Consider the following 72,089-nt stretch of genomic DNA (forward strand, 5'->3'; position numbering starts at 1 on the left):
TGCTGACAAAACAGTAGTTCCTCTGCTGACAAAGTTATTTAAAATACAAAATAGCAAGTTTATATTACATATCATTTGATCTTATAAAAAGATGCATGAGATTTAATTTCTTCGGTGTACCTCAGTGACCTTATTATTTCCTAACACCAACATGATTATGGCTCAGCTGTCTCCATCTGCCTGCAGTTGAAATTATCTGTAGCATTATCCTGATTATGGGCCAGCCTTAGGAGCAGAAGATAGAAGATATATGACCCAGTGCTAATTTCTGTTCATCTGGTTAAACCTATAGTGGAGGTTGGAGGAAAAATAGTCCAAAGAAGGATGAAGAGTTCAATGAAAGCAGTGAGTAGAAATTTATTGTACTATGTTTAGTTTCTATAATATCTTTGATCAATATTTGGCCACCCATATAATGCTTTCAAAAAGAGCTATAGAACTATATAACCTGAATGTTCTTGGTCAAAAATTTGGCATTAAAAGCTTAGACATTCAGAGCTTCTTACATTAAGTATCAAAAAGACCACTTTTTTTTTTTCTTCAGGAAACAAATTCAACATTTAACCTTAATCTTATTTGTTCTTATCCTGAACAGTATCTTTTCTCTTCATCGGGCTGTCATCTTTCTACTGTGAAGGTATTTATGGAAGAAAACTCATTGATTTTTATCTTCAGTGCTATCTAAAACAGATATGCATGGGTTTGCTCRTATCTGATGTTAAACCAAAATGATAATTTGGAAGCCATATATTCAGAAAGCAAATGACTCATCTTTAGGTGAAACTGACCCTAATTAGATCTAGATCAGCCATCATTTGACAGAAGGAAGAAAATTCATTTTCTCTGAAATGTGGTAATGGCTAGGAAACTAGCCCCAGAACCAACCTTAAATTAAAAGCAGGTTTTAACWTGCTGGCTCCTTGCCTGCCTTCAATATCAGCCTCTGCCTGTTTTAGTTAAATAACTGGTAACAAAAGAAGACAGACTGGATGACGTTAAATAAAGTGAAACCTAAGAGAGTAATTACGGCATTAAACAGGGCCAGAGGTGAGGGACTGTAAACTTTGTGGAACGAAATGTGGCACCACAATTTCTCCAAGACTTTGTTCAGTAACATTTTACTCCTGGCTACCTTGAGCTACCTGTTGGCTGAGGAGCCTTTCCCCAACACCAGACACAGATGCTTCTAGGACACAGATGCTTCTAGGACACAGCTCAGCTGCAAGCCAGAGTTGAAGCCTGCCAGCTGGGCAACTAGCCTGAGAGGCTGCAGTGGCCCATGGCCATGGCCAGAGCGAAGGAGTGCATCCAGGGAGGAGTCCCCAGCATCATGCCATCCCAGCACCAAGGGACATCTCTTTCTGCTTCTCCATCTCTTACATCTTCTTGGCACAAGCGACAACCAGCTTGGTGCTCTTCCCCAAAGTGCTACACAGCTTTGGAGCAGGGAATGAGCTGGAGGAAAAACTATGTCTCCTACCTACAGGTCTTGGTAGGCTCACATTAAGGAATTACAGGATGGAACAACAACTTGGAGGCCAGAAAAAGTCTTGAAAGAAATGTTCTGACCTCTAGTTTTTTTAATGGAATCAAAGATATCCCTGCAAAGCCAAGCACTCTAATAGCATAGGGTGGACAAAGCYCCAAAGATTAGGAGCTTAGTTCACATAAATACCTGAGAGAGGTGCACAGAGGGGAACTGAATAAGAAAATCATTTAGGCCTCTCTCGTCTTTGAAATGTGATGCCCTTGCKATGAATGAGGCTATTTAGGCATTTGTACTTCATGTGCCTGTGTATGTACCAACACATTAGGAACAGGCTCTCAACTAGAATAATATAATAATCTGATGTTTGGGGGTAATTTAGAGGACACCATGTCAGTTTATTGCCTCCTAAATGTCAGGTCACACGAGGGATGATGCTCAGAGGCSCCTGCAGCAGGGACTGTGGGCCCAGCAGTGTGAGCTGCCAACGGGCCAGCGTTCGGCCCACAAGCAGCCCCATCATGATGTGCTCTAGCACAAAACTGCACTTCTCCAAGGTGGGCAGAGAGCAATTGCTTCCACAGATGAAACTAAGAACATCTTCAGAAGCAGCTGAGCAGGGATTTGGTCCTGCTCAGGTTCTGCCAGGGAAGGTAGAGAGCATTTCCAGCCTGGCATCCAGAAATCAGGAGCTGCATCTAGCTTGCACTTTTAATGTTAGTGTTTTCRGAATTCTTTGCCATTGTATTTCATGGTCAAGGTTTCCAGCTTTTCTTACATCCTGAGTGCCTGAGAAAATTAAGATTTTTGTTTAGTTCGGAATCTGGAGGTCTAGCAAAAGCATTAAATGCAATGAGCTGGCAGTGCTAGCTGAAAGYTAACAAGATCGTCAAGAGTCTAATGCCTACCTCAGGAATGTCCTATGTAAGCTTAAGTTAACTTGTTGCTGGGTACTCMAGGGAAGGAAAATATTTATTTCTGTCCTTTTTTGAAAGAAAAAAAAATCTTTTTCCTTTTTCATGAAATGGGAAGTCAAAATTTCACCYACAATTTTTGCTAATGCTTCTCAGGTAGGGCTGAAGGCATATTTTCCATGGCTATTTGTGAAGTAAACACTTCAATCTCTACTTCAGTGGAAGATACTCACTTCAGTTTAAAAATGAAATGTGAATGAAAAAAAAAGCTAACGGTAGTGTTGATCAATAGTAAGATGCAATCAGTTTACCTTGGGTTTCCTGTATAAGGAATATCTTACCAGGGTCTCTGATGGGTTTAGATTCTCTGGTATTCTTACAAGTAACATTTACAAATGCAGAATATGTGGAATTTTTACAGAACTCCTGCTGGTTTGAGTCCTGACACCTTTGGTTATCTGGAGTATTTGCATCTTAAAATATTCATAGAAGGTGGTTGGGCAAATTTTATGGCCGTAGTTACTTGCTCATGAATTTCAAAGTATTTTTATCAGGATTGATGTGTAGGTCTGGGGAAATGTCCCTTTTCCATCACTCAGGATGAAAGAAAGAGGAATAGTATTTTTAGGCAAAAGAAAAGGAGAAAAGGAAAAATAAAAAGGAAAATAAAAATGCTTGTGTTGATCTGATAAAGTCTGTTTGGAAGAAGGAAGAATTCCATCCTATTAACATTGCTGTGATGAGAGAACTTCCCCTATGGCTGTTAGGTTTCTCTCAGAGAATGTTCCTTTTCTCCAATCCATGCTGTCGCCTCTGAGAGCATCCTTGATTGCAGGCAAAGGGACGTGCATTAAGGTCACTTTGTATAAGGTCAGGGGGTCTTCCCWCAGTTTAGGAGGATATTCTCAGATTGGCTCCTTTGCTCATTCCCATATGTGTGTCACYCACCTAATCTTTGCATTGCTGCTTTAAGTCTGCTCTCTTGAACTCCTGAACCAGCCTGTCACTGCGTAACTTGTGGAGGCAGCAGCTCCGACCCTGGTACCCCGAGGCAGCAGCCATCAGCACAGAGACCAGCTTTATCTTGTGGATGAGGACTCAGATGCTGTGCGCTTACCTACGGAGCCGGGATGCCCGGATGATCTCTGATGCAAAGGTGCCCATGCCAGGCTGGTCAGGTGTAACCTGCACTGTCCATCTGCAGGTCTCAGTGCTACCATCACTTCCTATTCATTATTATGTTCATTATTGTAATGGCAAACAGAGATAAAGAAGCCCTGATTTCTAGAAATACAGGCTGTGTTTGATTTCTGAGGTGCATGGAAGGGACTGATACTTTGAAGCCAATATATCCGCAGAGATGTAATGAGAAGCAGATGTGCTGTCAGAACAGTGTTACCTGAACTGTCAGCAGCAATTTCGTCACRTTCTGGAGACTCCTTCAGCTTTCCAAAAGAAACGTGGTTTTCAAAAATAAAGCATGCAGAGTAGCGTACTGTGAACTGAAGTGCAAGATGTACAGGAAGACATAAAAATACTCGGTAATGTTTCACGCATACTGCTGGATCTCCAAGCTTGACGGTTTGAATTTAACCTCTGACAGCTCTGCAATGTAGGAAATGTCATTGCTTGCATTACATGTCCACAGAGTAACTTGGCAGAGAGAAGGGTGGACTCGGAGGGTCAGGCAGATGGTTAATGTTTCCCAGTGCTCCCAGTGCATGATGGAGTGGAGCCCCGTGATCCACACGTCTCCCTCATCCCTAGCCCTTGTCCTGCACCAAGGGACCCTGTGGGATCAGCAGCAACTCCTGCAGTCCCTGTGAGGAAGGAAATATGACTGTTTGTGCTCAGGGGGAGTTTCTATGCGTGCATGTTCTCCATAGCACAACTGCATGTGTCTGTATGGCGCTCCAGGCCTTAGAGCATGGTCTGAACTCATCTTAAATGTGGCCACTAATGGGTATGTTCTACAGCTTTGGCTATGGACAGAAGAAAAATCCAGAAAGAGCTATTCTAGCTGTTGTATAAGTGCAGGAGACTATGTATTTAGCTAAGGTCCCACGGCACTATTTTCCTGCTGAGATATTTTCCAACACATTTCACTGTAACTAGTCAAACACTTCAATATAGACATGCTGATGAGCTAATTTCCAAATTAGGACTTTTGGTACTCCTCTAAGTTTTTTTTTAATTAAAAAACAATCACGCTTTCATATGAATGTGTCAAGAGTTTTGCAATATTCACTTATTAACTACGAAGAATGCAATTAACTTGAATACTGAAATCGAAAGTGTTTGAAAGGCAGGAGTCTGTGTGTTGGGGCAAATATCTATATAGTTTTACCACAGCTCTCAGCAGCTTATTGTATGCACTGTAGAGAGTAGTGTTCTCTTACAGCAAAGGGCAGACACTGATTAGCAGAAGCAAAAGGAAATAAGTCTCTGTTTTTTAGGTATTAAGAGTTTTCCTTGTCTGTGTATGCTAAGAAGGGCAGCCATGTATCAAGGTAATCTCCTTGTTGTTGTTGCTTTATATATGTCAGCTCTTCCATGACTAATGTGTCCCATATTCTTATCATTCAAATCTTGACGTCAGATGGTTCCTTTCAGAGTGGGATGTGATTAAGCTTTGCAGGCACCAAGATCTAAAAGATCAGCTTACTCTTCTGGCTCTGAATGGGTCTGAAACCAGCACACTGAGAATAAAGACTTCCTGAGGAGGATAAAAACAGTGCTCCTATGTAATATGAAACAGCAAGGACTAAATTTTTAGCCTGTGGAGATCTACCAGAGCCCAGCATGGGAAGCAGGATTTAAATACCCCTGTGAATCCCAGCATTTCTCTAGGATTTGTARAAGAGAAAGAGTGGGAGGAGTGTTGTAGCTGGTTACCTTTGAGGAGTACAAAAGGAGCTGAGAACCAGGGACTGGCTGTCCATAAGTCATCTGGAGATGAAGAAACTACACAGGTAACTCATAGAGCTTCAGAGATCAGCTTTCCTCAGCGTGTGTCTCTGGATAAAACCTGGCATTGGTCAGAGTTGCTTATGGTTACATTTGCACTGTACCTTCCCAGTCAAACACATTGATCATAAAAGCTTGCAGTCATCACAGACAAATTCAATCTCCTTGCAAGGACAGACACTAAGATACCAGTGCTGCCGCTACAGAAGAGCATGAAAGTCATTTGCTCTGCCTGAGCTGGGGTCTGAGCATCAGCTCACAGCTTGCTGCAGCTGTCACCTTCCTGGGGCTTCCCCAGGCACCTCCGTCAATGCTCTACCCAATGCATGTCTGTCCCCAGGAACCAGGAGAGGAATTTGCCTTTTAGTCCCTAGGGATGTACCTGCTCCCCCYTCAAACCTGGGGTGAATCCTGGGCTGCTGTTGCTGTCTGTAGATCATGCTGCCTCTTGCAGATGCCTTTCCCACCAGGACATATTCTTATCTTTCATTTTACCTTCTCTTTTTCTCCATGTGACTTCAGTTTCTTTGGATGCTGACCTGAGTTTTTTATAGGGAGGAATTCTATTTATCAGTTTTCTGTTGGACAAAATATCAGAATGTGTTGACTAGAGTGGAAAGCTATATAGGGCATTTGTTCTAAAGATGGGGATTAGAGAGCTGAAAGGATTTAATATTCATCAAAAATCAATAAATAAAACAAAATTATATATGTGGAAAGATTTAATTCTGACATACTTTATAATATAGCTTAGAAGACATGCTAAAGAATTTCTTTTGATATTGCAAACAGAACTTTATTATTTTCAGTAGAAACTYTTTTTATCTAAGAACTGATCTGAATTTTTTAAAAAAAACAGATTTTAAAGGACTAAGTACTCATTGTAATGAAACAGAATCTTTTGCAAGGGCTTAAATAAAAAATTTCAGGTTACCTTTTCTCTTTTTCCTTTTTCTCATTTTACAATTTCTAAAATATTTCTGTTTTTCTTTGACCTAAACTTCTTTTTTTTCATCAACCAGAAATGATAGTTTCTTGACCATTATTGGTGATAGTCCATGCTTGGATTAGTGCTGTTTAAAGAGCAATAATATTCTCTCTGGATGAGTGTCTAACGTGTACTACAGTAGTGGGTTTTTTGCTTTGACTCTGTTTTCCACAGAAGTATTAATTAGGAATATTTCTTTTATTTTAAAATAAAAATTACTCCAAGTAAAACATGGCTCACTATTGGACATCACTATATCATTACCATATCTACTCTGAAATTAGTTCTGGAAAGCTCTTTCTTCTACAAATGTACCCAAGGTAGTGAAAAAAATAATCTAAAGTATATGGTTGTTGCTGGTTTTTTTTTGTATTTTGGGGGAGGGAAGGAGTCCATAGGAGCTTAAACAAGGAATGACATTTTTGTCTGTGCAACTGCTATTTCTTCACTTAAATAGGCTGCGTACTTGSCATATGTGAAAAGCTTTAATGTCTTCTTCAGTGTCACTTTCCTTTGAAGTAGCATAAAATGTCTCTGGCCCTCTTAGATAAATGGCTTTCCTCTATTCCTTTCAGGATAATTTTTACGTAACGTGTTAAGTATGATGAATCTGATGTCTTTAATTGTGAATATAGAATTAGCTGTGGCTAATGTCACATTATGTTTTTACCCATTGTGCGTTTTCTGTTTTTTGCCTCTGTCCTGTAGTTTGCTCATTCTCATAACAGGGCAAGGCTGTGCCATCCTTTAGGTACATCCCCAAATGAACCTAGATGATCCCTTGCATTGCATGGCTTTTCTCTCACAGCCAGTGTCACAGCTCTGCAAGTGCCCCACAGCTTGGCTGACCGCAGTCAAGGGAGACGGAGCAGCCCCTCATCGGTGTCTCCTGAGCCCATGAAAACTCCTCRGAGCTACATGGGCTGCAGCCCCACACTCTCCCCACTCTGCTCCTCCAGAGGCATGCATTAGCTTCAGTAGTTGCATCTTTTTTATGTGTTCATGGCTTTAGCTTGGATTTTACCAGTTGCCCCAGCACATGCAGGTCCAGGTATGGTTTGGCAATCCCTGCGATATCCATGTGTCTCTCTTGCACCCTTCCTTCTTCCATTTCTGTTACTAGATCAGGACATCCTGCTTACACAGAGATGTCAGGAGGATACCAGTCACTCCTGGGATAACTACCAACGACATCTCTGTATGAGACCCCCTCAGGCAGTGAATGTCACAATGATTTCTGAGCTGGGAACATGTGGGCTGGGTTTTGGCAATGAGTTAAGAAAACAATAATGTTCAACAATTGCACAGATTCAGAAAACAGCATGTGGAAGGTATGCGTAGCCTGAGTTCAGTCTCTCTGTATCCCTATGATGCTTGACACTGTAATTACAGGCTCATACACATGACTTGTATTTAAATTTTCTCTTCAACCATAGACCCATAGAGACAGCATCTTTTTTTGGCATAGCCATCTTTAATTTCACTGACCTAAGCTTCCCAAATATCTCTTTTGACTTCAGCTTTTAATATCATCCATTCCTTTTTCTCCATTTCCCAAATAGTCTCTGGAGCCAGAGTAATCACCACTCATTAAGTGTCCATTGTGTTTCTATTTTCCTGTCCCATGGTAACYGACACTTTTATTGTGATTATTCATCTGCTGCTTTTTCTTTAATAGAACATTCAGATTTCACTGCTTTAAGGTTTTCTCAGTCGTCTTATGCTATAAATATACTTCCACATGGAAACCCATTCTTTGGTCCTCTTGGCAGTGAAACTTGAGATTGTTCTAGCCTCTGATTSACTAGTGAGAGCAACTAGAAAATGCCCACCTCAGGAAACGGTGATCTCCAATCCCTTCTGATGGGCAAGTTCTCCATATGCTCCAGTCCTATTCCCCCTCAGAAAGGAAATGTAAGAGGAAGGATTATTTTTAGTTACCTTTTAGGGTGTCTCCTCACACCCTGTGAGTTGCTCTAATAAGAGATTGCTTAATGAGTTTTCCACACCTGTAGGATTTAACTGATTCCCTCTGCTGGTACGGATATGTCTTTATCTGCTTTGACCTGTGCTAGTTCATGCACATAGTGGTTGAAATGACAGCTAAGATGGCCTGATCCAAAATGATAGCTAGTTTGGTAGAAGTATTTGATCATTTTGTTGGAAAGACTCCCAGTCTTGTGTTGTCATGTCCAACTCTGACACCGGTAAAGACCCTCTTAAGGTGTCTGCTCAATGCACCCAACTCGATATRCTCTGATTTCTTTATCTTATGCCATCTGACATTGGCTCAGTTGAGCAGCCTGGCATGATGGAGACCATCACTGCTCCCCATGCTGCTTTGAAGCCACAAACCTACCCCATCAGTGCATGTGAAGAGAAGCATATTGATCAGGGAAATGCTCCTATTTCTGCAAAGGATCTAGGCTGTCCTCAGCACCAGATGAGATGCTCCCTACTGTGTATAGAGATCCCCCCTCCAGGAGAACTGGCAGGTGTTACTGTACATTTCAGGCTGCTCTAAAGTCATAGACTTTAATTAGACCAATCCTGTCATCTAGAATCTGGAGAGTGTGCTTTTCTGTGCATCCACACATCACTTTCTTACCCTAGKCACTGGCCTGTTTTGCCTAAGTATGACATGGTAGTGTCACTGTTCAACTGTCCCACCAGTCCCTCTAAAGTGATGTTGCAGTCTGACATTCACTGGTCATCATGAAAATCATGTGTTCTCTCCTCCGTATTTATATGAGGAGGCACCTTACAAATTCTTGGCTCCAGAACCCAGGAATACTCCAAAAAGGGCAGGATGGCTGTTTTCTCATTGTAATGCAGCAGCACATCCATGGCCCTGCTGCAGTATCAGGTATCTCCCAACAAACATCTTCACAAGATACTGCCTGCCCAAAATCACTTATAATTGGAGTGTAAGGCAAAAGACCATGTAAGAAACAACAGGTTCACAGCACACAAGAAGCTTGTGATGTAATGCTAAGAGAGTAAATTATATAGTGAGATAATGAATCTGTAGTAACCTGTAATGAGATTGTTCCTCAGAGGCTTGTTTTTGTAAGTTTAATGTACAGTCGAGATTTCATTATGATGCTGCCGGCCTTTCTGGTTGCTGGGCCCTCAATGACTGAAGGTCTGAAAGAGCCCAGCCCACCACTCAAGAGCCTGCAGAAGAGCAGGAATAGTGAAAATTATGGATTTTGCCTAGCAATGGAGTTTCGTATTTGTGTGGACAGGTGAGAGCAACTCCTGGGGAGGCCATAAAAAGGGAATTGAGGTTGTCTGGCTTGYGTGGTGGAGATGCACTTTCGAAGTGCAGTCTTTCAGTACAATTCTCACATTTTCTACAGCCTGCTCTTTGAAAAGACATCTCTGTAGCTGTGTGAACACTGTCCTTTCAGACCCCTGCATGACTGTGTGCTGCTCTGTGAGCTCAGAATGCTGARGTGGGAGCAGGGAGTTCACACAAACTGACTTTTCTTATATGATTCACTGTGTGCAGCATTTTCGTTTTATGGCCAAGTCACCTGAATTTGACCTGATGTGTCACAGAAATGGAGATTCTGCAAGCTTTGAGGCTAATAGTGATGATTTCTAAAAAGAATCCAGCCTTGTTCAGCCTTACAATAGCTTGATTTTTCTCAGAAAATACACCTCAAACAAAGTAAAAAAATTAGAAGAAGAAAAAACATGTTTTCCAACATTTCCGAGTCCTTACTTTTTCTGTAAGCTACAAGCTATGCTTAGGACTTACAGACAGAGTGAGGATCCTCRTTCTCCCTCTGGCTACAGCAGTGTCATAGACAACAGGGGCATTTCTGGCATAACTGGCATGGTTCCAGTTTTGAACTGAGTAGTGTGTAGATCCGCATCAATTAAGATAGTTTAAAAAACAAAAAAAAAAGTGGAGTCAGGAGACAAAGTCTTTGGATAATTATGAGCACTGATCACATGGACTGGCATTCATGTTGTAGATAGTTTTAGAGAACAAGCTTTTTTGTACATCTCAAATACATTTATTTAATTAGAGAAGGTTACTTGAGTCTAATCAGCCTCCGCYTTTCATAAAGAAAAGATCAAACACATCACTACATACTTTATCTACATAAGAATATACACCAGTTAGGACACCAGTTAGGTTAGTTCAGCCTGGTGCCATGTGTTGTATGAATATATTTAATAATTTAAGAACTACGTATTTCAAATTATTATAAACCTTCCTTCAACTCATATAAGGTAAACCAGAGAAGACCTATCTTGGTGGATCAGCCAGTTAACCACACATTTTTCATGCATCTGGCCTCAGAGTGCAGTTCACCTCTCTGTTTTGTAGAAATTTGTATCYGAGCAGGTCATTGTGGTCTGGAGAGTTGCAGTCAGTGACTTTCAGAGCGCAATTAATTCCATTTGAAATTAGATGCATAAATATGACCAGCTGAATTTCACTATACAGGAATATCCCCCCTTTCCACGGCTCCTAAATGGAGCCAAGGGTGATAAGTTTGTCTGAGGATCTCTAGACCCTGATGCTCTAAACTTCGGCCAGATTAATCCTATTCATTCTGACTCAGGCTCTAAACARAAGCCTGACCCTATTTCAAGTTTTGGTTGGGCAATTTGTCCCTGTACAGGTGCTGGTAGATTTGTGTGAGGTTGTAGAAAGTGATCGTTGAAGGTTTTGGTTACCACAAGAGTCATCAACAGCAGTAGCCTCAGGAATGGCAGGTACAGAAAAGGAACCTAACACCGATGTTAAGAGAGATTTTAAGATACTCARTCTATTTACATCTGACTCCAGGAAGTGTTTCACTGAGCCTTCTCATTTGCTAGGAAAGAGAGGCATTGTACAGGAGAGAAGAATGAACACATGCGTGGTCTAAATATGCAAAAAAAAAAAAAAAGAGAAATAAATATTCCCATTGGTACAGGCACTTGGGCATTTGCAGTCCAATGGACTACAAATGTTTTGGTTACTTCCTGCCCCACATTAAAAAAATAGGGATGAAAATGGGACACAATTCACAAAGTGATAACTGCCCTCCTGGGACAACCCAGGTTGCTTAGTTGTGCTTAGTTTGTTGTTCTAATTAATTAGATAGGAAAGCAATTGGTTGTAGAAATCAGGAATGGGGTGTTCCAGTAGCTAAGCCTAGCTTAGCTAATCAAGTAGTGTCAGGGAGCAACGTAACTTTCTTGAAATATTTGCCAAAAGATTTGCTGAGCTTGGTAGTCTTACTGAATTTGGAGGCGACATCTGTGGCCCCGATACAAAGCTGTGATCTCCTGTGTGAAGCACAGCAGGTGAAAGAAATAATAAAAATAAATAAAAAAAAAAAAAAAAAAAAAAAGGAGAACGCTTAGTGGAATTGTTTTCCATATTCAATAACTAGCTCTAATTAAGTCCTGGAAGAGCTTTTCAAATTCCAAAGGCTTCTGGGTGTTTAAATTATTCTTACATCCTCTCATTATCTGAGATATTAAGGTAACTAAAGCCTGTGAAAAATGTTAGCTATGCCTGCATATTTTGTGCAGTGCTATCAGTTAATCCCAAGGCTTCTTAAGGAATTCACTTCTTAGTCTGGGATTTAGAAAAATGACATTACYGTTCCTTTGCCTCTAAATGTACAGCCTTGTACGTTAGATTTAAGTTACAGCCTATAACAGCTTGATTATTGGAAGTCCTTGCTCTTGAGCCTCCTTCCACAGAGTTTTCTTTCTCATCAGTCTGTAAAAATGTTATTGCCCAGATTGTCTTCCTCTTTTTTGCGCTGAGGGCAACAGCCTCATGTGAAGCCATTCTGTGAGCTGTCTCCCATCAAACACTGTCGTATGCCCTCTATAACCCTGCCATTCATCACTAACCTACTCTTTGCATTTGGATCCCCTCTTAAGATCCTCCTTGATCTCCAACATGTCCCTGTTTGCTTCTGTGGTGTGAGATTTTGTAATTTATTTCAGAGAACAGGATGATGTGGGACATGTCCCAGGTAGACAAGGTGAAATTAGAAATCAGAACTGGAGGCTGCGATACTCCTCATGTCACAGGAACTATTGCATCTCCCTCTTCTGTTGACCCCACTGATGCTTCAACTTGACCCAGCTAGTCATGGATTAAATGAGCAGATGGCCTGAGACCTACAGTCTCTACACTACTTAGGGACATTACTGCATGTAATTTCATCAGTGTTTAGTAAGGACTAGACACCATAAGGAACTGAGAGAGGCGAGCTTATAAGCCTAGAAACCCATGTTGATTGTGGAAACCAGTTGCAAAAAAATCCAGTTGAAAATCTGGCAGAGCAAGTGCTGCAAATCTATTGATGTAGATGCTTTAGTACACAAACACGTCTAATTGAGCTGACGTGATAAACTCATGTCTTCTAGATGCTGCTTGGCAACAGATCTTTAGATAAAAATTAATCTGCATTACACTTCAGAGATTTTCACCCTTGGTCCAGTGGCTGGTGGGCTACTGGTGCACACTGGGCTGTGCGCTCACGACTGTGCATCCTGAAATCTGTCCTGCATCAACCCAGCAGTGCGCACCTTTGTCTGCCCCAAGTGAGGTGCACTCAGACACTGCACAGCATGGGAGCCAGAGAGCAAACCTGGTGCCCATGGAGATCCAGCCCCTCCGTAGTGTGGGCAGTAAATGGCAGCTGAGAATGTGAGAGAAGAAGAGGGAAGGGTAAATSTGGTAAAGAAGTGGAAACAGAAAAGATGAAATACAAGAAAGCGCAACTAAGATTCATATCAGTAACTGTCTGGAAAGACACAAGGGAAATGGCCTTCTAGACTCTCAGAAATGTTGCTAATAAAAAGCAAGAGAAAGAGAAACAGAATAGCAATGTCTGGGGTTTTCAGTATTATCAATGAGGCAATGGGGGACCAGTTTACAGGGCAAGATTAAAAGAGCTCTAAGTATATAGTTGATTTTAAATCCAGCATGCAACAGCTGGCAAGAGACAGACAAATGCAGACTCCAGGAAAGGAGAGGAAGTGTTTAAAGCCGCTTGCGGTAGTGTGGCTGCAAGTAATGAGATGAAGTTGAACATCAGATTGTTCATGACTGATTCAGAGTCCCTGGAGGAACTGTTTCTATGGAGAGAAGCAAAGTCTCTGAGGTAGAAGGACTGTATCACATAGAAGTGGGCATCCTCTTCTGGAAAAGTTAACAGACCTCAGTGAATGATTAGTGCTTTTCATAAGGCCTTGAAATTACTTGTGCAGCAAAAAGGCAGATTATCACATGCTGCAGAAATATGCAAAACTCTCAAAAATCTATGCCATGCTCTTCTCAGGGGCTCCCACACAGGAAAAAAGAAAGTTTATGTTTGCAGCAGGGGGTTTCGTCTGGCTGTCATGGCAATACATCATGCTGCTCTCTAGCACTGTTATCAAGCATGTAAAAAAAATAATAATAGGATTAGCTGGCTGAAGCCTAAATGCACTTAGTAATTCAGACTCATTACTTCTATTTCTGAGTAAAAGTCTTTTAGGCTGGAGGTCACTTTTCACAAAAGTGAGATGATGATCRGGCACTTGTGCGTTTCTAGGGGCTGGTTACTCTACATGTCTAGTTTGATATTGCCATCACCAGCAATGTCTCCTGAACTAGCAGGGATTTTTGTAGTGGTCGTAAAGGTTGCATYTGCTTCTCACTTCTTCTTTATTGCCAATTGGTTTGACATTAGAAAGAAAAAAGTACAAAATATTCAKTTTTTGTTATCACTTAACAAGGAAAAAAGAACTATATAGAAAAGATTCTTACATGGCATACTGCAATTCAACTTGATTTAGCGATTTAGTGATCCAAAGTGAACGGACATAAGCCTTCCCATTTATGACCTCTCAGTTTAATTTAACACAAGTTTAAGGTGCACATGCAGTATTTCTGATGGTTTAAGGGAGAATAAAGAATTAAAAAATGAACTGTAAGTGTTGCTGTATACTACACGTTCCTAATGTTCCTATGAAGAAGGCTGCTTCATCCGGGCAGACCATAGCAGTCTAGATGATAAATGCAATGTGTGTAACATTTCCTGGTATTTTCCCATTTGCTGGTGATATCACACATGTGATCATTGTAACTGTAGTCTATGACATCGGAAATACAATCCAAGCATTCCTTTAGTAGTATCTTGAAATGAAATGGCAGGGGATCTTCCCTGACAAGGGAAATATCAGCTGAAGGTTCTCCAGTCCTTGTCAAGAGAATAAAACAGTATTCCATGGGTATATGACATTATAGATGCTACAATGACCTTCACAGTTCAAAAGGAGGACACATCATAAATCATCATAAATGAMCATGAAACCACTACCAGCATTTGAGATTGAGACTTATTTTGAAACTTTATTACTCATGTACAGTGTACATAAGCTTTTCTCTCTGATTTCAATACAATATTGGAAAAGTTGGCTACCATTCAGCTTCACTAGGTACATCAGAAAGCGGCTTTTGGGAATGGAGGAATTTGACTGGAGGAATTTGACTGGATCCATCTTAAGCTTCTGTTCATGCTGTGTCCTCTGTATCTGCGCCAAACTACATTTTGAAAGTGAGATCCGCTTACTTACTGTGTTGGTTTTCTTTTCCATATTGAACTAAAACACAGAAAAGAAGTGAATTTCTTATGCATGATACATGAATGAGTATTGTTAAATTCACTGTATATAAATGAATTATATTAAGCTTTGGTGATCATATATTTAAATGGAGCACCTTTAACTAAGAAAACACCTCATGTATTTGACAGTCCAGTTTCAGAAGTTCAGAACTCAAATGGAAAAAAACTTCCAGAGGATCACCTGAAATTGTACGACAAAGGCTAAAAAGAAAAGGTTTCTCTTCAACACTATATTCCTGAGTCTTGTTAGTGCTCTGAGAATTGACCTAACCCCAGAAGAACTTCCAAGTCCTGCTTCAAGAAACAGAAATGAAACTTGTGGACAGACACTGAATATGTAGGGCTGTGAGTTTCTTGTATTAACTGAAGAATGCTCATTTTCTGTAACACTTAAAAAAACCTTTTCTTCCTAAGAGCTGTACTGTAACTCAAGAGCAGCCAAAGCTTTGGAGGTTTTGGGGAAACTTGAGTGACTTCTGAGCTATAAAGGAAATGTTAGATGAGACAATCTCATCTTCAGCACAGTGACAGGTTATTTCTTTGATATATAAAACCAGAGAATATTTGTCAAGAAAAGTACTGGGGATGGTGCTAAACTGGGCAAAGGCTGGATAAGAACACATTGCCTACACATAGGGCTCAAAGAGCACCCCAGGTGCCTCACAAGTGAGATGTGACCAAGACTGCATGGAGTACTTTTCCTCTACCTGCAAGTGGAACACTGGCCATGTCAAGCTTTTCAAACTTCCATTTGGAAAACATCATGTTTCAGAGGAGGGCAGTTGGCAGCAGCACTGCTAACTCTTCACTGTGCCATGTATGCTGGCCTCAAAGCTTGTGCCACACATGCCAGCCTCCATGCTCAGGCTGCATGTGCCAGCCTCACTACATGTGCTGTCATGAGCACATCTGGCTTTGCAAAACTGCAGATAATTTAGAGAAATTCAGCTGAGCCTTCCCTTGTTACATTTTTCTCTGCAATTATTATTGCTTTTCTCTTCCTGAAGTTAGGGAGCCAAGATCTCACCAAATGCAATGCACAGTTGTTCAACCAGAGCTGAAGCAGATACCCAAGTGAGGCCATTTTCAGACAAAGGCACCAAATGGGACAAATTATGGTATTTCTCACGCCCTAGCAAGGACTGTGCTCTGAGCTGCCTTAGAGTTTGCCTATTGTCACCCCTTGGGCCATTGCATTTGCACCCAACATCGTGTTATTTGTTCTTCCAACCTGCAACACAGCCACATGGACTCCAGCACACCWTTTACCAGTAGGTCAACAGTATCAACACGATCGCTCCTGAATTTCAGCCATGTCAACAGTACTGACATGAATCACTTGTGAATTTCATTCTGAATTTCATACAGTTTGATTCCATCAGGAAAGGTTTTCGTTGGGTCTTATAACAAGAATGAACAGAATCATACATTTGTTTAACAATCACTCCTGCATGAAATTCAATAATTTCCAGTTCCTCTTTCTTGTCTAACTTCCTGTTTTCAAACAATATTCAATAATCAGAAAATATTACTCAAAGGAAGGATATAATTATAACTACTTTTTCAATGCCCTAGAGTCTAATCCTAGCTATAGTCTAGGAAAGTGTATGTTATGCCTGTTATTTATCATTTTTTGGCTGCTAGTCTAAATAATTTGAGATTATTCTAAAGTGAGTTGGCAGGTTTTAAAGAAATTAGTCTTGGTCTGTTCTATAATAGACCAGAACAAGATTATGTAAGTTTAAATAACAATATACTTGAAAAGAAGGCAAAATTGCATAATCAGGAGGAAAACAATTCTGATCAAAGACACACTTTATTTGTCCCATAATGAAACATTTAATTCACTGTTCAGAAGATCTAACCAAAAAAAAAGCTATCTTTCAAAATTAGCTAGTTTTCAAAATAAAAATTTTTCATTTTAATAATTTGAGAATAAAATGCTTCAAATTTTCTGATCCTCTCCCTTCAGCCTTTTAATTATTTCTGACCAAAATAATTTGTGCAGTTTTATCCTAATTTATAAGTTGAGAAATTGCAAAAACTGCAGATTTTGGCAAATATGCTACTGGTCAGTGATGTCTCAACTGCCCATGATGGGTGTATCTTCTACTYCTCTGTCCTATCATTTCATTGGTGTTACTGTGTCAAGCTATGGAAGAGAAGGAGAGCTGAAGGAAGGCTTTAGCAAAGAAATGATCATTTAATTTATGATATCTTTCATGGTATGTGTACAATATAGCTGAAGACTTACTAAACGTAATATCTCTGCTGCCTAGATGACAACAAATTTGTTGCTAGGGTTTGCTGTTGCATTCACATCATAAATCTCTGTAGAAACTTAATTATTTTGCCAAAGTGGCAGGACATGATACTGCAATTTTTAGCAGAAATGGAAAAAGCTGCTATCATGCAGCAAAATTTTACCTACTAGATTTAGAACATACTAAATCCAGGGAATTCTGGCAATGTTAAAGGTGAGGTGATTGTGACTTGCAACAGCCAGTTTGATATTTCTGCAAAAGATGCAGATTCTCTGACCAAGCCTGCAATAGGTGCTCAAACTTCCTTTACTGAACTACATGTGCTAACAGTTAATTTACTATAAATGTGAATCTTTGAGATATTTCATTCAATATTTAATTAAAAGCCACATTCACTCTAAATTTGAGAGCTCCAAAAAGAAAAAGGGCCAGGAGGGGCTAAAGCTTTTCTCTGAATAATGGTCTAATTTCCAAAATACTAAAAAGCTACGGTGTATTTTTATGTTAACTGCTGAATTTACATCATTTTTTACAGTTCAGACTCATCACTGTAAAACTCATGGATAGAAGAAGCACCTTAAYTTTAAGCCTCTATGTTTTGGCAGATCCTGACCTAGTTTTGTCCTGCAAACTTATAACCATTTTGCAGACATTTCCAAGAGWCATAATGTCAGTGGAGGGGAACAGCTGGAGCTTTTTTTCCTTACAGATGATGTGGGGACTCTTTGCGCCAATGTGATGGTCATAGTAGCTGGATATTTCTATTAAATATTTAATAACAGAGCAGCTTTTAGTTTGCACACTTAATTCGTGCTTTTGGGTGATAAATAAAATAGCTCTGCTGACAGAAACAGGATATGTGTTGTTACATGCTCACTCTTTGCAGCGCCGGGTACATATTACACTGCATTTATTAGCATTTGGAAAAAATCGYTGGATGAAGCAGTGGCTCAGGTGACACTCCTCTGCAGAGATAGTGAGTGGCATTTGCCACCCATAACACCCTTGAAAAAGAAAGGAGAACATCCACATCTGCAAAACTGTAGAGTTTTAATTCAGGAGGTTTCCTGCACAATCCCTCCTTTGCTAAGGAAGAACCTGGGAGCAGCCTCCTCCTTCCTTCTCATGCAAGTTGTTGAGCAAGAACAGAGGTGGGCCTTTGAAAAGAAGCATCGAAGTTAGTGTCTACAGTAAGAAGATATTTTGGGGAAAAGCTGTGGCCTAATTATGGCTGTGTTCATGTTTGAATAATGCTTGTATAAATTCATACCTAAGTTCCTGCTGTTTTAAATAGTCAATAAACACTATAATTGCATCTCTTCACCTCTCAGACCACAAACTAGTGGGAGAAGGTCCCACCTATTGAGCTCACAGACTTTATCCTACTTCTAACTCTCTTTTCTTCTGTCCCTTCACTATGTTTTCTCCAAAACTTGCCAGATTTTCCCATGCCTTCTATAATATCCTTGCCTTTACTGTCCACCTGGTGCCTTTTTCCACAGGCCTATTCTATGAAGACTTGTTTCTGAGAAAGTTCTTCTCACACAGACATACAGATGTTCAGCTGTGCCAAAGAAGTGGCAGCCTTTACCCAGCTCCTCGTTCAGGAGCTGGGATAGTTAAGAAGSTGCCCTGCACTCAGGGTGTTAAGCATCTTAGGTATGGCTTAATATTCAGCACAGAAAGAGGATGGCGGTTATGCTGAGCTCGCAGTAGCTCATATTAGTTGCTGCTAGCTGAAGTTTTCAAGTGGCTGAAGACTTCAAGTCCAGATATGAAATATGTACATATATGTGCACATAATAGGATATCTGGCATGTTTAGCCACTGGCATTTTATCATTTGTTGGGAACTCCTGGCAGATAATAGGACGATCATCTCCCAGATCAAGAGAGACAGAGAAAAGCATCAGTCCTAGCTACATCTGTGCAGAAACTTTATCATTGAGATGACCCTCAAGCACCTCATAACCAGCACTCATGTACAGAAAAAGCAGTAACTGAAGACTAGAGGGGATGGATCTCATTGGTGTTGGCATTTAGTCATAGAACTCTTACCTGTCAACCCATGCACATCTGCAACATTCATATACTGCTCTAAAAAGCCATTTTTTTCACATCTTTTCCGCTTTTGACCTAGAACAGGATCATCCTGCTGATTATGGTCCATATATGGTAATGGACTGGAAGGACTTTTTGCAATCTGCATGTTGCTGACATTGGATTCATGCCTGCTAAGGCATTTCCACAGGAGGAAGTCTCTTGTTTAATTTCTATAGTGATATCTTGAGGGCATTTTCCTTTCTGTGATCTCATCAAGYCCCACAACAAAACAGAGCCAAATATGTTTGGCATTTGGCTGCGAGACCTCATGAAAACCTGTAAGCAAGTATTGCATGAAGTAGTCAAGAATCAGCAGAGGTGCTCTTTGCTGTGCCCATTAGTAAACAAGAGCACGTAAGTGTACACGAATATTTAAATGTATGCAAATATGGAGAGATTACAGATCATCTTCTTATCTGCCGAATGCTATGCTTATTGCCCTGTGATACTGCTGATGTAAAACTGTGAGTTGAGAAATATGAGAAATGAACAAAAAACTGTATGATGTTTGAAAATGGTCTGACTCCCCAGGTTGTGTTGCCCTCAGCATCACCCATTCTGCTAAGTCCCAGAATTTTTATTTTGGGAGATTTGTATTCAGTGATTACATCAAAAAACCTCCAATTTGCACATGAGCAGACAAGGACTCTCCTGAGTGTTTTGTATGGGTGCATTATCTGTTTGCATAGTCTTTGAGTTAGGCTCTGAGTAGTGCACTGTTGAAGTAAGGCAAAACCCTCTGTCCATTTTCCAGAAAATAACAAAGTTATATAGAAACTAAAGAGTTAATGGATTGTGGAGCTTTCCTGTAACAAATTTAGAAAAGCAGAAACCAAGGCTATTTACTGTTCCCACACTCTACACTCAAAGCATTTTTAAATTGCTAGGTTAACTAGTCATTCTTGAAAGAAATTTTCTTTGCACCAATGTATTCTTTGTGGTTGAAGCAAAAATTACTTGCAGCCAGTGCAATGTTTCTTGCAAAGAAAAGCTCTAGCCAATGGAATATTTTAAAATTCAACTGTGATATCTATGAGATTTTTCTGTCTGAAGTTTGATTCAATCTATAGCTTCTCATGCARTTATCAGAAAAAAATGTCTAACTTGTTAACAGACATTTTCATGGAGATATCAAGTAGAAGATATTTTAAAATTGCTTATAGATCTATTCTAGTTACTGTTAATAGCACTAAATGTAGTGTATGCACAGAGCAAGCTGACCTCTGACGTCAATTGCATCATAAATTAGAAGTTTGCCCAAATCTATTGGTTTAAACACAATAATCCTGAACTTTATATTCAGACCATATAATGTCTTCTAGGAAAACAATGCACTAATTCAGCTCAGCACAGTTTGGCAGCCATTCTAATACATTGCTGCCACTTGGCTTTATTTTGCCATTCATTCTATTGCCTGAGCATCAGCATAACACAACTGTAAGATGAGATATTTCAATGAACAAAATATGTATTTCAAGACTGAAAACCAATAATGAAAGAAATGCAAACAAGTGTTATTAGATATGGATATCATATTTTGTGAATGACATAATTCCCTTTCTGGTAGGTCTGTATCAGGTCTTCTTTTAGCCTATTTGGTATTCAACGCTCAGGCTGCTTATTATTAGAAGTAGAAATCAATAACACATTKCAAAGAGATCAATGGTATCACAAAACTTGCCATCACGCAGGAGTAAAATAATCCAACAAGATAAGAATGAATGTATTTTTTCTGGCAGCTGTAGTCTCTTCAGGTACTCAAAGAACAATTTTGCTTCAGCCTCTGGATTAATTGACATACTTGCAGGAAAGAAACAATATTTGCTCTACAAAAGAAATACCTAAATACAAACCTGAGTCAGACTCAAAGAAAAATATCTTGGATTGATAGTACTTAGGGCAGCAAAAGTTTTGGGTAACGTTTAAGCATCATTTGTATTTTCCTCTAGGATTTAGGAAGGGGTTTCAGTGCTGGCCTGTAATATTATTATTGCCAGTATGAATGTTGCCTTGCTAATACATGATTTAAGTTTAATTAGACCTAAATGTCTTTTCCAAGCATGATGAGATTTTATAAAGTTTGAATTAAAGAGAAAAAAAGCACTGAGACATCCTTGCAGAAGACAAAAGCTCTAAAAAAAGTTTGATTTTCCAGTCCAAACAAAGTCTACTGAGCAAGGAACTAACCTACCTGAGGAAAGAATAACAAGTATGCAGGAAAATGTGAAAGATATAATCACTAATGAGAAACTTTTACTCTCTCACACACTAGACTGTGTGCACTATTTTGAAAAGCATTTTCTATGCTATAATTCATAACAGCTGGAACCACTTTGTGTGAGTGTGTACATGTGTGCATGTGCTTAACAAAAGAACATTGCCGACATGAAAAGGAAAAGGATGGGCGCTGTTTTTGGAACTTGACTCTGAAGGGGGTATCTAATGATATGAGAAAGATTAAGCAAGTAGAGGAAGTCGGGGGATCTTCTCCCCGCAAGGCTTTGCAGTGCGGGTGGGCTCAGCAAGGGTCTCAGCACATCCTTTCCTGCCAGTAACACCCTGCCCCAGGTTCAGAGTTTTTACAGGGCTGTGGAGCAAGAAGCASGACTTATTCACTGCAAAGCTTTCTTCAGTCAAAATCTCTCTGGGCTGTGTGACTGATATCTATGCACAGAGATTTCAATTTCYTTTACATAAACACAGTGGGGCGTTGTTTATCCTGGTCCTGAAAGCCTTGGGATTGAGATATTGGGAAAAAAACAAACAAAGAAACACTTTGCAAGCTCTTTGAGCAGTAAATGATTCCCCTTGGCATGCTCTGACAGGCTATTTCATTTTAGCTTTGCTGAATCAGCKTGATGGGGAAAACTCGTAGCTCATTGCCAAGCTCTTATGGCAATTTCTCTTTACCACGGTGGTCATAAACATATGTTGTTATCCTCTGCACTGGGAACCAAATATTCCTTGGGGCAGGTTTGTGTAGGATGTGCAGATTGCTCCTAAATTAGGGAAAGGTTGAGAGTTAGGTATGTACACCCCTAAAGTGAAAGTGAACGTTTGTGTTTGTCACGTGGAACATACAAAAACCTACATGTGGAACGCTGGSCAGCGTGACATTGAAGCAAATCCATAGCTATGTTAAAACGAACACCACTGGCTGTGTGGCTATCTCAGTCTTTTATCTATCTATCTATATAAGTGAGCGAAATAAATATATATTAGCCATCCTTCTTCCATGATACTGCTGCAGCAGAAAGGCTCTACCAGCCTTTCTATAGTATGACTTATGAATTGACTTCCATGGAAGGAAGGACTCTCTTAACTAGAAGAGAATCTCTTAACTAGAAGAGAATATGCAGCAAAATCTTATCCTTTGAAACTATTGGGACGCAGAGACACATTAGAGGTGGTGACTGGTTTTACTGCACTCTGTTGGGTCATCTATTGATTTCCTTTAGCTGCAGACCTAAGAAAACCACATAAGCACACTGCCCTGACACCTGGGCAACGGCTTATCTATGCCAGCCTATACAGAAATCCTTCACARTTCAAGGAGCTGTCAGTGTATAAATTGGATCCTTTAAAATCTCTGCCCTTTCATCCTGTCTTTAGACCAGTACTCCCAGTACTCCCAGCAGCTCAAATCACAACACCTTTTCTTTTTGTTTTGCAGCTTTTATCCACTCTCCCTATGTCCAGAAGAACTGAGGCCTACAAAGAACCTGCAATATGAACATGCTTTTTGATTAATAGATTCATGAATTCTTTATGTCTGAATAAATGCTATAATTTAAGAGTAACAACAAGGATGTGTTCTCCAAAGAAAGTAATACTTGACTAAATTGCTCCCTTGACGTAAACCTGTAATTTAAAAATTACATATATTTAGAGTACAAGTCAAAACAGGAAGTGCATTCCCAAAGTGGATAAAGATATTTCGGAGCCTAAATATCTACTGATACAAAATTGTCTTGAAATGTCTCTCCCTTCCCCGCCTAACAAAACCACCCTTTACCAAATGAGCTTGCTATTTATGGGAATCTTTGCTGTCCAGGCAAGKTAATTATCACTGTCTGTTTGAGTCATGAGGCAGAGGACTCTTACAGTTCCAAACTGTCCAAAGAATATTTTAACACTGTAAAGCAAAGTCCCATCTAGCAAAAAAAAGAAAAGGAAATCTGGTATCAAGAGAACTTTTATAAAAATTAAATGAAGACTATATCAGCCAATGTATTTTGACAGCAGAGGGCTAAATATCCAGTGAGAGATTAATCTGACTAAATGCAGACTTATCATCTTAGCTAAATGCTATAGGCTCCCTTCATATACAGAGTTAGCCAACCAGGGAGTAGAAATACTAATAGCAAAATAAAACAGGTCATGAGCAACATCAGGAAAATCAAAAAAAAAAAAGAGAGAGATTAAACAGTGTTAAGTATCAGCTGTTAGGAAGTGGCTGCTGTAGTCTGCAGAGATCTCTTATTCTCCTCATCACAGATTTGTCTGCACAGGTGCACCAGCCACCACCAAATCAGAGTTGTTTGTCTCTAAAAGCACTTGGGAATTCACAAGGTAGCAATACCTATACACACACCCTTGTATACATGTGTATGCATAGGTAGGTATTTCATGTGTTATTTATATCTTAATATTTTKTATAGGAACTGGTCATAGAGATTTTTAAAACAAGACCTCATGAAACATGTTCTAACAGAGAAAAAGTCTGGCATAGTAGCAACTAGATCCAGTAACATATTTCTCTTAAAGCCCTAAATCTCATTGTAATTTCTGATTCACAAAATCCAAAGAGGTAGTAATCAAAAGTAGCAGTTCAGAAGAGTCAGAGTTGTTGTCTCACTGCTATTTTCATTATGTTATGAGGCAGAGATTAGTACAGAGCTATAACCTGTAATTAAACCCATGGTAAATTCATATTATTAGCTATTCTGTGCTATTGCACAACAGCAGAATTTTCTGTTGTATTTTCACTGAAACCACATACTGCAGGTATTGTTGCATGACTAAAACTTGTTCTTTGGATAAGGACCCTGAAGGATTCACTGCCTTTAAGACCTGAGCTTACCCTGGACTTCAATTATTCTTGCAGAGATGTGGTCACTGAGTCTTGGACATCATTCTCATTGTCCTTACAGAGATATGATCCTCAAATTCTTTTGGTAGCTAACTCCTGTGACTTTTGAGCCATTATATTTTAGTGTAGGATAAAGGGAAGAAGCAAATAATTCCTGTAGGAATAATGCTTATGATGGTACATACCTGAGAGATGCCCATATGTAATCAAGGAGTGGGCACTGCAATGCTTGGCCCTGAATTTCAATACCTTAATAGTTTAAGTCATTTAATTTGGGGTATTATTCTGTGTCTATGAAGAAACCACAGATTTTAAATCCTCTTTTGTAGTTGACTTTATGAATAAATACTTGTGAGTTTTCTCCCCAAAGTCAGTCTTGCAAGAAGTATTTAACATCCTTTCACAGTGTCTGAGAAGATCTCAGATGTCATGTGCCAGCATCTGTCCTATGGACTGTTTATGTGCCAGTGAAACGAGTTTTGCTGGGTGTGCTCTACCACAGGGACCATGGTTACACCGGCATAAGCACGCCTTATATCTGTCTAACATAGTCTCTTCCTTTCTAGAGATAGATTCGTTAGTTTAATAAATGTTTAACCAAGCCTAAGCTAATGAGGTTGCACTGCTCTATTTACATTATCATAATGAAAGTACTACTAGCCTTGTTAATAGCTGCCTTCTCCTTCAAACACATTCATGCCTCAATGTTCACAGTCCCATTTTGATATATGTTGTTGTCAGAAGAATAAACTGCATGTAGAGATTCCTGCTTTTTAACTGCTCTGACTCATACAATTTCACATATTCATTTTCCTTTTTTTTTTTTTTTTTTTCACATAAGCCAACAGTATTTTGTGAACTAAAGTTACAGCATGTACTCATCATACATTAGAAAGTAACCATTCAAGGGCATGCCAGAAAATAATAGAAAAAGACTGCAGGCACTTCACTCAGTTGATTTTACTTAAAAAAAAAAAAAAAAAAAAAAAAAAAAGAAAAGAAAAGAAAATCAAAAAAGCTTACACCCTTGTCTGATGGTTTTACAGTCCATTGCACAATAGCCTGTTATTATGTGATTTTTTTAAAACACTTTCACCTAAGGCAATATGAGCTCTTATAATTGAAGTGAAATATTGAAACGGAATTTTCTACCAACTATACCATTATGAGCGATACTGATCTAAAGCATTTTACTTCTAGTTCATTTGTAGGGGACAATAATAAAATATTCCTATTAATGCTATTGTTTTATGTCATGAAACAGAAATGCAAAAAATCAAGGTCAAGAATATGTGAGTATATTAATTTCCCTGGTGCTAGCCCACATTAAAACTCCTCGGGATATAGTCTCCTGGTCTCCTGCAAGTCATTATGTGTTTAATTTTCTCCCTGTAAAGTGCTTTTCTTGAATGCTAAGCCTGTACTCTAGAGGTAAATGCATTAAGATAAAAGGTTCAAAGAGTCTTTTTCTAAGGACATCTTATAATGTCTCATAAGCTTCCTTATGAGATTCCAGCACAAACCCCKACCATAGTGTCTTCAAAAGAATTCCCAGTGCCTTCTCTTTATTTGCACAAAGGAAGAAAGGAAAATTAAAGGGGAAAGGGAGGGGGAAACTGCAGCGAATGTTATGGCCCTGCAGATTGTTGGAGTCAGATTCTCGGGACCCTTGGAGTGAAAGAAAAGACCTATTCGACAGGGTCTTGAAGACAGGATCTTGCGTGTGTCTGCTTGTCTTGGTCCCTGGAGCCTTCAGAGCATCTCCTCCCTCAACCACCACTACAGAGCCAAACTGAAGGAATTTGTGACACATTCCCAGGCAGCTTGCTGCTTTTTTTCTCATACCATCTCTTAGTACATGAGAAGACCCCATTAGAAATAACCCAAAGTTAACCYCTCTCAAGTCACTCCTTTGCCAGTATGACTCCCCCCAAAACTATATCGGTGTTTTGAGATTGCTGGCTGACATGCTGGTCAAACCTGCCTCACAGGTTTCTCTTGCTCCCTCCTATCTCCTTGTTTTATCTACCCATCACCCCATGTTCTGTGTGATGGGCCCTTTGGGACTGCTGGCTTAGTCATTGCACAGCTCCTCCAGTAAGAAACCCCGGGACAAGGAGTCCAAAGTGGTAGTGTCCTAAATGAGATAAACAAAAATAAGCCAAATTGTTACAGAAGAAAATTTTCCATCTGTATGTTAGAGAAAGTGGTAGGAAGGAGAAAGACAGTGTAGATAAAGCATATGGCAGCAAATACCTTAACATGCAATTTGGCTTTATTTTGTTTCCCTTCCAAGACCCTACTACAGAATTTTTGCAGAACTCTGGGCGACTCTGCCTGTAAAAGGGCATACCCTAAGAACAACTCAATTTATGCAGTCTTGATTACTCTGCAGTGCCTAGTAAAGGGATAAAAAAAAATCCTTCCTACACCTCTGGTCTCTGTTAAGCAGTTCACATACTCCCAGGGGCTGACTCCAATTTCAGGAAGGCTGCACTTCCCCATCCAGCCTCACTTGATTTGTAAAAGAATTTCTGCTGAGGTTCTACATCTCTGCCTATGGTGTTGAGAGGCTTTGTGGAGTTTCTGCAGTGGACATCAGTCCAAATACATGTTGAAGGACATAGATTGTTCCCAGTCCTTATGGTGCTGTTGTTCCTACCATGACTGGGCATCTGTGAGTGTGGCACTTGCTTGTATAAATATATATATATATATAACATGTTAAACTTACCAATATATGTTATTTGAATGGCTGTGGAGCATCTGGCTGTCCTCAAATCCTTCTGCTCATTAATGCAACCAGCTCCCATTGTAAGAATGGCCTCTCCCCAAAGCTAGMCTAGCTGTCGTCCAGACCCAGAAGAGTTGCTAGTGATTTTCTGAGCTCAGAGGGAGGGAAGGCACCGTTGGGGGAGAAAGGGCTGCAGTCGTCTGCTTCATGAAGATTCGGTAACCCAACAGTGTTATTCCCTTGCCTTCCTGGCAGTTCTGTCTAGGGAAGGAAAAGGCTTTTACTTTCCCTAAGCTTAGTGTAATAGAGGAGTTTTGCCTTGTGCATGATTAATTAAAACGTACTGCTCCGTTTTGCAAACACAGATACAGTAACAGACAGATGAAATTAAGTATGAGAGCACCTTACTGAGTGACTGAATTGAAGTCACCACAAGTAAAATCTTGTAACATCATTAACAAAAATAAAGTGAAACTGTTSTTTAGGAAAATACAAATGGGAACAACTAATGTAAAATCAACACAAGCACATGCAGAAATCTATAAAGACCTGGTTCTGCTTTGAAAATACTGCTGCCAACCATGCGTAATGCTCCGGAGTACATTAACCCAGCGGTGCATCCAGCAGGAAAGCACCATGCATAGAAAACAAATATCTACAGAGCAATAAAAGCAATAGTTTCCCATAACAATGGGCCACAGTGGACCCTGCTGTTTTAAAGAGATACTCTGTTAAGATAAGCTCTTACAGCTCTTGGGGTTATAAAAGGGAATCAGGCTTTGTTCACCTCTGCCTGCATCTGACAGCTGCTTGCTAAATTTTCTCAGTCACTTATTCGTTTACCAGTACAATCACATGGCATTTGTGCTGGTGCTACTAGGTAAACTCTCTGCCATCGCACTTCTCAAAGACCATGGAGGCAATTCAAGTGGAACTCCATCAGACACACACCACTTAGGTAACTAGTCTTCTCTTACCCTCTAAAAAAGTCATGTTTCAATGYTTGTGTGCTTCAGAGTATGAGAAAACGACTCTAGAGCAACCTCTGTTTTACCTGCAGGTGTACTGCCCTGTGCTGTGGTCTTGTCAGAACTTGTTAACTCATCAGTATTAGGGTAATCTTGAATRATAAAGCCCAGGGAAAACCTCACTGCTGAGGGAGGTCATGCCTGTAGAATCACGAAAATGGGAACAATGAGACACCAGCATCTTCCTTTTCCTCAATTTACAAAATTTTTACTGGAGTCATTAGCAACATACTAGAGGAGTATGTGAGGAGGCCCCAGATCTAACATCCTACTGGGGAGGTGCTGGCTGAGGGCTCAACTGATCTAATTTACTTTATGAAAGCTACAGTGTAGCCAATTTCTGAGGGGGCTTTTTGCCTGTTTTCTTTTTTTAACYTTAACTTTAAAGGAAAATAGTGTGCATTTCACTAAAAAGCCTGCAATTGTTATCTAAAACAGATTTTGAGATACATTATTTAATTCTTATGTTCCTGTGCTTTAGCCTGGATGTTTCTCTGCCTCTGGAGCAGGTCTCCAGTGCTGTACAGCGGCCTCCAGAGCTGTGACACATTCAGACTCCCTGCGATGTAACTCCAGAGAGCCCAAGTGAGAAATGTGGTGTGCCAGATGGCATTTTTCTTCCAAAATCAGAAAATGCACCTGGCAGTGGGAACCAAAGAGGGCAAGAACATAAATGCTCTTAAGCAGGCAAGATATCTTCTCGTCACCTCTCAGCAATATTTTGCCCAGCTTCCAGCAGCTATTAAGCTGGGAACTCAGTGGGAGTCAGATGATGTGAGTGCTTGCTCTTCTCAAATCCCTTTTAAAATGTGCWGGCTCTCAGCTTGAGGTTCTGCTGCAGGACTTTGGAAATTTGCTGGGAACCCCACTGTAAGTCAGAGCACATAATGCAGTCACAGCAGATGGAGGTCCCTACACATTTCCACGTGTCTCTGTTGTCCGGAGTACTAACTTAGCCCTGTGCTCATCAGTCAGTTCTRGGCTGGACGGCAGCTCCACTGCTGTGGATGGCTGTGTACCACATTCCTGTGCATGAAGTCACTAATATTGGTGCAGATAAGGACAAATTCATCTGATGTCTCAGGGTCTCTAAGGGCTAAGAAAGCAATTCTGGGTACTCAGCAATATTTCACAGGTACTAAGCATGGTGGAAATGACCAAAACAAAAATTGTTTTAAACTTGCACATTTTTCAAGTGGAGGAAACAGCAAAATACATTTCCTTGTGATTTTACCTACTTCTGAAAGCCCCTGTGAATGGAATAGAGGTAGAGTGTGATGCTCTGTCATGACCATCATCCTGTAAGTGTGTCCTGCCTTGTGCAGACCTTTTCCCAAGAAGCAGGTTGGACAATTGCCACTGAAAGAAATTCACAGCTTTGGGCCATTAGTCTAAGCTCTACCATGGACAGATAGCTGCACAGGTACTAGGTGACATATTCAAAATAAGCTAGTGTATGGCCAGCAAGTAGTGATCTCTACACAGAAATTATCTACTACCTTTGTAGAAATACAGCTCTGCCCTTAGGAGTGAGGACTGCCTGGAACAAGCTGAATTAACTTCCCCTAAAGTGAAGTAAAAAACTTCACTTCCTTGTGAAGTAAAAAAATAAAACAACTCAATACAGATTTATAAATTAATAACGTCTGCATGTGATGACCAATTACATGTGTTCACCAATCATTAGCACACACATTAGTGAAGACCTTTAGTGCAGTGAGAAAACCTGTGAAAGACCTGGTAAGGAGTCAGAGACTGGYAGAGTGTGTGGTAGGAGGTCCAGTGTGTGAAACTACACACTGACCAAATTCCCATCAGGGCTGGGCAGGCAGGCTYTGTTTTGTCAACAAGTCTAGATATTCAGGCAGTAGCTACTCAAGGTTGGTGTAGCTAAGATAAGGAAATAGTTCTAGCAGATTTAAAGGGCCCTCACAAACAAGGAGTCAAATCCTGCCCGTGTGCCCAGTCTGAACATCTGATCACTGCCGCCAGCAGCTTCTCATCAGCATCCCTTCCTGGGGCTCCCTGCTGTGCAGGTTGTAGTGTAAGTCCTTTATTGAAACTATCGTGTTTAATCCCTTATGAACCTGTGGTGCTTCCATCTACCAGTACCAGCCCTCTCTTTCCCACCTTGCAGTCACAATTAGGGAATTCAGTAGGCCAGAGTTAGTTACAGAATGATAGATACAGAAATGTTTGTGAGACTGGAAAAGATTTGCTAGAGGCAAATCTAAAATTTCACAGTCTTCTTCTGTAATCCGTGGTCTGAAATCCTTGAATTTCATAAAGCCAGAAAAGTTTGGATTCAAGCTAAACTTCATATAGTCCATCTCTATTTCCACTCTGTGGTTCTGAGAAAACAAAGCAATGGGCTCTGAAAGGAGGGAAACATGAAAGAGAGAATAAAAGAGTGTGAGATAGAAGAAATGCAATTGGAAGAAATGCAGAGTACAGAGATCACTTCCAAATGTAAAAAAAAAAAAAAAAAAAAAAAAGGTGAAGTGTCTCAGGACAGTATAGGGTTAGATGTGGTGACCAGTGGAAGAAAGCACAAATCAGATCAGTGGGATGATACATTGTGAACAGGGCATCTGAAAAGGTGAAAAGAGCTTATTTTTGTGTATCATGGATCCAGGCATAAGTGGGAGAAACTACATACGACATTATCCTTGGAAACCAGGCAGAAGTGCTAAAGTTGAAAATCCTAGAAATGAGAATATCTGTAAGACAGCCCTGTAAAATTTTCCTCAAAAAGTATTTCTATTTGGTAGACCTTGGAAAATGATTTTTTTTTCATATTAAGTTAGCCATTATTAAAATCAGCTATTGGTGCTGTGTGGTGAGTTATTGTGTGACTTCTCTGAGTAGAAAATGTGAGTGACAGATCAGCTTGTCAGATACTCACGTCAGTCATGAAACTTTGCTGAAGTGTTACAGTGTTCCATGAGCCTTTCCTGTAATGCTCCCAAAATCTGCTGAAATATACTGAGCTTGCCAATAAAAAATATTTGGTGCTGCTGACTTTCCTCCAACATTCAATGCTGTTTTTCACACGTCCCTGCTGTCCCTGTGAGGTGCTTCAGAGAGGTGCAGACTGCTGCAGGGCTGCACGATTCTTTTTTCATTTCCCCACTGGAGGTTCTCCTTAGCTGCGTTGACATAGGCTCCCRGAGTGACACTAAACTTCACCTCTACTTCAGTTTTCAGAAGTAGCTGTAACAACAGGGTCCAAGAAGACCGTGTAATGACAATGAAAGAAGCTTTTCCCAGTCCTGAGCTTCTSAGCTTCAGAGGATTTTTTGTGTGCTTTTTTTTTTATTATTATTTATTTATTTATTTATTAGATACAGGCTGAAATAAAAATGTCCATAGCTATTCTAGACTTCCAGACTAAGGTTTCTGTTTGCAAAAATCCAAGCACCTGGGAGACTGTCTTCCATTCCTCCTCTCACAAGGTATTCAGATCAAGGCATCAGATGAAACCATCCCTTTGCTTTACCTCTCTCCTGACTAACCCTTCCTGGTTTGGAAGCAGTCCTGTGAATTAAACTACAAAGGTAGTACGGACAGCAACTAAAAAAGACTAAAAGGCATTGTTTGGGCTTTGTAGAAAAACAAAATTCAAGAGTACTAGTATGGAAGCTCCTGTTAGAGTTTTGACTATTCTTGGCTCTGAAATGTTAAAAATAAGAGCTGAAAAGCAAAAATGTGCTGCTTTTTTTGTATAACTGCCTCCTTTGGATGCCATCCTCTGCTGTGCTATTTCCTACCTCTATATAGCCACTCTTTTGGCCTTCCTSTGTTGCAGCCTATCACAAAGACTAGACACGGAACTTTTCCTTGCAGGGAACATCTTGTTACTTCATGACATCAGTAGACAAATGAATAGACACAACACAGAGGATGAGGAGGATGTCTCCTTTTTCTTTCTACAACAAGTGTGCTCCTGTCCACAAATGGACGTGTGACTGAGATGGGCTGAGTGCCTTCCAGGGCTGGTCAGATGCAAACACTGCTGACATTGGCTTTGGACACACTGTATATGATGCTTGATGAAGGAATAAGCCTTGTTAGACAAAGCAGTGCTCCTTTCTCAGTGCTTTTATTGTAAATTTGTGCCATTTGTGCCATTGTGCCTTTGTGCCATTATCAGTTTGGACTCTCAGAGTGACTTTACTCCAGTAAGCAGATTATGCTGGGGACATGGGACCTCCCTGAGACAGCTTCCCTGCCATCCTTGTCTTGCTCCTGTGGGGGAGAAAGGGTCAAAGAAGTGTGTCATGGATCTCATGGCAGTGGGATACATAACACAGGGCTGAGGGGTGCCGCGCTGGGATGCCCACTTATCTCCTCGCTCCAGCTTTTCTTGGAACCGGCTGGGCTGGGGAACCACAGCCAGACCCCAGTGGTTCAAACACTTCATTGCTCATCCTGAGGATGAGAGGATACTGGCTTTTTGCAGGTGTGATTTTCAAGTGATAAGTTCGTTTATATGCCTGTTCTGACTCCCAGAAGACAGAGAGGAGAGCTCCATTTCAGCACATTTCTTCTGCTGAGGCAGAGGCCACTTGTTGTTGTTAGTGAAGGTGACAGCTGAAAGCTGAACTCTAGATATCCTAAAGGTCTCTCACCTTCTTTTGTCAAAATTTTCTGAATCAAATAAAAGAAGAGGTATTTTTTTGTCATAGAAGACATAACCTTTGATTATGGTTAAGAAACATCATTATTGATCACTTACTCATTTCAGCTTTCTTTAAGACAAATAGTGATACAGAAAAAAATAAAGGTTAAAAGACAAAATCAGAACACACAAGTGTGTGGAAAACCCAAATGAAGGAGATACCTAGGGCTTTGAGAATGGGCTAGTCATCAGTTTGGTGGACCAGGACAGGAACAGCAACCAGTAAATAAGGACAGTAAAGAGAAAGGCTAGAAGAAAGGAAAGGAAAAAGGAAGAAAAAGTAGAAGAGTTCTTCAGGAAATTGTGAGCAGTAAGAGAAAACGAGTGGAATGCAATGCACAAACACAAGGACACAAGTTTTCCCTCTAGAAAGGAGAATTTCAGAGACTTTCAAAGACTATTCACAGATTGTAGGCTTCTCTAGGGTGTTGGCATCAACACTTAAGCACAAGTCAGATGGTTTAGGCAGACACACAGTCCTGAGCATCCCCAGGTGAATTGACTGAAAAACTGGCTCTGCATATTTGGACATGGCTGCAGGGACAAGAAATGCTTCAGTAGGCCCATATAGGTTAAAAAGTCAATATGAGAGCTCACAGTGTGGAAGTGCTGACAGGATAAAGGCATCCTTACAGTGTTTGAACCCAGTCCAAGACTAACATAAGTGAAAACCTCTAGAGAAGCTGTTCTTGTCCAACTGCACGTTGTTTCCACCACCACCCCCGCCATTTAAATAAGCCAAAGCAGTTAAATTGCAATGATAAGCATCTTAAACCACTTATCTGAAGCTTATCAGTGAATCCTACCTTTCAAAAATAGTTATTCAAATTCTTACTTCATCAGGCTTTAGGAGGTAATGGATTTGAAGAAATAAAATGTAGAAAATTCCACTTGAAGGTGCTGGCTTCATCTGCATGGCAATGAAACATTCACAAGAAAGGCGTTTACCTTTAATTAATAATAAAGCAAATGTAAACCACCACAGGCCACAGTAGAGAAAACACTCCAGTTCAAAGTGAGAAAAGACTTTTATTAAATGAAAATGACAGTAAATACCATTAAATGAATGTCAACACAATCATTAGAGCCATCTATCAACCAGCATAAAGAAAATACAAAATCACACAGGCAAGTTGCAGATATGATGGAAGTTTGATCTTATTTTTGCACTTTGACTCTGGGAGAAAGAGGTCTCTCCACAATAAAAGCCAGACTTTCAAAAGCCTAACCAGTGCTAACCAGGAGTGCCTGCTCCCAATCTGCTTTTGAAGATCCCCACTGCAAGTACTTAACATTGTGCAAGTCACCAGCTCGGTTAATTCATGTTCTAGCATGATACATCCTATTGTCATGCATATAACTTTTATCTCTATTACTGTCTATACTTTAAAGTGCTGCGGATTTTAAATAAGGACTCAGATAAGCCATATACTTGAACACCCCGATGCTGTGCCTGCTGCTCTGCACTGCTCCCCTTGCAAATGGAAGGGTCCTCCTGCAGCTCTCCAGTCTTGCTTGGGTCTCCCTGCTGGAGGCAAGGACAAGCTGGAGAGAGACATGCAGGGACAGAGCAGATTTGAGGGACACAGATTTAGCTTTACACACAAATACCCACAGCTACTACTACTAATCATTGAAGTTGAGGAGCAGYGACCTATGTCTCCTACATTTTGTCTATGCAACATGATCCTGTCTCACCTGCTGTGCATAGAAGATACACAATTGATTTTTACATATATTCTTACTCTTGTTTATGGTCATTTTTATCCTCYTTCTCCCTGAATTTGCAATTATTCCTCAGGGCTCGCGTTGCCCCTTGTTTGACAGTGGAAACGCAGTATACTATGAATGCAATATATGTAGTATATACCATGCAGTATACCATGGAAGCGCATATATATTGCCATAACAACAACAGATTTCTGGGCCACCTTCAATCCCCATTTCTCAAACACTTCACAGTGCAAGGAAATCTTTTACCAGGAAAAAAATAGGAGAGAAACTGAAAGATGGTGCCTGATCACACGTCTCCCTCCCAGGGAGGCGGCATCAGCTCCCATAGCAGTGAGGGCTGCTTCTSATCGGGCAGTGCTCAGCACAGCTACACAGCATCTCCAACGTCCACTTCCCCAGGAAAGCCTGGGCAGTCTTCCTTAAAGTGGATACTTTTAAATTTTATTGAACTGTGCTCAAAAGGAGTGTACGATAATGCTGATATGTTTAGCTGCATCTCAAGGGGGAGAACTGATGCGGTTACAGCTTGGTCTATTTTCTTGTTCTGCTTTACTATTTCACTTGCCAGTGTGTTTATAATGATCAGAAATATTGTCCTGAAGGAGCATGGCGGGTGTAGACATGGAAAGAGGAAGTGCTAAATATAAGAGTGGCTAAATCTGAGTTTGGTGAGCTCAGCAATGAGTGCAGTAGGAAAAAAACAGGCTATGTTCAGCTCCTAGAGGCAGCTCTGAGTGGACTAAACAGCTCTAGCCCTGGAAAAAAAGTCTGCTGGGTCACTGAGATTATACTTAATTGGTGCTRTGGGAAGCTGGCTGCCCTGTAAGGCAGCCTACACTGTCCCCTCATACATAGTCCTTTCATTAGCTAGCAGGGACATGCTGCAAAACATCTCAGCAAATGCCAGGGCTGCAATGTCATCTCAGGAAGCAGAGGAGCCCAGAGCCACCAGGACACTGACCCCTYATCCTGCCCAGGCCTCCTGCCTGCGCCCAACCATTCCCTGCCCTTTTCCCTTGCAGGACAACCCGCTCCTGATCCGGCCCGGGTCCCTCCCTCCAGCACGTTGCCTCACTAACCCCAGTTTCACTAGTAACAGCATGTACAAAGCTTTCATCTGGAAAAGGATCCATATCTGCTCCAGTGTAGATCTTTTAAGGCAGTTAAAAGCTAGTGTTGTCCCTGTGGCTTTGCTCAGGCTCCAGGGCCATTGCCCTGCCATGCACAGCCCAAGGCCAGGCTCCCACAGCCTCCAGTTCACCTGCACGGGCACAGCAGGGACTGCCCTGTCCTGGGCCTGTCTTATCTTGGCATCAGCAAGCCCTTTCCCAGGCCATCTGTGTGCTCCGTAAACATCCTCTGTGTCATCCTGGTACCCGCATTTACTCAGGATATCACTCAGTCTGGAAGGAGACAGGGCTGTAACTAAACAAGCTGACAAAGAACAAGACAGTACAGATAATTTGTTCATTCCATTCTTTCTAGAAGCCATAACATCTTCAGTTTTTCTCTGCCATTGCAAAAGTCCAAACTTCCCACCTTATCCATGAATACAGCTCGCTGCACCTGAATTGTGTGCAAAATTTGGACAGCAGGGTTTGGCCCTAAATATGCCACACCAGCAGTGCTCTCACAATTCAAAGCATTTTCATGGAGGAAATTGAGACATTCATGGTAACATGCACCTCTTTAGAGCATCGAAGGTCAGCATCTGCTCTTCTGTGATGCATTTTCACCCTACCATGRAAAGCCTTACACAGACACAGTCTTTCTTAGGAGCTACTTAAATGGAGGCCCAGTAAGTAGATGGATTGAAACAAATGTCTAGCATAAACAGGGAAATTCAGCCACCTGATTCACAAGACAGCAATTTGCCACATATCCAGATGGTTTTGGCCTGACCACCATCCTCCAAGATCCTCCCATTTTGTCCTTTGTGTAGGCTAGAGGACAAACTTCTCCAAGCCTGTGGGAATGAAAGAGGGAAAGAAGGGGTGTCTGAGCAACTGAGATTTTTCTAACAGTGGAAAGCAAAAGCAAGTTGGCATATCCAATGAGGAATAAGCCCAAATCACATTAAAAATAGGAGACCAGTAATATACTGCTGAGACACTGGGAGTGCAACTTGCCCACTCCAGAAATCTCAGAGAACTAGAGGATACATCCTTCTCTCAGTGCCATCTCTGCCACTATGACAAAATTTCCCACAGGAAAATGAAAACTTGGCCAGCTTCGCTGTTGATAGTCTCTGCCTTTCAGTGTCACCATTAACTACCACATGTTACATGCCAAGTAAATGTGGACTGCAAAAGCTAGGCTTGTCACAAAGCTCCCTAGGGCTTTCTGTTGCACAGGAGAGATTCAGAGCAAAGTAGGACTGTCATATTGTGCTGATGTATCAAGATGAAATCAAGAACATGGCTTTTCGTTCTTGTATACATCTGCCAAACCTGTGCACTTTCATGGCCTTTCTTCAGGGCTTTTATGTGCCCCAAACTCAGAGGTTACTAATCTATGCGATTCTGCAACAGTGAACTAAGAGCAGTCTGAAATAGGCCACAGAGATAACTCACACAGTGGACATGAATCCGTAAACATTGGGTCTAACTCCCCACTGAATTTTTCATTTCCCATATAACTTTTGAATGAGATCCTTGGAGCAATACCTGTCTAGATCTCTATCGTATAACTACTTGTGTGAGACTGAGACATATGTGTGTCCACATGAGAGTGTGCACAAGTGTGTTCATCATCTACATCATTTATGTACAAATGTCTGATTTACACACACAAAGCAAATACAAATGGCCCAGAGAAATGAGAACAGTTTGAGGTTTCTGCTTTATTTTTTTTAGCTAGGCTTTTATGTGTTGAAGGTGTGGTTCAGTTGATTTAGCAATTTTGTTCTCTGAAGGAACCATTTTACTATTCTGAGTATATTTTCTCAACTTTGAAACCTGAACCTAAACCTTCTTTCCTAACTATGCCTTGAGAATAAAAAGACTTGGAGCCAGATGCTGAGCTGGTGTATCTGTAAGAACTTTTCATTTTGTTTCCTAAATGGTGCATTTTCATGCAGCCTGCTCTGAAGTCAGGCACAGCAGAGCAAGTTTGACCAGGCTGGTTCCAGGGGTCCTTCGAGCTGGAATTGTGGTTATGCGATCCCGGCCTGGTGGTTCCCAACTGGAGAGACAGTAGTTCCCAAGGGAATAAACTCTTCCAGACCTCTGCTAACTCTGCTAGCTGGCGCTCCTGGAGAGGTCCCAGAGTGACTCTGGGCTGAGCCAGTCTGCTCCAGCCATGCCTCCTAATCTGGTGCAGTTGGATGGCCTCAGAGGTGGAGCTCTGTGGGATCTGCAGGTCAGGTCCCTGACAGAGTTGGGAGCTGCTGGGCTAGCACACAAAAGTAGAAATAGAAAGACAGCTTTTTGTGGCCCAAGCTGCCACGTACTAATTGTGACACACCTCCATAAATGAAGCAAAGGGACTATGAGCGTAGTTCAAAGTGCCAGGGAAACTTTGAGGGAGATGTTATGAGAAAAGATCCACAGGAGAGAGTAAAAGCCCTTTGCTTTGTTATATTATTTTCAGCATTCCCACAACACTTTTCCTTTTGAGTTCAGCCTAACAAGCTTCAAGGCAAATTGACAAGTTCAGGCATGAACCTAATTCAAACTCTGAGTAAAACCCATACCTGGCACCTTTAATTATTAAGCTGATGCATCATATTTACATTAATTTAAGCACTACTTAGATTCAACTACAATAATTCTTCCATATGTTCATTCCAAGAGATTTCAATGACTTAGCAGATATAGAATCAAAGCTTAGCTGAAGAAACAGGTTTGCTTTCTACAGACAAATGATTCCTGTCTCTGGATGCTGACTACAGCAGCCTATACATGTGTGTGTATGGATGTGCATAAAATGGTATTGATATTTTAAATACAGGTGAACTGTATTCAGGATTCAGGTGAACAGGAGGACAAGGACTGAAAGGCCTATGAAATATGGTTGTGCACCCAGAAACAAATCAAAGCTCTCTGCTGAAGCAGTCAGCGTCTACCCTAGAATGCACTTTTGCTGTCTGGAAGTCCTGCTGGATTCCTCTCTCACTATTCACTGATAATCTTGCACTAATTCATAGTATAGACCTTTTTTCTTTTCACCAAAAGCTGTCCAGCAGGCTTGTTTTGAGTGAAAGTGAGGTCATTATTCTTTCATCTCTCACTGTGCCTTTTTCAGGCATGTAGTTTACATTTGCTGGTTGCAGAATGTGACAACACACTCAAACAGAGTGTTATATCAGCAGCTCCCTGCAACACATCATGATCTGCTCTAGTTACCTATCTCCCCAGTAGAACCGATGGTGTTAGTCAGGTGTTAAATTACATGTGTCCAACAAAGTGGAGGACCTCTCTCCTTCCTTCTCTTCTTCATTGTTCTGGAACAATATTCCCATAGTTGGGAGATACAGAGCATCTCCTTCCATTTAAGAGAGGAAGCTAATTCCTTGATGTTCTCTGCCCTTATACTTAGGTTTCTTTCCCTCACCTGGTGCAATGCAAACAGTTAAAATGCAAGGCAAAAGGCTACTCTTTTTCCCAGCCTTAGAAGTGAGGTCACACCACAAACAAATTTCAGAGTTCAAGTTACATTTAAAGACCTGTGTCATCTCAAAATTTCTCCATAGGGCAGTGGGGGGCCACTGCGAGCAGAAAGAACCTCTGTTTGAAGGTGAAATTCACTCTCAAAGGCAAGCAAAATTGGGGCTAAGCAAATTGGGGCTACTCTAAATCCAGCAGAAATTCTCCAATTCTGTCAAACTCATCCTACTTTGTCAGTTTAAGGTTTGTCAATTTAAGTTGCCTCATATAGCCTTCCCTGAAGATGTTCTTAATTCTTAAAATTCTTATGAATTTATAAAAATCTTAAAATTGTTATATTTCATTATTTCATTTCTTTGCTTCTTCTTCCCTCATCCTTTTTTTTTTTTTTTTTTTTTTTTGAATGAGCTAATCAAGCCGATACAGCCTGTGCAATGCAGCACATATGGTCCTGCTGAGCGCACAGAGCCCTACAAGAACTTGCCTCAGGCTCCACAGCGCACAGACATCACTCGCCCCACTTCTCTCTACACACAGGCACCCTCCTGGTCACTAGAGCCAGCCAGGTGCAGTGGGGTGTTTGTTCCACTCGAGGGAGCTCATGCTTTTGAGTAGCTGAAGTGAAATCCTCACAGCATCTTAGGCAAGAAATGTGCAGGTGATGAACCCTCTGGGAGGGAAGGCTGTCAGAAGTATCTAAACCTTGGGGAGCTTCCTTTCCTTTGGCCAATGCAGGATTTACTCGGATACCACAAGGATGCCATGCTGGGAGCAACAAGAACTGCTGCAGCGCAGTGTCCCTGCACACATCCAAGCTGAGGAGGTGTCTAGTGATATGCCGCACACTATGCAGGGATGTGAGGGCAGTTTGAGAACTGACCTGTTTTCACCCATGGCTTCCAGAGCTCCTGCCACTGGTCTCAGTGATCACCAAGGTACCCAATGACTCCAGCAGTGTCTTTCTCCCCAAAGTGCTTGGGGTCTGAGGACTGCAGGATCAAGGCATGGAGAAGAGTGACTTTGGGGAAGGAATGCTTTCCCACTATAGAGCAGACTAATAAGGCTGATAGACCACTGAAAAAGTGAAAAAAAAAAAAGAAAAAAAAGAAAGGGCTTCAAGAATGATATTTTTTCCTATTACTTTCATTGATAACACTGGACTTTACTGTGTTCTTCAATGTGACTGAGCATCCTGGGGCAAAGCAGAAGTCTGCATTTTCCCAAGGAATCACTCCTTTAAGGAACTTGACTGTACGCAAGGGGAATGACCAAAGGTATCATTTCACTCCTAAGAAAAACTACAACAACAAAAATCCCTTATCTCACACATCCATGCCTCACAATATCAAGATAAAGTATGGCCTATGCGAATGATTAAAAAGCATCCACATGTTTGCCAAGACAAAGGTGAAGGATTCAGCTGGAAATTAGTTGCTCCTCATATCTTCAGTCAGAAGAGACTCCCAGGAGAGCAGATGTCTTTGGAAGAGACTGAAGAGCTAGATCCGTCACTGGCCTCATTAGAGACAGTTAAACCTGATTCATCCTGTCTCCAGCCACTCCCTAACTTGTCTCCCTGAAAACCAGCACACACCAAGGCGTTCCCCAGCCAGGGTCAGGTGTCAGAGACGCATCTGCATAAGATTCAGCTTCTTCAGTGAGCTAGTGTGAGTCAGAGTGTTTGGGAACCGCTCCAAGCTATTGGAAAAAAACAACTCCCAAATTAGCTGGGGTGGCTCCCAAGCGAATCCACCTCCATGGGGAACGAGGTGATCTAATGAAAGCGTGCGGTCWGAAATCAAAAGAGCCTGGAAAGCATTCCAAGCTGCATAATAAGATTTCACATTTCATATCTTCAAAGCATTAAGTGAACATTATCTAATTAATCCTCACAACACTCCTCAGAGATATTATCCCTATTTTACAGACGGAGAAACCAAGGCATAGAGTTAAGTCACTTGCCTCGGGCCAGAGAAGGGAGTGTCAGAGCTGGGATTAGAGTCCAAGAGTTCCTGGCGCCCAACTTTTTCCTCAGACTACTGGGTCATGTGTCTTCCCTGCAGGGAAGATAATAATGAGCCCATAATTACCCATACAAATTCCCAGTGACCAGGCTACCCCGTCTGTATAAAGCTATTTGTAATTCCAATAAACACGCCCACGATGGAGCTGCCTCCATGAACTAATGGTATGCTCTCAGCAGTAGGGAGCCAGGCCTTCAAATAAATGCTATTATTTTTCAGAGAAAATCTAAACTCTAAGCAGCTCCAAGAACTGGTAAAGATCATCTTCCCACTTGTAAATCCCCAGTGTCCTTCCGCAGATGGTATGGGCCTTGTGGGAGCTGTGGTAAGATATAAGCAAGGCAAAGTGTGTGAAGAGAGAATAGAGTTGATAAAATTGRACAAGACTTCATGTCTTTCTCCAACTCTGAAACAGAAGCAGAAACTTTATTCTCAGTACATGCTAGGAACCATTACTCTTCATCAAAATGAGGTTGTTTGGTCAAACGTGTKTTTATGTGGCTGTAAGGAAGACTTTACATATGAGATTCTAGATCTCCCGTTTAYTTACATGTTTTGAACTTACTGGCCAAATTCAACCACATTTGACAAAGGGGTAGAAATCTGACAGGTACTTAAATCCTACAAGTRCTATAAAATTTGCAGCTGGGAAGGAAAGATAACCCAGTCTGTTGCCTTATTAGGACACAGATATTTTTCAGAGAATGAGAAATCCGACTTTATTAGTTCCGTTGCTCCCAGAACTGTTAGCCATGTGGCTAACAAAAAGCGGGAGAGCAGCTAACTAGAAAAAAAGCAGATATGAGGTAGGCCTGATGTTAGATGCGGTGTTTTGCAGAGAATTTTGGGCTGCAAAGGCTGCTGTCCAGCTAGCAAAGGCACAAAGGCACATCTGTAAGAGCGGGCACAAGCTTCCCTTAGGTGTAGCAAAAASATGGTTATTAAACCATCCTCTGAGTAATCAAGCCAAAAGGGCTCTTGATGCTTAGATCCTTTGTCCATACAGCCTTTTCCAGACTCATGTACTGCCATTTTGGCAGTAAGGCCTTTCCAAAACCTCTATCATTCCTGCTCATACTCAATTGTTATTATTATGCCAGAGAAAGAACCATGAATTGCTCACGTGGATGTTATGCATTAGTGGGAAGAGAAGCAGAAATTATTTCATTGAGACTCATGTCTATTCCAGACCTTCTCTCCCTCTCAATATTTCATGCCAGGCTGGACTAGCTTGCTCCAGATAAATGAAGTTTCACGCGTTGGAAGCTGTCCCACGCTGACCAGCGCTGTGTCCTCAAACCCATTCTGTCATGGATATTGCTCTTCCTCCTTCAGAGAGCATGGCAAGAGAGTGGGAGCCAGAAGAGAGGAGCAGACCTGTGCAGCTGGAGAGAGCCACTGCGTCCCTCTGTTTGCAACATGTTCTACCTCACCATCACTCACACCACTGGCACTCTAATCTTTGCATCCTCCTACCAAACACCATACTAGAGTGTCTGCCAGATGATCCAAGGTCCTTTCAAGGTCCTTCGTTAGTTAGATCCAAGGTTAGTGCAAACCCATTCCATCACCATCTGGAGCTCTGGTGGATCAGAAGGGACAGTAGATAGAAGCAAGAAGTCTCAGGATGCACCAGGAGACCTTGGCAGACATCCCCAGATAGGAGGGAAGGAGAAGGCACAAAAGAGGAAGGATGAAGAAGAGGCAACAGCAATGAGGCTTGCTCCAAATTGGATCAGACCTTCTGCTTCCTGGCATRGTCAGAGGCTTAGGATCCAAGCTCTGCTCTCAGAGGCTGCTCCTCAGGCAGTCTGGTGGTACCAGGTACAGGTACGAGGATCCCACCTTCAGCCCCAGTATTCAGCACCAGCAGCTGCAGGCAGGCGACAGGGAGCGGTGAGTGAACACCTTTCCATGGAGGAAAGGAAAGCAAAGAGACATTGCTTTGACTTTTTWAAAAAAGACTGTGTCTGGCAGACCCAAGGTACCAGCAGGTTGTGGAGGTAGATGGGAAGCTGGGCTACAACCAAATAAGAAAATAGAAGCAGTTCTTTCTAAGCCAAGAGATCAACAGTAAAGCTGGCTGTCTCATAACAGAAGAAGGGCAACCCAGCATTTAAGATTTCTCAGACTTAATAAAAATATTCTTTGGTCCCAGGCTTGTAGGGCACCCAGGTGAGGAGTCTAGTTTTAATGGTTCTTTTCAGACTAAAGAGAAGTGGTTTCTGCTGAGGGATAAGTGCTTTGATCAGAGAGCTGTTTCAGTTCAGCATTGAACTGAGAGATGTTGCTCTTCAGAAGACTTTTTCAGAAAAGTCTTTCGATTTTTTTCATTATTATTCCTCCTATTTTTTATAACTATTTTTATTTGAAGAACCAGAATTATCATTGACAGAAATTGAAGCCACATTTTGTTTACTGAAATATTTTGATGTGTTTTTTAAAATAATTATTGTACATGTACACACACACATGTTGCAAATCCTCATATTTATGAGCAGATTTACTCTTATGAGGAATCAAATTGCCTTTTCCTGATTTTTTTTTTTAATCCAGTGACCAAGTGCTGCTGTTGGAGAACTTGTATAATCAKGATATCAAGAAATAGAGATGTTTTCACTGTGATTGTTTCCTGAAGTTCAAAATATCATCTCCTACTGAGCTATAACAATAAATACCTATAAAGTAAGTATGTTTATGTGTATATCTCTCCCCACAATTACAAACTTCTGTTTTAAAAAAGACTAGTAATAAATTCTGTCAGCCAAGAGYTATGCTATTCCAGGAATGCTTCTAACAGTAAATAGGAAACATTTTTTTTCCATTAAAGGTTGGGTTTAATAGCATAAAGCTATAGTGTGAGATGGCATGTTGGAGGCTCATTAGAGCTGTAAGCATGTTAGGCAGATTTATTAAAAAACATCTGCATGAAGGGAAAAACAGTGTTTAAAAAAAAAGTAAGAAATTAAAAACTGATGGCTTCCACACATCCAATTCATTATCTAGTAGCTGTTGAACCCAGGATTGACCAAGACTGACATCAATAAACCAAACAGAGCAAGGGACAGATCTCTGGGATCTGGGCACACTGTCCTGATTTGTATATTTTTCCCTCGATTATCATGTTTTGTGAAGTGTCTTCTTCCTTTTATCACACAGGAGCTGACTTTCACTAAACAATGCATCAACTGTGCCACCTATTTCGTATTGACTATGCTCTAGGATTTTTCTTTTCTTTTCAGTCAACATGCTCAAGACAGATTTTAGACACAAAGAGAGCCTGGGCAGCAAAAGAAGACTAAAACAGGCTAAAATGTTTGCTTGTAATATTGTGCAGCAACAGGGAAATACATGTGGAGTCGATCACCCAAAATCCAGATGCAGCTACTGTTTGGCATCTGCTTCTGCTGTTTCTCATTTTGTTTTTCCTGAAGTCAAGTTGCCGTACCTTTGCTGTTCACAGCTACCAGGTGCTCAGTTACATTCAGGGAATCCATTTGGATGAGAACTGCTATGCCAAATAACATGAAAGCATTTAAAAGAATATAAACCCAACCCCTTAGCCTTCTAAACTGCAGCCCTGAGTGGGTCTCATCTCTGGGTAGGGACATTCTGGAAGGAACCCAGCTGGTGTCAGAAGACTCCTGAGCCTCTTGACCACTGCAAAGCAGGGGCATGAGACTGTATTGTAAAGGACTGGCAGGAGTAAAAATACTAGAGAATCCGAACTGAAGAAAAAAGGGTAAAGGATTGTAGTTCTAATTGCGAAAAAAAATGGACTTGCAGCCATAGATGGAAGCTATTCCTCCTCTTCTTGTTGAAAGCAAAGCTATGGCTGAAGATTGAAATTGAAATACTTAGTGAAAGGCTGTTCCTAACCAGAACTAGTGTTTGAAAGCAGGAAGTACAAGCAAAAGGTCATGGATACATGGATTTTTCTATATGCTAGATTTTTGATTTCAAAGCCATTTCATAAATTTATAAAAAAAAATCTAAAATTCTTCAGCTAACACTGGATTTATACCAGCTAACACTGGTATTTTTCAGCTAACACTGGATACATGARCCTCCACATCCAGAAATTGGATTGATAATGAGCTTCCAAATAGATATGCTCCTATCATTTCAAAATACTTACTCCCCACAAGACAGAAAATTTGACATGAAACAGGTCTCTAATGGAAGCCCCTTGAACTCCAAAGAAGCTGAGCGAGCAAATGCCACTGAAACATGAAACTCAGTTTCTTTTGAATATGGCATGATTCTCAAAGTTTAAAAGCTCAGCAACAAGGTCAAGTTGCTGAGCATCAGCGGAGTTGTGCATACCCTCAACACATCAGATAATGCAGCCAGGCTTAGCCGACATGAAAGAGGGTTAGACAGAATCAAATTTCTTTGCATTTTCCATGGCCTAGTCTGCACACACCCATCGACAATCACTGCCTCAGCTGACACGGTAGCTCTGTAAGCTGCAGTGACATGATTGCATCAAAGCCACAGCTGCTGTTTGCGTAGCTGATCCAATGCCTCTAAGGAGTCACTAGTAGCTCTTCTTTCACACCAGCACATTTTGGCTTGTTGAACTACTCCCTGATGCTTTTGACATAAAGACATAAATTTCCCTTTGCTTTTTTGTGTGATGTTGGAAGGAAGCCTCAACACAAGAACACAAGTCTTTTACCAGTCTTTTTTTTTAGTATTTCCCATTTTCAGGTGTTCTTAAGGTGATTGGAGACAGATAAAATCTCACAAAACATTTCACCAAACAGTTTTGCTCTCCAGTGTCAATTTTGCTTCCAACAATCCATTTACTCAAAGCCATCCTTCAGCACATGTGAAGCCTCCCTTCCTCTTGCCATCTCACAGGGAATTTCATGGGCAATTGCGTCCTCCCTGAATCTTGAACCAAGGACTCATAGAAAGATTTATTCCTGAGTAAACATCTGAAAGGTTCACCAGTTGTGTCTAAATATTTATGTTCATGCCTACAGAGTAAAAGATTGCATCTAATATAAAAGAAAGAGGTATAGACAAATAAAAGAAGTCCAGTGACAAAGAAAAATAATGAAAATGGTGGATCACTTGGAAGGTWAGGCAAATGATTCCTGAGTTGTGAGCTGCATTCTAGCTTAAAACACAAGACTGTAACTTCATTGTTAACGTTGCTAAATGCTATTTTGCACAGTCTTATGAGAGGTATTCTGTACAGAGCATCTTTCATAATTAAAAAGAAAAATGACTGTCTCTTTTCCAAGTTAAATAAACCTTGCTTATTTCGAGTGGGAGTAAGTACAGTGAACTGGTCTGAGAGAATTTTGAAACTTTAGCTTCAGAGGAGTCTGAAAGTCTGAGTTGGGGACAAAGGATTCATCTACAGCGTCATATGAAAGGCCCTGGCAGAGAGAGCTGTCAGGATACTGGCTGTGAACACTTGGGGCATGTTGAAAGTCTGAAGACAATAGACCTGACCCAGCACCGTGGAGCCAGAGAGCACTTTGGCAAGTAAATGTACCATCGAATCACAACAAAAAAAAAAAAAAAAAAAAAAAAAAGAAGAAGAAATGATCAAAGGCAACAGGAAGCTTTACCCACCTGCTGCTGCCCTGGCACATCACTACCTGCTCATGAGCTGTCCCACAAGAGCTTTCTGATTGTGGCTAATACGGTGTTGTTTAATCCAAGAAGTCCTTCTGAGAGACATGATCACTGTGAACTGGGCAACCGATTAATTAACCGATTAATTAACCGATTAACTCTGTTGAAGGGAAGGTTGGGTTTATAGATAGATGAAATTATATTTGAATATTGGCAGCTATTGAGAGAGGGTCTTTGTAAATGCTTCAGACTGCTCCAAAATGAGAAGCACTAAGGTTAGTGGCCATTCCTCATCTGTTCTCTTACAAGGTCTCTGCTGTGCCATTACTGCAGAACATATTGCCTTCTCTATGTTGACCATGATCTGGGAGAAAACAGCTCTAAGCAAATAGAGCTCTTGCAGTTGCAAAGATGAATCTTAAACACAGTGTTTCTGGGGATGTGCTTGGTGTTTCTTCTTTCATCTACTGGCCTCCAGCAATAAAATCAGTAATTGTGGCCACGCACACAGTAAGTGTGGCAGGTTCACAATGCCAAATGTTGCTGTATTGTTTGCAGCAAGCAGCAAGGTTTGTGGCTGGATTCAGGCTATGTCCTTGGCACATTCCACTGCTGACTCCGCTGGCAGGTCTTCAGAGACAGCCTCTGGGGCTGTTTTGGACTCAGGCAATTGCTGGTTTGGCCTCTCTCTCATGTCTTCTTGGACATGACTCCCCTTTGTCTTTCTCTCCATGACATGTATTCCCTTTGGAACAATTAGGACCTTCACAAGCTCTTTGTTTCTAACTCTGGGCAGTGTAACACCAAGTATATTTATGTTAATTGCATATTGAAAATACATTTGGCATGGCTTGGTTTTCCCTCAGCAGGGCTTTTAAGAAGATAGTTGTCATTGTCAGGAGCAACACTGGAGGTAGAGAGCTGAGAACCTAAAAATTTTGCCACTCTTTGCTTCACCTTCTGCCCTAAAATTTGGTGTCATTGGGTTTTAATGACTTGAAGGTTTTCAGCTCTTATTGTTCAACTTATAGTGTCAACTCTGTTTTAAAACTTCATGGTTCTCATCCAAGCAGGCATATTTGTTGCAAGCCTGAGTGACATGTTGTCCAAATACACCTTCCTTCAGATGATAGGTACAACAGAAATGTTGTGACCTCACCCTTGAAGAGACTGTATCAAGGCTCAGACTATGGGGACAGTGTAACACTGAAAATGAGATTTAGAATAAAAAAAYTAGCCCAGGTATCTCTAGCTAGTAAAATACATTTGGGTTTAATACAGAAATGGTCATCAGTGRACAGACAATTATGTAGGGCTGTTCAAAATCCCAACTCATGTCCCTGCTGCACCACAAACTCTTTGTGTAAGGACGTTGTCTAATGGTTTSACTATATTGCTAGCCCTCCTTGTATATGCTTTCTTACACTGGAACTCTCAAAGTGGAAGCAAAACCATCTGCATTCCAACATGTGTTTCTTGAGGGATTTAATGGCTTGAGGCAGCATGGGGTGAAGGGGACACACCAAGACCTAGGCTTAACTCAAAATAGCAGCAATTACCTCTGTGCCTGACACACTTCCTGCACAACCCTAAGGGTAGAAGGGAGGCACAGAAAGGCCTAGCACCACCATGACTCTTCACACATTGGGATTTGGGGCTTTACCTTCTCAAAAATGCAGTCAGCATCTACCACAAAATTACAGAGATATTAAAATCTATCTTTCAGTTTACATTAATTTCTCAAACTTTATTCAATCTTATGGAAAGGAAAAAAAAAAAAAAAAAAAAAACTAATGCCAGTGTTTGCATGTTGCTGGATTTATGACTGAGAAGACAACACACAAGCACTCTCCTGAACTTTGATAGCTTAGCACTTCTGTGATGTGTGAATGAAGTCCAGCAGACCCAGGACCATGTTAATCTCATGGGTTTGATCTCTGTCAGTAATGAGATGCCAGCAGCCTGTACTTCAAAGCCTGCACTGATACTGATAATCTTGTGAAAGGCTCACCGAATTTCCAGTCAGCTTGTACTGGGGATTATAGTGACAACAGAAGGAGATGATGGAAGAGGAGGTGCTTGTTTGATGCTCACTCCTTCAGTTTCTTCTTAATAGTCCTGTAGYTTTTCATTTCCAAAATGTGGAATGATTCCCCCCACCACCATCACACAGCACAGCAGGATTAATTCTGTCAGACTAAGTCTGCATGCTACATGGCAGATGGAACAGCCAGGGTGCTTCTCTGTCCAGGACATCCATGCAAACACTGTTATTCAGTGCCGAATTGACAGATGAAATACGGCCAAAACGGGCAGGGACTGTGTTATAAATTGCACAGGGAGTTAAATAYTGCACTCCAGACTTCTGAGGTTACTTCTTTCTTGAAATATTTGTGAGGGAGTAGGGGAGAGGGTAAAGATGACAAGAGACCACAGGCCTCGAGAAGCATGTTATAAAGCAAAGTGAGCATTAGCTTCACATACGCAATTATGTGTATATGGACATTTATGTTGAAAGTATATAATTTTCAAGGCGTGTCTGACCAGGAAACAGAACTGAAATATTTTTGTGATGAACCCTACTGATCTAAGAGAAAAACTGTGTTGAAGAATTATTATAAATGTCTATCTTTCTTGCTTTTATAGAAAGAATATTTATAGAAACTAGAACAAGAACTTGAGTGTAAATTCAATTTGATTAAATCGAGTTTAATATTTGGGGCCACTGCAACAATCATGCTGTTCTCAGAATTCTTGCTGAAGTCGGTTTAAATGTATATTTAAGTATATGGAGTTAAACATACATTTTTTCCAGGCCTAAAGGGAAGAATATAATATTGGGTCTATATTTCTGTTGTCTTACAAGAATGGCAACTTTGACTGTAATATGCAATAAGATATCAGAGAGATAGAAAGAGCAAAAAGGTGACCATACTGGGCAAATTCCATCACTTTCATGTGAACTGGGTAAATGCCAACAGGCGATGTAACCTCTGTCTGGATTATGGAGTGGCAGTTTAAAGACTGCTCAGGGGAAACTCAGCCTTGGCTTTGCTATAGCGCAATGGGCAGGATTTATTCCAAAATCTCACAATGGAAACATCACTGTATCAGTGACCATCACATGCTTGGACACAACATCTCTACACAGGCAGCAGCGGCCAAAAACTCTTTCACAGTTCTGCTAAAATGAGGCAACTGAAAAAGTAAACTAAGAGAATTAAATCTTATAGGCAGTATGGAGATCAGTGGATGGCAGACACTATGCTGAGAAAAGTGATAAGCATAGCATCTGAGACTTAAGAAAGGGTTAAGGTTTACTGGTCTAAATTACTAGGTGAAAGAATTTGTTTAAAAAAAGCATAATTCAGAAAGCTAAAGCCTTGTCCAAATGAGATCACACACCCTCACAGATTAAATTACAGAATCACAGGATGGYTGTGACGTTGGAAGGGACCTCTAGGGATCATCTAGTCCAACCCCACCTGCTCCAGCAGGGACACCTGGAGCACATGGCATACGGTGGCGGTCAGACATAAAATTACCATTAGTAACTAAGGGTTTAAGCAGTAACTGCCAAACAGAGTCACAAACCTTTTCTAAACACTTCTTCCAATACATCCAGATCAAAAACTCTGCTAGAAGTCTGCGAGTCTAAAAGCAATGCTTAGGGAGGACAACACCAACGCAGAAAAGCTAAGTCAGTTATTGCTTCCTGCAATAGTAGAAATGGGAAATTCTCCCACAGAAGCCCTACCTGAGAGAAGACTCARCCAACCGGTCTCTGAAATGGACTAGGGGCATGTATGGAAAAAAAGTTGTGGCACAAATAGAGAAAATGGGCTCTACTAGACTGYCAGGAGCAGATGGGAAGAGAGACAAGTCAAACTAAGGATGCCAAGATTGAACTAAGGTAGTGTGTAACTTGCTTAAGGTGTTCTTGTTATGTCAGGAGACTAATGTATTGCCAATATTTAAATAGCTCTTGGGAGGATCTATCATTTCAGACGTCTGTAAGTCTGAGGTCTGTACCAACCAAAAAAAAAAAAAAAAAGAAAGAAAAAAATGGAAGCTCTAATTAAAAATCATATTAGTGATTGAAAACATACAATCCAAACAGATTCAGTCTACTTAGGGAGAAGTAGCGTGGCTTCTGGAAAACATGTCTTTGCTGTCCCTTGAAACTGTTTAAAGCTACTACAATCCTGTGGGTGAAAAAAAAAAAAAAGTGTTGTTTGTTCATTTTTACTAAAGTGTCTCCCAATGGACTTGGAGAAACTAAGATGGAAGGAGGAGAGTCCTAGCATGGACAATTGTCTATCAGGGACTTGCACTGAGTTCTGCACTGTTCAAAATACATGTAAATAACATGGAAAAGGTAATGAACAGTGAATGACAAAGTTTATAGTGATGCAAAATCACTTGAAGTAGTAAGAGGACCTTATGAGCTTGACTGCAGTATCAGATAATATTTAACCCATAAAAAGATAAAGCAGTAATACATGGTGAAAAGCACACCTTGCTTCAAACATAAGATGTTAGTCCATGAGTTCATTTCCCATTCAGAGTCAACACTTGGGTTAGGATAGATAATTCCATGAAGATACAGTTGCAGTCCTCAGCTGTAGTCAAAAATGAGCAAACAAAGAAACAAGAACATTTTTATAAAAATTAAAAATAAAATAAAAAGTAAAATAAAATTATAATAAAAAAGAAAAGGAGTTAGTGGAAGGGAATTGAAAACAAGCAGAAAAAAACATTATTTCCTTGTAATGTTTCATGCATGCCTCAGATATTGTGTACAGTCCTTCCCCATTCATTTTAAAAGCATACATGAGAACTTCAAAAAAAATCAGATAAATGTTTTTGAGTAAGCAAAGGTTTAGGCCAGCTTCCATTTGAGGAACCACTGAATGACACAGAAGTCTTCAGTCTGCAAAATAGGGTTAGAGGGTTATGAGAGAGGTCTAGAAAATCAGGAGTGTGGCATGGAAAAGGAACAACAGGGATTAACTCTTCATGTGTCATCTCAGATGAAAACAAAAGGCAACCAAATAAAGCTGGTAGTAGTCAGATTAAAAAAGAAATAGGGCAAAAGAAATCCGATTTCAGATTTCTGAAACTCCTTGCCAGAGGAGAAAAGGAGTTTTCACAGGTTCAAGGGGAGAATGGACAAGACTTTGAAAAGAGTGCAAATTACTTGATAAATCACAGTAGGTTCAGAAAATCTTCTGACAGTAGTCATGCTAAGAGTGCATTGTGTGAAATGTCATATATTCTTGCCTCACTCTTATTCTTTCCTAGCCATCCATGAAGGCCGCCTTTGAGACAAAATATTGGTCTAGGCRGATACAGTGTGACCTTGGACACAGTGTGGCCTAGCATGGCCAACCCTAACACAGCATTCTGCCAAGCTAATGCTTGTTCTCCCCCAGTCAGATTTTAACATTTCTGCTGAGATGCCTGTTCCACATGTAATTTTACCTTTGTTATCCATAAATCTAAAAAGACTTTGAAAATAAGTTATTGCTATGACCATTTTACAGGGGACACAATGACATGAAGAGCTATCTGAAAGTCACACTGTGACTGWATGGGGAAGATAGATAACATGGTGCTTCTGCCTTGCTCTTATCCTGTCTCACAGACAGGGCTGCCTGCCTTTGAATCCCTTATCTCATCAGTCCTCGGGAATTTATGGGGAGAAGAAAGACCATAAGCAGGATTAACGTCATCGAGCCTAAAGGGGCTCTGAGAAGGCCTACAATAACTAGCGACAAGATGGCAGTGAGTCCTTGGTGACTCCACAAGGGAATGACCATACAGAGCTGATACAGAGCAACTGAGTAACTGCGTCTGTCTTACACTACATAGTTGTGGCAAAGCTAATGTTTAAGACGTGGCAAAGCTAATGTTTAAAACATGGCATGTCTGGAGCTGTACCTCACAAACCAACCAGGGATTTTAAAACAATGGTATGAGATAATTGCTGCTCATGAAGCCATATGCAAGGGGAATGGAACAAAGACTGGATGCATCCAGTAATTATGAGAGAGAGAAAGGCATATACATTCCCAGAGAAAATGCAGGTCTGCTCTGAAAGTCAGCAAAAAAGGCTCAGAGTGGCTTAGCTGGGAAGCAGGGAGAGGCTGACTGGTTGGAAATAAAGCTGAATGGAGCAAGCAGTGAGAGTGCATTTCACATCTGAGAAGGATTACAAGGGACAATTGCTAGTTCTACAGTGCGAAGAATAGAGACACTTGCAGGCCGCCTGTTTCACAGCAAGGGTTCAACACAATGAAGGAGGCAAGGAGCTCTATGATGGCAGAGCTTTTGAGACAATTAACTTTTATGTTGATGCCTTAATAAACACCCTGGTGGGATTAGCTGCAGGAGATAAGTGGGAGAAAGAGAAAAGGGAAAAAGGAGAGAGAGAAAAAGTGTGTAGAACTGGAAGGCTCAGAAAAAATGTCAAGAAAAAACAAAGACTGCAGAGAAGATAGAGCCAGCTAGAAGCATGCAAAAGAAACAAACGGAAAAGAAATGAACAGGCACCAGGAAATAATGAGAAGAGCTACAGTGTTTGCAGTAATAATGGAAACTGCGGCAAAAAAATGAGAGCGATAGAGCTGAGGGCTTTCCTGGCCTATGTTCTATGGCAGTGGTGTGTTATGGACACATCTGCCGTATCTCATAGACATGTGTGCTCATACCTAGCTATATATTACATCACAGATCTGCCTGCATGTCAAACTTGTCTTGCACGAAAGCCTCAATGACAAATAGCAGAACCAGGACTTCCTTTTTATCTTTTATTTTTATTTTTCGTGCTTCATAGCACTAGTGTGCAACATAGAAGGTGCTGCAAATCCCTGCCCTAACTGCCTCYCCTTGCTTGCACGTGCACAAACACAGTCCCATGGGCTCCAAGGGCGCCTGGATTCCCAAAGATGGTGCAGGACCCAGATAAAAAAGTGTGATAGGTTCAGCCACTGTGCTCATTCTGAGATCTGACTTGGTCTCAATGTCCCAGGAGCATCCCAAACATCCTCTCTAAAGGCACAGATGGTGGAAAGCAAAGAAACCTGGATAAATCTGTTTTTCTGAGCTGAGCTGTCTCACAAACAGCACACCACAGCTGTACTGACACTACTGAGGCAAAAATCAGAGGAATGCTGAGGTTCGTACTCTATGATTAGGCAGAAACCTTAATTTATGTTTGCCTGTATGCGAGCTGTGCCTGCTACTGAAAAGCCAGCCCAAGAACGTTGGTATGGGGAGCAAAAAAGAAGCAGATGCCATCAAAGCAATGTCCTGACTCGATTCATTAAAACCAGCATCTGCCACAAAGAAAGTTTCCTGTGAGACCACTAGTCAAACAGCATCCTCTTTCACATAGGCTTGATAGAAAGCGGAGATAAATCCTTACTTTGAAAGTGCCGTGAACCATGGGGTGGTGAGAGTGTGAGGCTCCACACAGAGGGGTAGCAGGAGGAGGAGGAGGGAACACGGCAGCTTCGCAACGTGAGGAAACCTGCGGGGTTGCATATTCCTCATTTTCCCAAGCGCTGTTCTGTGAGCCACTTGGGCCAAAGGGACAGGCCTTTCTCCATCTCCTTCTGTAACCTGATTCCTGAGATAAGGATGGAGAGCGCAGCTCAGTGCTCGCTAGCCACAGACACAGCACTTCCCGCCTTCATCCATGTGGGAGCTTCAGCATGGGGGGCAAGGTGCCTTTTTATTCTCACCAGAAAATAAAGTAGACTAAATAAAATAGAAAAAAAAAAAAGTAGAACTGCTCTTGAAGTTTCCTTGAGGCAATGATTGGTGATATCCCATATTCACAGTGGCTAATGTTGCTCTTGCAAAAGAGAAAATCCAAGCTAAAATAGTAACRCACGGCACAATTTTTAACAAAAATTATTTAATATGTAAGTAATTAAAATTAATCATCAAAACTACTGGCCTCTTCCTGGTCTGGCAGTGACCATGAATCCCAATTGTTTAAATAAATTGCAAGATTTTTCCTCTGTGAAGTAGTTAAAAGTTTCTCAGTTCAGAAACGCAAGAAAGGTACTGAGCTAAATGAATGTCTCTTTCTTCAGAAGGCATCAAAGAAGAATTTTTATAGTACATAGTAAAAGGAGGATTTATTTGTGTAGTGTAACATATTATTATATTCTATTAAATATACTTTCCAAACGTATATTTCCAATCTGTGCCTGTGCTTCTACAAGGCACCTATTTATATCAATTCATACACCTCCAGAATCCTAAAATGCTGCTATTCTTACTTCAAAGACTTTACTGAGCATGAGCTGGAGATTTTCATTAGGCATTTTACATCCCCTAGATTTTATTGCTTTTAAGTATCTTAAGAACACTGAACAAATCTCTCAGAGAGCTTTTATTTTTTGAAGCAAGCACCTGCAAGATAAACACAGAATTACTTTCCTAGGAGACAGGCTTATCATAATTTCAGCCACAGGGAATCTGTGTTTTATCTCACCTGACGCAGTACCACATTCTAGTCTTAATTCACACTTCATTTCTAACAGCATGTAAGGCACCTTGAATGACTACTGGAAATATTTTCTAACAGGCTGTACATTTTAGGGTGAAATCCTTTGACTAAAATCAATGTGTTCTGGCTTCTGTAAAGGTTTTACTCCTTGTTTCCAAGTACTATATACTTGGAAGCACTCCCRAGTGCTTCTGACTTCACAGCAGCTGTAGAAAGTAGAAGTTCCACTGCAAGTTGTCCAGTCATAAAACKAGCCAAAAAATCTCTGCCATTCTCATCCTCCCCTGTGACATTTGCCTTTCATGCCAGCCTATCCTACTGCTCTCACAAGTAGGTAAAATACTGCAGCTAGAGAGAAGCAATAGAGATGCAGTCCCAGCCTTGGGGTTGACAGGGCTGTGGTGATGACAACGGTCTTCTGAGTCTTCTGCTGCATGCTGAGAGTGACTCACAGCAAGAGGCTAGCACTGGCCCAGGTGTTAGCCAAAGGCCAATGCCCAGCATGGGCAAAAATCTCTCTCTTATTTGCTGCATTGAAAAAGTACATTCAAGCAGTCTTGAATTTCATCCACATATGGAGGAGGAGGAGATATTTCTAAAAGATAAGAGCACTTACATAGCATTTTTAACTTTCAATGTGATCTACAGACATTAGTCCTTGTGCCTCTGCAGTCTTATCACTCTTTTGTGGGTAAACGAATAATAAAGCAAAAATTCCATTCTTTGCTCTGGATCTGAGGAGATCATATAATTATAGAAACAGTATAGTTGGAAAAGACCTTCACAATCATCAAGTTCAGCCATAAGTCCTCCAACACCATGCCTGCTAAAATTATGTCCCTAAGTATCTCATCTACACGTCTGCTGAACTCTGCTAGGGATGRTGATTCCATTATTTCCTTGGGCAGCCTCTTCCGATGCTTGAGTACTCTTCCTGTGTAGAATTTTTTCCTATTATCTAACCTGAATCTCTCCTGGTGCAACTTCAGGTCATTTACTCTTGTTCTGTTGGCAGTTATTTTGGGGAGGAGATCAATCCCCACTTCACTACAACCTCCTTTCAGGTAGTTATGGGGAGCGAAAAGGTCTCCTCCGAGCCTCCTGTTCTCCAGACTAAATAACCCCAGCTCCCCCAACCGCTCCTCATAAGGTCTGTGCTCCAGCCCCTTTACCAGCTTCGTTGCCCTTCTTTAGACAGACTCCAGCACCTCTCTGGTCCTTCTTGTAGTGACAGGTCCAAAAATGAACACAGTTTTCAAGGTGCAGCCTCATCAGCACTGAGTATAGGAGGATGATYGCTTCCCTAGGCCTGTTTCCTAGATCAAGGCTACAGATGTCCACAGCTGCTCTAACTCCTGTCCTATACTGAGACCATGCCCTGATATACTTCTTGATGGGGAGGTTGAGAAGCTCTGCCATTAAATGACAGCAGAGTTGTCTTCATGCCAAAAACAGAGGCAGTAAAAATGTACCTGTGGCACTCGTTGTAACGGTCAGCTCTGATGTGTAAGGTGGATGAATTCAGTGAGTACAGGACCCTCCTAAACATCATGGCTCATTTTATGAACATACTTTACTACTTTTCAAGATAGTTTCTTATTTTATTTCTCCTCTATACTACTGATGCGCCAAGGTGCCAGTTTTTCAATGAAATTCTATATTTAATAATAATAATAATAATAATAATAATAATAATAATAATAATAATGCCAGAGCCTCTGGAAAGGAGAATGGAACTTAAAAAAATATATTTTTGTACCAGGAAAATACACATGGAATTTTTGTCTCATGATTAATTTGTGAAGTTGTGCTGGCAAATCAGGGAAGACCTTAGAAACTAATAGTGGAAAGCATCTGACACATTTGGGGAAATGAAGAGAAATTTTCCTTTGAGGGCTTTCATTTCCAGAAAAATAGGGGATATTTGTGGACTCAGAATATTTTATGTCTCTGTTCCGCACCACTAAAAATCAGCTCTCCTGCAAGGAGGAAAGAAAAGTTGGAGTTATTTGTTATTTGCATTTCTTCTTAGGCAAGTCATTACCCAATCCTGTTACAATCCTAAGAGTAGGAAATCTCCATCAGAAATTCAGTTATTACACCTCTTTGTCTGCTTTGAAATGTCTGCATTTTAAAAATAATCTATGGCAGCCCTTTTAAATGATGAATTTTAGTCACTATATCATTGCCATTATACCTTTGCATGCTTGCTTCACATTCCGGAGCACAGCAGAACTCTTCACACCTTTTTTCTGCCAGATGAGAAGAGATTTGGTTTCACCTACTCRTGAGTAATGTAACTCCATGTCTTCTAATCTAAGATTTCCTTGCAGTACGAGAAAGAAAGGAGTAGATTATACATTGTGCAGGGAATTATAAAAAAAAAAGAAAAAAGAAAATCTTTTTGCTTTTTTTCTGCTTTTTTTCTGTGATGATGTTATTAGGTCAGAAGAGTTTTGCAAGTAAAGATATTTTGTTTCTAAAATTACGGTTAAAAACATTTTTACTGATGTTACAGATGCATGTTGATAAATATTCACTGGAGACTGAATCTGTTACACATTTCAATTCAGTATGAAAAAAGGGAAGTTATAGCAAAATTTTGAGTTTGGCAACCACTTTTGAGTTTCACCTAGAGGATTTTCTGTTATAACTGAATCTAATGCAAAAATAGTCTTATGGTTTATTTATACTACTTAAAAGGTCTAGTGACTTTGTTAGCTTATATGTCAAAAATCTCAGATTCAGTTATTACTGATCTGCAAAGGAGGAAATTGAGAAGCAGGGATAGAACATATTTGGTCTAGGACTGTAAATGCATCTAATATTTTCCATCACAACTAAATGTAGCATAGGGTTTGGTCACTTGTCTCCTGTTACAGCAAAGGTATGTTCCTTTACATACCAATCACCAATGTATGATTTATYCCACCCTAAAATCAAGGTCTGTGTAGGGATCCTAGCTAAATGAGCCAGTTTTGTCAAAGCTGCATGGTGTATTACACCTCTTTCCCTGAAGAGGCTAGGTTTTGAATGTTTGAAATCTATCAGCACCACTAAGCCTTTGCTCTACAGTAGACTTAATTCTGGCACATAAATTCACAGTATGGGTTCCACTGCATGTAGTATGCTTTAGTCTACACTTAGAGAGCAGTTAATAAGRTCAATGAGATCCTGAGCTGTACCCATGGCAGGAAAAGTAGAGAACTCTAGATTTTTTTATCTCAGAATGGTTACTAATACATATATCTGGCTAGACATTTTTCTCCACTTGGTTTCTAATAGGACCTTGGAACTTTTATTCCAAGTCTGACTGAAGGACTAATTTCTAGGCAGAAATCCAATATGATAAAAACTGGACTTTATCTACAGAATGGCTTCATTGGTGGACTAGAGCAAAACTTTTTAATTTGTGTAATCACAATTAAGTCTTAAAATGACTGAGGCCTGTGTAGCCTAACAGTTATATGGCTGAAATCCTGGTATTGGATGAGTTTCTCTCCTCATGTATTTGGCTCAGTGAATAGTGATTGCTCCATAAGCTAACAGAATTTGCTTGTGACATGTTGCATGGCTCAATATGTGTTGGTAGCACATAGMAGAACAATGTCCACAACTTTTTGCTTACATCTAGAAAATGACAGTTTTAAGAATGCTCTTTGACTTTCATTGAGTTCTTTAATGTACTTAACAGAACTGTTATAATTATTTTTGTGAAGGTAACCTAAGCCTGTCATACCACATGGACATGATACAGTACAAAATTACTTTATCTCCCTCATAATTATTTATTTATGCCTTTTGTTTGTTGTTAATTGTATTTTTTGTTTTGTTTTGTTTAATAAAAAACTTATGCTTTATTTTCCATCCAATAATGGAGAAATGTAATGTCATTGGATTAAACTTGTAGTTTAAACATGCCATTCTAGCACAGGCAGAAATAGAAATGTTTTCCATATATGGCCCAAGCTCTAAGCTGGGGAGGAGGAAAACAAGCTGTATGGGAAGCAATATTTTTAAGGTTACAGCACCAAGCGAAGCAATGTTATACTCACAAGATTTTTTTTAGAGGAGTTAGTTAAGGATTCTGGAACTTCTATGCTGTTCCAAATTTTCTATCTTGCCTCTAGAAAATATCTATTTAATATACTTCATTAAATATTGCTAAACAAGCATTTATCCTGCTCTCCAGAGCTAAATTAGAAGTGGTTTCCACTGAGACATACTGCTTCACATTATATTTAGAGCAGAAGTTACTGAACAGTTGGTGGTCAGATCAGAGTCTTACGTATCGCTGTAGAGTCCTCCTTCACAAGAACTCTGAGGTATACTAGATGTCTTCAAGGTGATATTAATACCAGTGCTACTAGAAACCACAAGAAATTATTGTGGTTTGCAGTTTCACTCCAAGAACTAAACTCAGCCCAGATGTATATTTCAGGTCTGCACAGTTCTTGAGAAAAATTCTTCAAAAATTGAGTTGATTTAGGGTTTTATGACAAAAAAAAAAAAAAAAAAAAGGCAAGAAAATTTTTAAAAAGAGGAAAGACCTTTCAGATTTAGTCAAATGTCTGGTTTCGATATGAGATACACATCCTTACACAATATGTGTGTCAAAGATCTGGAAACTAATAACACGACTTTTATATGCAAAAGTAGTAATCTTTCCCTTTCTTAAACAGAAAATAGTATCTTTCATTAGAACATTTGGTGTAGTTAAGAAAAGACAGATGATTTTGAGGCATGCAAGCTTCTTCATGAAGTCAGAAACAGAGGCTGCAAATTTCAAAGCTTCTAATGAATATGTTAAATGGCTGGACTGCCAGAGCGAAAAAGCATAAATATTACTCCTACAAAAAGTCCTCCAAGGCAACACCATCAACACCCTGGATCCTACACACATTCCTCCCTGAAGGTGCACTTAACTCCATGCTTGACCTCCTAGAAACACCACTTTGCATCAGGATGAGCCCACACAAGGAATGTTCCAACAGGAGCACTGTTCTCATAAAACAGTTGTTCTAACCTTTCTATTGTGATTGTCAAGAAAAAGATAAACTGGTGAAACTCTAATAGATATTTACAGTCATGGGTTTTGTTGGTTATTTTGTTCAATATAATTCCTCCTTTTGATCTGTTATTGTTTCATGATCTCCCATTTTCCCTGGAGATAACCGTGTTATTTCCTTTTTTTTCTGCAATAGCCCATTCCCTGCTCCATAGGAACAAACTGCCKTTTCCCTAAATTACTCTGTCTAGTTAAGCATGAAATGATTGTTCACAATTCGTACTGGAAGTTTGTTCTACAATACAATCACCCTCATAGTTACAAATTTGGATATATTTCTTCTTTCAGTGGAGCATGTCATGCATCTCTGTGTTGACAGAATAGCTCTCTACTATCATATGAAGATGATTTTGTAAAATGATCAGTCCATCTTCCTCTTTCCTAAACAGAAAATTATAGTATTTATTGAATGTTTTATCCTATATCATTAACTCTTTCAAGTAATGATCATATATTATTTTCCTTTTCAATGTCCTTTGTCTTACTAGTTGTGTTGGTGCCGCCTTACCAATGTTTTCAGCTTCTCTATTTAGTATTTTCTGCTTCAGAGTCTGTAATTTCTTCGCATTGGTATTTGTTTTCAGGAGAGCAGTTATTCGCTATTTATTTTATTTATAATTGTTGTTCTCACTTCAGCAGTGATTCAGAATGGATGGTTTTGCAAAGTTGTTTTCTCTCTTGACTGTACAGTCTTGTTTGGCTTGCCCATCTTAGCAGCTGTTTTAAAGAATTCCCGGATTTCATTCACATTTTTCTGTCTGCAATCTTCCCTACAGCATTTTCACTCATAATGTTCCTCAGCTGGGTAAATTGAGACCTATAGTCTATGTAGGTATAATACAAGTGAAGACCTTTGTTTGCCAATGCTGCGTATAATAAAACCACAGCTGCTAGCATGGAGATGACCAGTGGCTTCCAGCCTTGCAAAGCATGGACGATGAGAAGAGAGCTTTGGCTCGTGCTCATGGGGCCAGGCTGAGCCAATTGCRCTCTCCAGACACAAGAGGCTTTCCAAAGGAAAATCCTCCTCAGAGGACTGGAACTACAAAACTTTACAAGTACACTTGTAAAACTCTTGTAAATAAAAGGCTTTATACTGTCCAAAATTAGTCAAAGAAAGGCTCAGAAAAAGGATAGTGAGTGAGAGATCTGAGGTTAAGCATTTGTGTTACTGTCCAGGAGGCAGTTCAGGATGGTCCTGGTAGATGTGGCTCTCTGCTGCGGATGAGCTCTGTTCTGAAACTGAAACTTCCTAATATGATGTATATCTATGTAGATATATATRCCTATACGTACAGAGATGGAGGCAGTAGGTTCACCTTGCTGACTACTGGCCACATCTGCAAAGACTTGCACCTCAAAGAGGTGGAAGGCTTCATACTCCAAGGGATGGATCCTTCCCTTTCCTGTGCCCTCTGTGGCATCACTTTGCATGGTCAGCTAGATGGGCTTTGTTTTTCAGACATGCTGGATGCTTCCAAAGTTGAGGCAAGTTAATTAAAAACCTCTTCGTTTTGCATATTATTTTTAAAAATAAGCCAAAAGAATTCAGCCCAGGCCCTGAACTTTATTGATGTGGAACAAAGGAAGGRGGTGACTTAAATTTGCTGTCAGAAATTCCCCTGCAGATAAAAAACAGAGGTACAAAGCTCATTATTTACAACTCCCTGGTGCCATTTTGAATAAATTATTTTCAGTCTCAGAGAGTGCTTTATTTTTTATTTAGCTCTAAATTCTAAATTTTTTCTTACAGAACTCAGACACAAAAATAGTTTGTTTTCTTGGAGTTCATTTTTCCATTAATAAACTGTTTAGTAGGAAGATGCTCAGTCCACCCCACAGGCACAGCATGTTTCACTTAAATGATCATTAACTAAGGGAACTAGGGACACTGTGAAACTCATTTGAAATCCAAGCAAAATGTAGTAGTGCCTGCAATGAGTTAGGGACTGAACTTGCTAGTCTATAGGTAGGACAAAGAACAGGAAATTTACTTTCTATCAGGGTGGAATAAGAGCCTGCAACATTGATATTCTGGGTTATCCTGCAGAGAGATTCCAAAAATGTTTTATGCAGAGAGCTATCACAATTCTGGCAAATCTAGGCATGAACAAACATAGACTCATTAGCACAGCATTACAAACCTCCAGGTCTGCGCAGGTCAAATGACTGGGTATGAATAATTCTGTCTAGCATTTTTATGTGATATGAGGGCACACACTCAAACTGTTCAAAATTTGCTTTGTGATATAGTAAAGTCTAAATACTTCAAACATTTTTAAGTTTCCTGAGGCTTGTCAGAGCCCTGTCCCGTTTTATTGAGTAGTATGTTTAACTTTATGAGTGTATCAGATGAATTCTAAAGTAAATAATATTTGAACAAGCTGAAGAACATAAGGTTGCAAAATAAAAAGCTTTTTGTATTACTCTGTTCAAATACCCCAGAATTAGAGTGCTTGGGAACCTCTTAGAACTAAGTATGCATTTTTAAATAGCATAAGTTTTTCASGCTGGAGTTACTGAATTCCAGCTTGACATTGAGCTCTTAAAGAGTTTAGAGAATCCAGACTCTTATCAACTTGCAGACAAGGGCACTAAATGTCATGTGGGCTTCCTTTTGGCTTGTAGCCACAAGCTGCACATAGTATTTAATGTAGTCTCTGGTGCTTAAAGTATTAGGAAAAGCTGAAAACAAAGTGCCTGCCATTWGTAAAATCAGTGCTGTCTTCTGACATTCTACAGTGTGCATTTCTGATTTGGTATTTTTAAATCTTTCTTAACAACAGAGAGTAGTGTTTTTTCTTTTTTCCTGTAAATTCTCCTCAAAATACAGAAACCAGGAAAATTTTCAATGAGTTTTCTGAATGCAGGTGTTCTCATTTTTAGAGTAGTATGTCCATAAGCTTGCTATAGTGATTAAATACTCTTATGTTTTTTATGTTTCACATTTTACCGGAGAATAATGTATGGACCATGTGCATTACACTAATGATTCTGGCATATCTTTTGTACAGAGCAAAATAATTTAATCATAGAGTTAAATTCACCCTAATTTTTTGCTTAAACACAGGAAGTTAGAAAAGGAAGATGATAAAGTCATTAAACCTGCTCATTATATTTTCTATTCATAACAATTTTTTGACATAATCCATAATATTATATAAAGGAAAGCATTACTCTGAAAAGCTATCTGTCAGAAGTAAATATTTATAGAAGGACTGCTGTTAAAAGCTTCAGGCAGATAACAGCCTATGCAAAAAGAAAGGAGACCAGGAAAGTTTCAGTAGTAGCACTAAAATGCATCAACATAAAAAAAGGGTCATAGATACTGACCAAACCATAAATCTCTAGAGAAAAAAAAAAGTTAATCTTAAAACCTCTCTGACCACTCCTCACAAACCTTTGAACTTCTAAAGGCTTTGTGAAAGTTATTCCAATTACTTCCTATAATACTTTTTACATATCTTACATAATATTACTTACAGTAATGGTCCAGTTGACTTCCAAGAATCTATATGATATTTCTGTCCCCTTGCAGACATGGTATTATCAAGAATGATCCATAATTTCTGCTCTGTATTTATGACCACTGACTAGCGTCTCTTCTATTCAAGCTAATTCCCAAAATCTAGCCCTACTCCAGCACAAGAATGACCACTGTTCTATAATAATCTGACAGAGCAGTGGAACAGGCTGCCCAGGGAGGTTGTGGAGTCTCCTACTCTGGAGGTCTTCAAAACCCRCCTGGATGCCACCCTGTGCCACATGCTGTAGGTGTGCCTGCTTGAGCAGGAAGGTTGGACTAGATGATCTSTAGAGGTCCCTTCCAACCTTAAATATTCTGTGAATCTGTGAATCTATCTAGAGCCTCATTTCCACTCATATTCATCTTTGTTCCTTCCACRTGGTTGTTTTCAAATCATAGGTATTCTTTGCCTATACTAAAATAATCCTCCTTTCTAACCAAATGGAGCACAGAGGAGGAAAAATAGCCAGTTTTATAGGAAAGTAGAAAAGGGGGTGCATATTGGGTACTGATATTGGTGAGAAACTTACCCACAGCTCAGCCTATAATGTCAATACCAATCTTTGGGAGGCTAGTCCACAAGGACAAGGTGTCATTTACAGCTAGCTATGAATGGTTGCAGAACACACTCAACCAATGTTGTTGAGACCAATGTGACCCATGATATAGGCAAATATCTGTAAGGAACCAGAGAGATCCATCAGGTTCCTCTTTTTGTCTGGAATTTAGATTCAGGAAATTGAATTATGTGAGCAAATTCTAATATTTATGAAGGTATGCTTTGGTTTTGCACAGAGGTGCTAATGCAACCAGCCTGACTCAACACAGTGCCATGATGCTACATGAAGTACTGACRTTGCAATGGTGTGGATGCTCCATGTCTCCTCAAGTCCCTGGTTCAATATTTAGGCACCAATAGCAACCAAAAGCCTCAGCTCGGAGGCTGACAAAGCCTCCCTTGGTGCTTTGTGGATCTCAAGGCATCTGAACTTCTCTAGATGTGAGAGAGCAAATTTTGGTATCCTAAAGGCCTACAGAACTAATGCAGTCCCCAAACACAGTCCTGAGATCATGGTCCACTGGGGAGGCCATCCTGGACTCTTTGTTCAGTGGCCTCTGGGACCCCATGGCCTTGTGCCAAATCCCTTTTCCCTGCTATCATTCCCCAGCAATGGACAACACTCCCGTTTGCCAGCTGAGGGCATCTAAATTGCACTACCTATTGAGTGTAAAATAAATTAGTTGAAAATATAGCAGGGGAATCRCAGGGGAAAGTAGTTTAAGGGGTAACTCATTCCATCCTAAAAGGCAGTTCTCCCAAGACTTTCGATACTAAAAATCTAGACACTGTAACACACTTTGAATCTTATGTTTTGAGCTAAATCATAGGGCGAGCACCTAGACATCAACTACGTCTTATGAAAGTAATTGCCTGCATTTGCAAAACAGGAAAAATTGTAGGAAAATTGTATGTTCTGAAACTGATTTTGTTGCAAATGTGTATTTCCTTTCCACATATGGGTTTCTTACTTTCTTTTATGCATTTTGACATTATGTACACAAAAGGGATTTAATTCAATTACTTCTCTCCATATTAAATTATTCTGACATTGTTTATTCCATTACTTCTTCTACAAATTTGAGGAGGGCTGAACACTGGTTTTAATTCTGTCTGTCAGTTTCTTATTCATTGCCATTGCAGTGTACATCATTTGAAGTGGGAAATATTAGCAAAAGCTGGAAATTGCTCAAGGACATACTACTGGATGCACCCAGACTGACAATCCAGAGAGAGAGGGGAAAAACAGCTATTCTATCCACAAAAACATCCTGGTTAAAAGAGGATCTGAACATAACAATAGAAGTGAAAAAATTAAATTTGAATATGAAAAGAAAGTTAATAATAACATGTAAGTTAAAAATTGAAAGTAGAGCCAACTGGTAAAACTGACAAAAGCTAAAGAAATGAATGAAATCAATAAAATTTCATTTGTCAGTAGCCTTCATAATATGGTATATAAAGAAAGTATCTCAAACCAAAGAAAGGGTTAGTGAATAATAATTTGCATTCTTATCTTTGCAACAAAGCAGAGGAATTGATTAACCTCATAGGACATACATGGGCCAGAAAGCTGATCTTCTTTCATAAAGGAGGACTAAAGCCAGAATCTACCAAAATTAAATGTTCTCAAATCAAAGGACTGACCAACCCCATAGGGTTCTAAGGGATGAGGAGCTGCTGAAATTAATACTTTGCCAGTAGACCCATTGGCATTTCCCTGGCTCTGATACATTCTTTCTTTTCCAAGCCTGAAAAAAGGAGGAAAGGATCTACCCAGCAACATAATGCTGTTACCCTGCTTTTCTATCCAAGCAAAATAATGGAATTCATTCTTTATGTAAAAAGTTATGAGAGAAATATAGAATTAGCACAAGTGTATACAGTTTCATGGAGTGTGGATCTTGTCAAACAGAACATTTCTATTTTGGAAAAGATGACATTTCTTGTTGATAAAGGAAACCAGGTTGCTTGATACAGTTTATTTGAATTTCTCCAAAGTGTTTTGTTCGGTACCACACTAAATTTTAACTCAAATATTTATACAGAAATACGTACGGCACACCCAAGATAAAAATCTGGCTCAGGGACCCATCTTTTATGTTCTCTGCTATGTTAGCATTTTAATSAATGTAATGCTGTGGACAGCAGGTCTAGTAAAATTCACAAGGAAGTGACTTCTAAGTAGAAACTGGGAAGGGGTCTGTGAAGAGCATGAGTAAGGCTACTACTAGAAGACCTCCCTGAGGCCTCCTTCCAGGAAAGATGCAGGTCTGAGGAACTGGGAGAGACCAGCACAGCTCTCGGGATCTCATTGTATTTGTTTTGTGATGAAGAAGCTGCAAGGGGGCTGGACCATGGTGCCTAGACACTCCTGCAAGCCAAAGATACCCAACAGTGGGGAGGGCATTTAATCCATGTCGCAGAAACCAGAGAAAGGGTTTCCTCACTCTGACTTCGACTTAAGAATCAGTGGTTGACTAAAACGAAAGGTAACTAAAACCTGGCCYGACTTACCAGCAGGGTGGCAATCTCATCAGCATCTGATGTCTTTGGAATGAGATTTGAGTTAGGGGACGTGGGTTAGAAACACATACAAAGCCAGTTGTTAGGAGAAAGAAGTCACTAGCCTGCATATGAATAAAACAACCAGGCTTGAGTGGTTATTCTGGGACATCCTTTCCTTGAATTGGTGTCCTGTTTTTTGAGTCCACAAATGCTCCCACAGACTGAGCTGTGAATATAAATACACGCACTAATGAGATACAAAATATTTTATAAAAGAACTGACAAAATTGTAACTCAGCATAAAGTATCAAGGTATTATATCAAAGTATTACATCAAGATATTATATATTTTTAATTGCAATTTTTTAAATTTATGTGTTAAAATATTCTAATCAAATAAAGATAATATTATTTAAGGACATATTTAGCAAACTAGGAAATGTATACAATTAGTTAACTTTAGAAGCCATGTATGGAAATGTTAAATTTTTTGTCAATGTTGTATTTAAATATAGCACATTAATAGAAGTCAAATTCATGTGCTCAAAACTGTATTTTTACAATCAGTCTTTTATGGTTACATCAAATAGAGATGATGGTACTAAAATATATACTAGAACCTTATAGAAAAACTTGGACTAGCCATGGAAATATTACACCCATTTTCACAGATGCATAGATAGCATTGCAACATACTGTTGCTGTTGCAAAATAGTACAAAATGGCATGTGAACATAGCTGAAGCAAATAACATCAAATAGAGAACAATACATAATGCAAACTTTTTTGCATACTTATATAAAATATAAGTATTTTATATTTGCATTGTAAAGAACAGCTATCCTACACACCAAGGCTTGCTTTTGCAAATAACAGGAGGATAAAAATAATTTCCTTTTTTTCCTGGGAGTGCTGCATTTACCTTTTTCATTTCTAATGCATCATACATGTTTTTCAAGGATGCATTAAGCCTGGACTTCTAATGCAAACATAGCATATGTATACACCACAGAAAAGCAAAAATTATCCTGTTACTCTTGTGTTTTGTGGGTCATCTCTAACCGTTAAGAGCAGATGGGCTGCAAGAAAGGTAAGTTGATGCAGACTTCAACCTCTTTGCAGAGTGATGCATGCAGATTAAACACACAGAGCATAAAGAGCACTTAACCTTACAGCCAGAACCAGAAATACTTTTAGCTAAAAAATTCACTAGTATACAAAGGAAGTAAACATTGGAATTTGAAGCATGTGAGTGTAAATGTATGCCATTTACCATGGAGAAAGCTGGAAAAACTCACTGAAACAATTCTTCTCAGTGCTGTTTATTGTGTCCTATCCAAGAATGATTAGTAGTTTTTCATATTTGTACAAGAAGTCAATTCCACCGGGCCACTGAGCAAATGTTTCTGGAATAAAACAATTGCCCTATGTAAATACCTTAGGAAAATAAAGTAAAACAGTGTTAGAGCTAAACAGTTCAACTTTTTATGCTTGTGGTCACAACTACGTACTCCAATGGCATCCCGCTATYATATGGTCTCTCCTGTGAAACTCAGGAGCTATAAATTCAGCAGCTTGAATCATAAATATTCACATTCTCCTGTCTGAACATCAAAGCCAAAACAACAACAACAAAGAAGTTTTTTAATTAGATATTTTAGGTAGTTTATGATCTTAACAGAATCACAGAATGGTTGAGGTTGGAAGGGACCTCTAGAGATCATCTAGTCCAACCCCCTGCTCCAGCAGGGACACCCAGAGCACGGGGCACAGGGCGGCATCCAGGCGGGTTTGAAAGATCTCCAGAGGAGACTCCACAATCTCCCTGGGCAGCCTGTGCCAGGGCTCTGTCACCCTCACAGTGGAGAAGCTCTTTCTCACATGGAGATGGAACTACCTGTTTACATATTTAATAGATTTTCACTCTTTTGCTTTAGATGTTATATATACATGCTTTGGGCCAGAAAAACTGCAATGAAGGTGAAACCAAACTCCTGCATCAGCTCTGCATAAATGACTAAAGATGCTGTCATCACTTTCTAACCTCATATGCACACATAAGCTAGGTAGGGCTGCAGAGACCATGCAGCGTGCCTATACTGGCTCTCCATGGGACATGGGTCAGGCTGGTCTTCCTTTTGGCCCCTGCCTACCGACTGAGCTGCCTGTGATTGTTCTGCACAAGCAACACCTGGTGGGAGAAAGACCTCCAGCACTGGGCCCTTTCCAGCACCACCACATAGCTGCTGTAGAAGGAAAATCAAGGGACAAGAGAGCAAGATGGGCTGCTGGACCGGCTGGCTGCAATGTTGAAGGACACTGATCCAAGACCAGAATCCACTAAAAGACTGAATTCCCAATCACTTTAATATGTCATCATTTTGCCAGCATTATTTGAGTTCTAAAAAATGTAGTCAGCCTTTCTTCTTTTTCTGTCTTTAACATACACCCTATAATAGGCTTATTCCTGCTACTTAGGTCACAGAAGATTTCTTTCAGTTCCCAAAGCTTCACAAAGAACCATTAAGAACTAAGTCAAGTATTAAAATCATATTTCTCAGTCAGAATTTGCAAATGTATAACATTTAATAACTTAACAACTCCTTATTTCCTCTTACTGAGTTTCTGTTTTCTTTAGTTGTGGGATTTAATTAACAAGAGCATGGTAAAATTGAAATGGCAACCATTTCTTATGCAGAATTAGCAAAACAGTCACCCTGAAGTGGCATTTAGATTGCTTTACATTCTCTCTGTGAAGCAGAAAACAAATGTCAACAGAGTGGTGGAAACCTCACAGAAAGCTTTATGTTTTAGATTCATCYCAGTATCTCTTGATTGTTTTCAGTGTTAGCTGGAAGTGGTTGGGGAAAAGCATAACAAGTTGAGAGATCACATCTGAGTGATTTTATGATCACTGATGATTTTATGTGTGCAAAGCTGTGCAGCTTGAATTGAGATTAGTACAAAAAATAACTGTTGCTGTAGTCTCAGTCTCACCTTATTTTCAAACAGCTTATTTAATTACTTTTTATGCTATGTTCTGCCAGGGTAAGTGACCTTAACTAACAATCAGAGGGTTTTTCTTAGTGTATAAATGTACTACTCCATTTAATTAATGTTTCGTAATACTATATTTGAAGTTACTGAATAGTTTATCCAGTCCCTGCTCACATATTTTTCTGCGAATAAGAAGGTGAGGGTGTGTGTATTTAGTCCAATCATCATACCGGGCAAAAGTTGAAGAGCAGTTTATCCATCAAATCAAAGTTCAAAGCCCAGTGGGTTAATGCAGACTTCATGTTTACAGAAACTATATGAGCCAGTCCTGAAAGGGACAAACATCAAGCTGCTTCATTGATGTTTGCTCTGTTTGATGTACGTTTTTAATCTAAATGGGAAAGCTTTGCCTTCCTCTGTGATGTGCAGTTGGTGCAACCTCATCCCTGGAGGGGCAGAGTGAGTAATTGCCATCCTATGCCCAGAAAATGTTTATTTTACAATAAAAATAAAACAAGTCTGATAGAAGAAAACCATTCCCCCAACGCCACTGCCAAGCTTTATACAGGCTGAAAGGATTCTCAGCAATTATCTTCTGCTCTCTGAACCAGACAGTGTGGCTTTTTCTCTCTTAATTCAGTTTAGCATTCAGCTTTGATTTCGGAAATCCTATCATCATCATGGCTTGTAAAGTGAGCACAAAAGTGAGCAAAGCCTGCTTTGAATTAGAGAATTACAGAGAAATGCTGCTAGTTAAGAACAATGTGAGCCTGTGAGCTTTTTATCTTTTGTAGCTAGATCCCCAGCAACAGCTCCAACATGTTCAGAGAGTGAAAACAAAGGTGATTTTAACCCTTGTGAGCCACCTCTCACACTGCAGGCCTGTGAGGCAGGTCTGAGAGCCAGAGCTCACGGCAGCTTGTCTCAGTTCTAGTCATCATCCCTTCCTTTTCCAGCATGGAAATACTCTCCACTGATCCTATCTGCTGCATTTCCTGCTGTTTTGCACCTCCAAGGTAGCACAAATCATGCAGACTAAGAGAGATAGTCTGGCTGGCTTTGTTTGGATTCATACAAGGACATTGGGGCATAACACAGAGACACTACAGCAGCTCCGTCCCCACTCATGGAAGCCAGGCCATCAATAAGACCCAACTGAGCCACCCAGCACTCATCTCTTTGTCTTCCTATAAGGAAATAGAGATACCAGATTAGCCTCTTTTGAAAGGAAGGTGAATTCTGAGTGGAAAGTGCAAGGCCTGAGTCATATATGAACCTCTCAAAATGTCTCAGTGACTCTTCTTTCCTCCACGTCTTGTGAGTAGCTGCTTTTCATTAGAGAATTAAAGAACAAAGCCTAATGAGAGAATTCTGGAAGTAGAAGAGATCTCATAAAGCTGGACATCTTTGAGATCAGTCTTGATGTCCTCGAGTCCCAAAAGACTCAGAGCTGGTCCATATGGATGCATAGCCAGAAAGGAGACCAGGTCCTAGGATTCTGAAATATTGTTGTTGAACAGCCTCTCATCAGAAAAATCACCTCGTAGTGCTTCCCAGTGTCAGTCCAGAATCCAAGAGTTCATGGACATGGACTGTACATGTGTCCAAAATATTAACACAACCAAAACCTGCACTTTTTATGATCAAGATATTGGCAATTGCAGTAAAAAACACTATCTAGAGAGATTTTCAATTCTCTTAGAGTTAAAATACGCGGAGTTAAATAAAACTCTAAAGTAAGACTTTCCTATTTCACAGTAAGTACCAAGTGAAATCTGGTAACAATATTCAAAAGGCTTTATATCTTAGGACTGCATTTCTATATTAGAAATTGTATTTAGGAATCTTTTAAGGGTACATACTGGAGTATCCCACAAAATTACTGTGCGTACAGATTTTTAGAAAGCAATTCATACTAGAAAAACCCTTTTCTTGTGACACAAACTAAGGGTTTACATAGAGGAGAACCACRAAGCATAAATACACTCAGATCTCTAGAAACTTATTGAGCATTTCAGTAAGTGTTTAAGATGGTGAATCTTTTCTCTG

The sequence above is a fragment of the Nothoprocta perdicaria genome, unplaced genomic scaffold (genome assembly GCF_003342845.1).
Source record: "Nothoprocta perdicaria isolate Ctin4 unplaced genomic scaffold, notPer1 scaffold_57, whole genome shotgun sequence".
In the NCBI taxonomy this organism is placed as follows: Eukaryota; Metazoa; Chordata; class Aves; order Tinamiformes; family Tinamidae; genus Nothoprocta; species Nothoprocta perdicaria.